The 72,089-nt window shown below is 32.5% G+C and overlaps 5 protein-coding genes across 8 annotated transcripts; 4 read left to right on the forward strand and 1 right to left on the reverse strand.

Annotated features, from left to right (window-relative positions):
- Nucleotides 1–875: 875 nt before the first annotated feature.
- On the reverse strand, nucleotides 876–7,928 carry LOC140057443 (mitochondrial ribosome-associated GTPase 2-like). Its single transcript, XM_072103107.1, has 8 exons — nucleotides 7,843–7,928; nucleotides 6,475–6,678; nucleotides 5,994–6,141; nucleotides 5,284–5,399; nucleotides 4,602–4,670; nucleotides 3,213–3,362; nucleotides 2,634–2,772; nucleotides 876–2,155 (listed from the first exon to the last, which is right to left on the reverse strand). The coding sequence occupies exons 1-8, from the start codon at nucleotides 7,855–7,857 to the stop codon at nucleotides 1,761–1,763; spliced, it is 1,236 nt and encodes a 411-aa protein (XP_071959208.1). The 5' UTR covers nucleotides 7,858–7,928; the 3' UTR covers nucleotides 876–1,760.
- Nucleotides 7,929–7,949: 21 nt separating this feature from the next.
- Nucleotides 7,950–16,477, forward strand: LOC140057450 (plasmanylethanolamine desaturase 1-like). The gene is made up of 4 exons (XM_072103114.1): nucleotides 7,950–8,249; nucleotides 9,560–9,679; nucleotides 10,436–10,527; nucleotides 11,217–16,477. Exons 1-4 carry the CDS (start codon nucleotides 8,075–8,077, stop codon nucleotides 11,694–11,696), a joined length of 867 nt encoding a protein of 288 aa, XP_071959215.1. The 5' UTR covers nucleotides 7,950–8,074; the 3' UTR covers nucleotides 11,697–16,477.
- Nucleotides 16,478–19,058: 2,581 nt separating this feature from the next.
- Nucleotides 19,059–22,962, forward strand: LOC140057453 (CKLF-like MARVEL transmembrane domain-containing protein 4). 4 transcript variants are annotated; one of them, XM_072103119.1, is made up of 5 exons: nucleotides 19,059–19,208; nucleotides 19,843–19,984; nucleotides 20,687–20,866; nucleotides 21,448–21,543; nucleotides 21,648–22,962. In XM_072103119.1, the coding sequence occupies exons 2-5, from the start codon at nucleotides 19,844–19,846 to the stop codon at nucleotides 21,828–21,830; spliced, it is 600 nt and encodes a 199-aa protein (XP_071959220.1). In that variant the 5' UTR covers nucleotides 19,059–19,208; nucleotide 19,843; the 3' UTR covers nucleotides 21,831–22,962. The 4 variants fall into 4 exon arrangements, with proteins under 4 accessions (XP_071959220.1, XP_071959219.1, XP_071959221.1 ...); XM_072103118.1 differs by having other exon boundaries at nucleotides 19,060–19,204; XM_072103117.1 differs by lacking the exon at nucleotides 19,059–19,208 and adding an exon at nucleotides 19,567–19,611.
- A 374-nt stretch (nucleotides 22,963–23,336) lies between these two features.
- On the forward strand, nucleotides 23,337–28,511 carry LOC140057433 (uncharacterized). The gene is made up of 2 exons (XM_072103089.1): nucleotides 23,337–23,424; nucleotides 23,934–28,511. The coding sequence occupies exon 2, from the start codon at nucleotides 23,979–23,981 to the stop codon at nucleotides 27,078–27,080; it is 3,102 nt and encodes a 1,033-aa protein (XP_071959190.1). The 5' UTR covers nucleotides 23,337–23,424; nucleotides 23,934–23,978; the 3' UTR covers nucleotides 27,081–28,511.
- Nucleotides 28,512–29,222: 711 nt separating this feature from the next.
- LOC140057436 (uncharacterized) lies at nucleotides 29,223–35,431 on the forward strand. The gene is made up of 2 exons (XM_072103095.1): nucleotides 29,223–29,429; nucleotides 31,681–35,431. Exon 2 carries the CDS (start codon nucleotides 31,684–31,686, stop codon nucleotides 34,270–34,272), a length of 2,589 nt encoding a protein of 862 aa, XP_071959196.1. The 5' UTR covers nucleotides 29,223–29,429; nucleotides 31,681–31,683; the 3' UTR covers nucleotides 34,273–35,431.
- The last annotated feature ends 36,658 nt before the right edge of the window (nucleotides 35,432–72,089 follow it).

Here is a 72,089-nt window from a genome sequence, read left to right on the forward strand (position 1 = left end):
GTTTACTTGTAGTCTGAAACAAACTATTAAAAAAAAGAAAAGATGAAATAGCATAAAGGATAAGAAAAAATGAAATTGTGCAGTATAGTAAACAATGTAGGACTAGCCTAGTCTTTCTCTAGACTAGGCAGTAGCTAGGCCTAGACTAGGTTTAGCTAGAGAGAGGCCAAAAAGTAAACAACCTGCTTTTCATTTTTTTAATTAAAAACTGGCCTCTTCAATTCAGGCATAATATTGGTAGTGTGGGTTCAAAATTAAAAACATTTAGCTTGGTGCTAATTAGCTAGTTAGCTTTCTAGCTAGGCCTGGTCCTAGGCTTACCTGCCAGTACAAACGACCCTACGCTTGAAATAAATCCCGACAAGAAAGAGTTGAATGGAAACGTTCCGACAAGACAACAGTAGGCAAATTGGATGATTCCTGTTAACAGAATATAAGTTAAATATACATCAATAATTTTCAGTTTCTGCGATGTCTTTGTCATGTATTCATTGTAAATTTTCTGCACTACTGTGGACAAGTTAGCCGACATTTTAATAGTGAAATAAAGTAAGTCTTGCACTGGGACTAAAAAAAACTCTTTACGTAGGCCTAGCGAGAGCGGAGAGAAGGAGTCGAGCACCGCTACCAGACGTACGTTCGATTGTACACAAAAATGCGACGTGGCGTGTGTAGACACTTCGTAAGTATGGCGCGCATTAAGTGCAATTCGTATGGAACGCCATTAATGTATTATAGTTACAGTACTTGCAAAAGGCAAATCTTATTTTAAAGCTTTTATAATAGCTGTTTAAAATAAAATTGTGGAGTAGGGAAAATATAATTGAAAATAGCACACAATAATATTTAATAGAAAAGTTAATTTATTTCCAACACAAAATCTTCATAATTTGTTTTAATATATTCATTGAGTCAGCAGCAATCTTGGTTATGCATTAAAATATCACATCATCATGCTCTTCCATCATAATCCTAATATGTATGCATTAAAACTCATCACTTTGTCTTTGTGACTCTTAGCATAGGAATATTGTATTTCCCAGTTCAGAAAAGATAATTGGCATTTTGTACTTTGTACTTTAATACTTTTATCCTCATTTTCTTCACATATTTCAATGTATTTTATCAATGGATTTGATATAGCCTAGTATTCTAAAGTATTATTGAATCTGACATACATTACTACTAACATATTCAGACCATCAAACCAACATAATATTCTACTCTGTATATGACCATCCGCCGCGTATATCTCACCTATGAATTTAGGCTAAATTTGGACACGAGACTTGGGTAAACCCATTGTTAACCTTAGCATGATCTCCTGCCTCTTACTTTCATCAACTTTGGTACCCAAGCCTCCTGAGATTATACTTGGGTCATATACAGTATGACATCATTATTATAATTATAAAATAAAATAATATAAAATAATGTATTGTCCCCCAAAAATGAAAAATAAAGATGAATTAAATTGACTTTTAATATGTTATTTTGTAGTTTTAATAAAGTTAATCACTTCAGTAGAAAAAAAAACGAAAACAAAAAAATAATGTTTTCACTTATAAAATGGCAGAGTAAATGGTTAAATTCAACCAAAAACCTATTGGCTGGCAGCTAATTTGACCATTTTTTGCTGTAAATTACAGTTTTTTCAAGTAAATACATTTTCAAAGTGGATAACTATCATGTTACATTAAAATGGCATATTCAACAACATTTTTGTTAAGAATTACTTTTTCAGGTAATTCTTTTCATCTTTAAATGATATGATGCTCTTCAGAAGTCTCCTCTAACTTATTTACATATTTGTTAGAAAGTTCACGTAAATGTTTTTTAAGTTCTGGTATATGCAAATTATAATGTGCAGAAATTGCAATAACAGGCAAGCTAATATTTTCTTGAATTATCTTAAGATTTTGCTTAGCTTCAGGAATGTCAATCTTATTTCCAACAACTGCATGCGGCCGTTCAGCTAGACCTGGCAAATACTGATCCAATTCATATTTCAGGTGCTGAAGTTGCTCTAGAGTGTTTGGTTGAGAGAGGTCGATGACATACAATAAGCAAAGACAGCGCTCTATATGCCTAAGAAACGAATGTCCAAGGCCTTTATTTAAATGCGCACCTTGTATCAGTCCTGGAATGTCTGCAACTAATAAAAGAAATACTAAATGTTAATATTTTATATTTTCTTATAGGTACTTTATTCTAGGAATTTCTACTTCCTACAGTGCAATCATACAGGTATTTATTTCATTTCTATTTATTAATCCACCACAATTGGTTCAAGAGGATTGTGTCATCAATAAAGCGTTATAACACATTGTGTCCGCAACCCCTATTTATATTAATAATAATAAATAATAATATTTATTCGGTCATCAATAGGCAGAATAGGCTAAAGCCCAAACAGATTCTGCACTCACTCCAATTGTTACCGTGTGTAGCCCTAGTAAGTTGCAAGGAAAGTTTTTGCAAAAAGTGGACAAATAGCAGCAGTTAGTTTGAGCAGGGAGTTGTAATTACAATTCCCTGGTTTGAGAAAAAAATATGCATTGCTAATGAGGCTTTTAAAAAAGATACTACTACTAGTATAACATAATAGATTTAGTTACAAACAGACTAGTCACCTGCTATTTGTTCCATATCATCATATTCAACCATTCCTACATGTGGATTCAGAGTGGTGAAAGGGTACGCAGCAACCGCTGGCCGAGCCCTTGACAAAGCACGTAATAAGGTAGATTTTCCAGCATTTGGAAAACCAATCTAGATACAGTAAATGTGAACAGATTGATATACTGTAAACAATTATTTATATAACACTCCAACAGCAGAAACCTATCAATTATGTTCACACATGCAGATACAGATACATTAATTGTCCAATATAAATGGAAATGACAATGCTCATAAATTATCTTGGCTTGCCTAAAATAAATATAAGGGGAAAAAAAACAACAGCTATCTAACAAATCTTTTGTTATAATGCCTTATCCCAGCTGGGTAGAACGAGTACATGTAACGGTCCGTCTGCACGTTCACCGCAAGTTGCAAGTCAACAATTCAGTCAATCAATATTTTACCTAAATCAAACAATCCCAGAGGTCATGGGAATTCTCAAAAACCATACAAATATACTGGAGCCGCTGCCGAAACCTGGATATAACATATCAACGCAATTACACAAACACAATACTTAATCTTACCAATCCAAATTGTGCCATAACTCTCAATTCCAATTCTAAAATTCGCTGTTCGCCTCTCATACCTCGTGTGGCAATTGTCGGTGCTCGGTTTTCATTTGATAAGAATTCTCTATTTCCTTTTCCACCAGCGCCCCCACGAGCTGCAATAAACTAACAATAAAACATAAGAAGATTAACATTTACTGTATGTACAAAACAGTATTATTATTATTATTATTATTCATTCATTCATCTTTTATTTCGGGAAAAAAAAAAAAATTCTCCATAGCTCAATTAATATGTAAATATATATATATAAATATAAATTTGAAATGATAAAGATGAGGAAATCTGTGAGAATGAGAAAAAGTCGGCCCAACCGAGACTCAAACTCGGACCGCCTGCTTGATATGCAGATGTCCTAACCATTAGACCACTGGGGCTTTCATGGTATTGTTCAAACTCGATTGGATAGGGCGTATCAATTTGATCTCTGGTGCGCGTACGTACAACTGAGGATTAGTGCTGTTCCACCGTACCACGCCGAGAATGTTAAAGAGTCGCTATCCAATCGAGTTTGAACAATACCATGAAAGCCCCAGTGGTCTAATGGTTAGGACATCTGCATATCAAGCAGGCGGTCCGAGTTCGAGTCTCGATTGGGGCGACTTTTTCTCATTCTCACAGAATTCCTCATCTTTATCATTTTAAATTAATTAATTAAATTTCAGTATATCACCGGGCGGTTTAGAATTAATGTTCATTGCCTGATGTGTTTATATATAAATATATAAATCCAAAGGCAAATTACTGAAAAAAATGACAATGCTGTGGGTATCAGTGGCTGGATCTCAATGGAGATTTTAAAAAAAAGCGAAAAGCTAAATCAAAACGATAAAGTAAACAGCCAGAAAAGTTAGCAGAGCTTTCGGGCAACACTAGCCCTTCATCAGTGCAAAAATATAAATATATAAAAATAAAACCTACGCCACATAGTCACGTGGTTAAAAACAATAGCTTCATCCATCTACCATGTAGATTGGATGAAGGAAAAGCAAATTCATGAATACATATTGTCTGACCTCCCCAACCTGCCATATTCAGTACCACCTTACGTTGTAGTTCATATTATTATTAATATTATTATAAAGTATTGTTGAAGTATATAGTGGTTGCTGTTGGTAATAAAATTAACCAACTACTGTACAATGACACTACATTGCTTTATGAATATATGTCCATATATCCAAAAATGACCAGGGTAATAATATGTACAGCGCTTAGAGGTTTCACAAAAGTTAGGCGCTTCATAAATCCAGGATATTATTATATTTTTGCTGGATCTATCTCTATGTTACTGTACACAATATTTGTGTACATGTAGGGCTAATAGTGGCATTTATTAGTTACCTCATCACCATCATGTTCAAGGTCTACTAAACAAACATCATTTTCCTTTATCATAGTTCCAACAGGTACCTACATTAATAAAAGAAGAATAAACATTGTAAAAGTCCAGATGTTCCAACTCTTCCGATAACTGCAGGATGGTTTCCCGATAACTTGAGTGATCTCCCCGCCTACCATTAAAGGTGAAATTTCTCTAGATTATTTTAAATATACAAAAAATATCTCTGCTTGATATATCCACTGATATATATGTTGCCACAGATTTTTAGAAACAGCTTATCCTCTATGTTTGGGTATATTTTGTACAAATTATAAGCACCTTCTATAGGTTGGCCATACTTGTATAAAGTCTCCCAATATGTAATTTTTCCAAGTTGGGACCTCTGCAAGTGCAAATCGGTAAACAGAAGCTGCAATGACACTGTAGGCTATATTCGTCTAAACACCTACTGTGACTTTTGATACTAGGCAGCTTTGGATACAGGCGACACAGAAGTGTACCACGTGCTTGTTAGAAAATGGAGAGAAGCAACTTCAAATCGCGTTGCCTGTTCAATGGTCCGCGGGAAGTTTTCTTGTAACCACATGCCCATTAGTGTAAATTGCATTCACGGTTGTGTGTGGCTCACTGCTGCGTCGCCTGTTTTGAAAACTGCCTACTATTACTGTACTACTACATTACCTCAACAATTGTGTGCGTTGCATTCTTCCCATGACTATTACTACTGCTTCCTCTTACACCATTTTCTCCTTTGTAAGTTGATACAACTTTATCCAAACTTTTGATTTTTTTGGATGCTAAAAGGAAACAATTTTTTTCCAGTATCTAGTAAGCAAAATTCTGTAATACAGTGTCATAAAGGTCATAAGTCTAAAGGTCTGTCCACACTATCAAACTTTATCTGAACTAAACTGTAATGCAGAATATGTGGAGATACAGTAGAAAAAATTGGGTGCTTAAACTAAAGAACTTATAACACAAGAATCTCCTGTTCTTCAATTTGCATTCAAAACACAGTATCGGAAGTACAGGGTTAAAAGGTCAAACTGGGCGACGCCATTTCACAGCATGGAGCAGCGCCCCCTCCAAACTAGGAAGTCAATTACTCTACCCCCCTAGAGTATTAGCAGATCCCCACTATGATTTTGACTTTCTAATTTGATGCGGGTGCCCTACTCCTCAGTCAATTACTCTATCCCGCCTAGAGAATTAGCAGATCCCCTCTATGATTTTGACTTTCTAATTTGATGCGGGCGCCCTACTCCATGGCTCACAATGGCGCCACCCATTAGCTCTATTCTATCCCACAATGCCTTTCGAAATTGTTACGCGCTTCGGACAAACAGGAGATTCTTGTTTTATAAGTTCTTTGAAACTGCAGTGTTACATACATCGTACAATGACCTTTGCCCCATTTCCTCCATTTCCACCATCAGGGCCTCCAAATTCCACATGTGCCTCTCGTCTCATAGATATGCAACCATCCCCTCCTTCCCCTCCAATGAAAACAACTTTCCGCCAATCAATGAATTTTTTAGTCTAATAATTATTGAATTATAAAAATGAGTAACATCAATTTTGTGTTTTATTGATATGAGAATAGTAGTCTACTATCAGTTTGTAAATAATACATTTTTATAATAACATGATAATGTAAGAACTGAAATAATGAATTACCAAAGCATTTTTTTAAATTATGTTGACTAATATAAATGTATTTAGATTTTTAATAGTGCCCTCAATGGTTTGAAGTATTTTTTAAAATGTTATAACCCAATTTATGAATGAAAATACAAATTTTCATGCATTTTACTTCCTGACTAAAAAGCATTTCTAACTTTATTGTACTACAAAATAAAACAAAAACTTTACCAATTTTTTTTCTGTAAGTTTTGGTTTTTTTGAGAAATATCGACGCAATGTATAATCTATAGATATATGATCATGTTCTCTTATTCCTCTTTTCTTGAATATTCTAATCAAAGTGCACCATCTTGTTGATTTACAGTTTAACTGTTTAAAATATGACATTACAGCTGGATAAAATGCAAACATTCCAAAGTTTCCAATATGCACCTAATATGGTAAATAAAATTAGGAAAAATCAAGATAAAACACTACCGTATATCCTCTGGTATAATCCCACCCCTAGAACATGAAATTGGGGGGTGGGACTATACCCTGGTTCAGGAAAAAAAATGATTGGTAAGCATTTCTTGTAAAAACTCATCTGAACTGGCTAAAGAGAGGCCTACATCCAGACCAAAGTCATACTGGGACTATACTCGGAAATATGCCCGTTTGTGAAATCAGACATAAAGGTGGTGGAATTAGACCACAAAGTGTATAGGATCGAAACGGTTCTGTCTGCATATTGGATACACAGTAATTCATTCAGTTTTATTGATCTGAGTTAATGAAACATGAACGTTGGCATTGCACTGATTTCAATCTTTTGGTGTCTTTGGCATTATAATAGACTCATACAAATCAATGTAACCCCCACCAGGAATATACTGTATATTTGAGAGAAAGTGTGTTTACAAAAATAAAATAAAAATCTTTTATGTATTATATATATATTTTAGAAAGGTAGCCCTAATTTATTTATATAACTATTTATATTTCAATGTTTAGCGGCTTAACTTCCCTTGATATAATTATTAATATTTGTATGCTACAATGTTTATAATTTATATTATTTATAGCCTCAGGTAAATAAAGAAAGAAAGAATCGTAGATTGTTCACCAATCATGCAAGGTGGTAAGAAGTTGAAAAAGTACACTAAAATATTGTCTTATTTATAAATTTTTTTAAATGATATCCTAAGGCAAAATTGTGCAATATATACTGTCTTTATTATAATAATTAATATACAAAAAAATGAAAAAAAGTCATGCCCCATACAAGGAAGTTGTAAGATAAGAAGTATATATTGTATTATTTGTTGATTCTTCAAAGGTGAAAGCAGTCTACCTTATAAAACACAATGCCTTCACATTGTCATTATAGATTACATTGTTGTAGGCCTTTGATCTTTTGAGTAACCCAGCAATACAATTACAAGTACACATGATCAACTAACTGTATATTCAATTTTTTGCCTAGGATAGGGCCTAACAAGTAACACAGAGTGTGTGGCCTAAAATGGATAGAAAAAGTAAGGGTAACACGATCGACGGAATATGAACAACTTGATGGTTAATTTATGCCTAATTTAGACAACTAAAATATCATACTATGTGCAATAACATCAAAGTTTTTGACCCGAAAGTTCCCCCTCTACCAAATACTCAGCCATCCACCATCTGCTCTTTAAAGGTGCATGCAGTGCGCATGAACCGTACCACCCACCGGTGTGGTATCTTTATCAATATTTGAGTAAAAAGTTTTTTAATTGGCTGGAATTTGTTATATTATTCGGCTTATCCAATAAGAGTCGGCAATACACCCACTACTGGAGCGTAGCAAATGCAGTACATTGAGGACGTTATGGCGACTTCCGACCGGGTTGTGGCGAAGGCTAAGAAGATGACAGAAGAGGACCTAAATTGTAATCAAAAGGGAGTTACCAAACAAAAAAAGGTATCAAGATGGGGTCCAAATCATGCTGGTGCAAAAGAGCTAGCTGGACTGTATACAAAAGGTAAGAATATGATTAATTTTACGTTTCAACCTTACCTTACGTAACGTACGTAGCTTAGGCCCAGACTATAAGTTTAGCATGTTGGGTTGGTCAGGTCACTTAATTTCATCAAGTAGGCCGTAGTGTGCTAGGCGAAGGCAGTAAACCTGGCTTGGAGATATTACTATTCTAGGTCGAAACCCTGGCCCAGCTTTTTAGCTAGGGTATAATATTTGATGGTAATGTTATATTATATTACTAGCCTAGAGGCTGTGCTAGCTAGTAGGGGAATGTTTTAATTTTATTAAATAAATATTAAATTCTTTTTACTATTTTACGATAATTTTAAGAGGAATGGAATGGAATGGAAATGAACATGTCATTATTTAGACTGGGCCTATTATTTTTAATTTGTATTAACACATAGAAATCTGAAACAAAATTAATGAGACAAAACATAGCAATAAGGAAGTATAGTAAATGTGTTACATAATAGAATGGCATAGACTAGTAGTAGAAATAGTATTGCTACCAGCCTAGGCCGTGATTTTGTATAAAGTCTTTAACATAAATTATAGGCCTAGGCTAGGCCTAGTTAGTAAAGTAATAGTAGTGTTGTACTACATTTTGATCAATGTGAAGCCTTTTACTTTGCCAGTGGCTTCTTAATAACATTTAATTATATAATCTGTAGTAGTATGACTAGCTGTTTTGTATTTTCCCTCTTATATAATAATACTAAGGGAAACATTTTAGACATGAAAAACAATTACTAGACCTAATTAAAATGAAAAATGATTTATACAAAATTTAGAAGGATAAGTTTAATTATTTTACTACAGTATATAAAATGATGTTATAGGTAAAATATTGGCAACGAGTGTATCAATTTTATAAAATTAATCGATGATGAATCAAGATTTTAATGCAAAAAAAAAGAATCATTGATTTAAACAATGAATTATATAATCAAGGTAGTTTATATTCCATTAAACTACTGTAGTATTAATAATAACAATTCCTTGGTGGTAATTACTAATATTAATAACACTAATTTTAGGACCCCTCTTCAAAAACAATAGATAACTTTAAATACAGGTTGTGATAATAGTAAGAAATAATAAGGAATGAAATTGTGTAGTATTTATTTCTCAGTTTATTGCATAGTACAATGACAGGCTACTAGAAAGTTTTCAACCTGCAAGGGTACCTGTGCAGTACTAAACTTCTCAGGGTATTCAAACAATAGGCATAAAATGCCTTTTAAAACCAAGAGATTATGTATACAAAATAACAATGAATATTGATTACAAACTTGTTGTTCTTTTCAGGGAAGCGTACACAAGAGGTTACATGTGTATACACCTGTTTGTTTTTGGCAATCTTTAACATTTTTCAACTGGTCTACCATTTTAGCATTGAAAATTGGGCTGCCCCATTTGCGGCTGCATGTGAGTAATTCTTTAATCTTTGTTGAATTTACCAATTACTGACCAGTCATTACTACAAATACTAAGCCAAATGAATTGCATAATTAGTATTCTGACCTAGTATGATCCCACTCCCTAATTTAGAAAAAAAAATTGAACTCAGAACTTTGGTAAATCCATTGTTATGCAGGTAATCTAAATCAGGGTTAGACATTTGATTTTTTATTCACTCTAGTAAACCTTTTAAACCTTGAAAAAAATCTAACTAGCAACATACTACTTGCTAATTTTTGACTACCAAAAAATAATATATAGTCTACTAGCAAGTTGCTCGTTTGCTAGGGTGAATTAATCCCACCCCATAATTTAATCAGACAAAAGACTAAATCCATTATTAATCATAAAGGCAATCTGAGTATATTCTATTCCTAAAATGGCCAATCAAATGTCCCCCCCCCCTCCCCAATGAGACTACAGTGTACTTTATAGGCCTACTATACTGTTATAATACAGTGAATTGTTTTATAGATTATATACATCTACTGTATGCTATATTCTCAATATATATTTTTTTTAAGTAGGTTATTTAGAATTCTGACAATCAGAAAAGCACTTGTTTATACCTTGATACATACAGTACACTGAAGTGAGCGTACCAGCATGCTATGTCTAAAATTAATTTTTACGACCCGTGATGTTGTAGTTCATACATACTGTTATAACGTCCTATTTTGTTTTAAAAATGATATTCGAATAATGTTATTTTGTATTTTGCAGTGTTTGGCATTGTGGTCGCTGATTTTCTCTCAGGTTTTGTTCACTGGAGTGCCGACTCCTGGGGATCCATAGAACTTCCAATTTTAGGACAAGTAATTTTCTTTCTTTTTTTCTTACTACAACCACGTGTTATGCTGGGCTTGCAGAATCAGTTGCGCTTGGCCTGGGGGCAAACAAACATTTTCTGTAGGTAAACTATGGCAAGTGAAAATTGCAAAAACAAACCCTGTGATATTGAGACGGCAACCAAATCTCAGGTACTAGTTGCCATCATGACAATAAAAATCTTGATTCTGCGAGGCCTGCGCTAAGTTATAACCTTATTTCATGTTCAACACCCCTACATATTCTTACGCTCAATAGGAGTGAATCTGTCAATTTGGAAATGTATGTTAACAGTAAAACATCTAGATAAATAAATGATTCAAGATTAGATTTATTGTCCACTCACTACCGAAGGAGATACAGATCATCAGGTGATGTATAGATATTGATATGTTTGTTCAGTACAAACAACCCAGTATGAAATATGTAATGGGTGTTCCCTACCAAATTTAACTACAGTACAAGCATGATATAAAAAGATAAATGTTAAACTAAAGCTCCGTCTACACTCAAATATGGTAGTGATATGACATCATAATGTCCATATTTGGGCACATCACCTTTTTTAGTCAGTTTGATAGTGTATATTTAACTTTTAAGATGCGTATAAACTTCGCCACTGCAGGTATTTAGGTTTTTACAATTAGTAATGTTGGTTTTTTTTTTTTTTTTGCAGAATTTTATACGTCCATTTCGAGAGCATCATATTGACCCGACTGCAATTACACGTCACGATTATATCGAGACTAATGGAGACAATTGTATGATGGCTATTCCATTATTGGCCTGGCAGGCATTCACCTTCTGCGTTTACACGAATGAACGAATACGTGAACTTTATAGCTGGGAGTGCTTCCTATTTCTTCTCTGTATATTTATTACACTAACTAATCAAATTCACAAGTGGTCGCACACCTATTTCGGCCTACCACCGTGGGTGGAGTTTCTCCAAAGATGGCACGTAATACTGCCGAAGCAACACCACCGAATACACCACGTTTCCCCACACGAAACGTATTTCTGTATTACCACCGGTTGGCTCAATGGGCCGCTAGAATTTTTGAAATTTTGGAGCAGGGCTGAGTGGCTACTTGAAAAGTTAACCGGTCACAAACCAAGATCAGACGACCTGAAGTGGGCGAAAAAAACGAATTAGCTTTATTAATTGATCACCCATCCTATTCTCTTTAGTTCAGAGCTGAAGCCCAAAGCAGTGATGGTTCAATAGGAAATGTTGGTATTGCCAATGGTTGGCAATACAAAAAGTAATGTTTTGTTGGTTGCTGAATACCTTTATGATCTTCTTTTGTATGTTTGATCAGACGTTAAGGTAGGCATATGCAGTCTATAGTAAACAAAGAGCTTTGTTATGTCATTCATAAAATGTTTACTTACTTTAGTTTCGTGGGGTTGTATTTAATGCAAATATGAAATCACTATTCAGCTCGCTTAAAGTTGGCAGTATACAATACAAATCATGAATATTCATGAGTTGATAGATTGACTATCCCATTAAATGAGGCTAAAACAGAGTTTTAAATAAAAACAGTCGTGTTTCAACAAATTTGAAACAAAAAAGACAAATTTGGCATGTTCTTCAAATACAAAAGTCATTTTTTTTATATAATGCACCTGTTCTAGAGTAATCAGCAATTTCCGTCTTTAATGTCTAAGGCTTCTGTGCTAATAATAAAAAAAAATAACTCTTACATAAGGAAATGTATTTACGCAAATTATTCTTACAGGTTTAAAAAAATAAATGGCACTTTGTAATGTCTAAATTTTCCTATAATAAAAAGTTAACTTAGCACTTTGAATTAAACTGGCTGAACTTAACAAATACATTTTTCTTACCCGTAAATGAAAAACGTGATAAACATTTTTAAAATGTACTTTTAATGTATGATTTATTAGTTAACCTCTGTATGGGTGGTTTAACCACAAACAATATATTTCGTGTGATGGTTTGAATAATGGGAAATACTATTGTTGTTCATGATAATTGACACTTTTATTGGCACAGAATGCCTCGTTTTCTGGAAAGTGTTATTGTGATATTAGAAATCTTTCGCTTTGCGATCACCTAGATCATACTCGAATATCTTGTCGGTTGTTGCCTGAACCTACAATCCGTCAATACCATTAAGTGTTATTGTGATATTAGAAATCTTTCACTTTGCGATCACCTAGAACATTGTGTTGTCGGTCGTTGCCTGAACCTACAATCCGTCAATACCATTAAGTGTTATTGTGATATTAGAAATCTTTCGCTTTGCGATCACCTAGAACATTGTGTTGTCGGTCGTTGCCTGAACCTACAATCCGTCAATACCATTAAGTGTTATTGTGATACTAGAAATCTGTCGCTTTGCGATCACCTAGAACATTGTGTTGTCGGTCGTTGCCTGAACCTACAATCCGTCAATACCATTAAGTGTTATTGTGATACTAGAAATCTTTCGCTTTGCGATCACCTAGAACATTGTGTTGTCGGTCTTTGCCTGAACCTACAATCCGTCAATACCATTATTAAGTGTTATTGTGATATTAGAAATCTTTCGCTTTGCGATCACCTAGAACATTGTGTTGTCGGTCGTTGTGTGAACCAAGAAGCCGTCAATACCGGAATCTAGTGAGAAATGACGTCCCCACATGTGCACAATAAAATAACATGATAATAATACTAGTTTAAAGTCGTCTAATTCTGGTTTTAAGAGAGTTGATATTGATTATGATTACATTGATCATGATGCTTTTGATTTCAAGATTATTATGATCATATTAATTATGATTCATATAATAAATAATGGTGTTGATTGTATTTATTATGTGGATGGGAACATATTATCAATCAATCAAAGTAACATTTATTTCTCTTATAATTTAATAGTAAATAGAAATTAACAGTAAATATGATTAAAATAAGAAGGGCAAAATTCCAAGAAAGCGAAACTTGTATAAGGCAGCACATAAAACTGAAAAAGAAAACCGGACAACACAGGGTTGTTGATTGTTTGACTACTACGTGCACCAAATTTAGATCCTTTGTTTTGTGTTATATGGTTGTTAAACTGTATATTAATATGAAGGATATAATAAGTCTAGATTACAGCAACTCCTAATTTGTTAATCTAAATATACATTGTAATTCCAAAGGATATTAACTTTTATAACCCCACATGATTTCACTATATGATACAGAACACTGTAAGTAAGGTCTATGTGATTTAACAGAGCATCGAATATTATCAATATTAAAATAATTCATTGCATAAATTTGCTACCACTATTCACTTGTTGCAGGTAGTCGACGACGTTGGATACAATAATAATTTAAATTACTAGTACTAATACACTTATAAGCTAGGACCATCCTTTTATTAATGATTTAGGGACCATGTTCTATTTCAACTAGAAATTTACATTTTAATTTAGGATATTGAGCAATATTAAATTGGTAACATAGGTTTGAGGAATCGGTAATTGGTTAATGGTTTCAATTCTGAAAGCTGTTTATTCGAACGATTACAAATTTTGATTGTTTCAAATCCCATTATATGTGATTATTTTCTTTTATAAAGAGTATCTTTTGTGTAAATTTGTTTTATGATCAATGTGAAAAAAAGATAGAAAACCAAGGGTACAGCAATGGTAAATCCTTTAAAGAAAAAAAAATTCTTGATGAGGAAACTAAATTAAAAATATTTAATAGTTTGAGGGGAAAATGTTTAAGGGAAAATATGTTTGAAGGAAAAAATATTTGAGGAAAAACTGTTTGTTTGCAGGCACCGTTTTTATTTTAATGGGCTACTACCATTAAATGTTTTTCAGTATCTTGGCAGATGATATTTATTTATTATTGTAATACATAATTATTGTACATGTGTTGAGGCCATGCTAAACATAAAGGTATATTTTACATTGTGTGTGAATTATTAGTTGTATTATCGTTTAGTTTGGTTACTAAAAAAAATAATGTTATGCGAGTGCCTTTTGGCCTATTTAATGGGCAAATATTAAAATGCAGTATTTTGGCTTATTTATAACTTGGTTTAGATTATTGAACAGTTAATATTATAATACTATGTAATAGTGTGATTTGTTTTTGAACAACTCGCATGCACCTAATATTTGGTGCACTGAACCATGAAATGCAATTTAGGGTTCTGACATTTTTAACATGGTATGTTTAGGCAAAATAATAAAAATGTGTTAGTTTCAAGTCCGGTTTTTAAATTATTTTTTGGATAAGGGCTTTATTATTAATATTCATGATTGTGTGATGTACTAATATATGAGAATGATTCAAAAGTCCAGTTACACACTTCAGAATGCTTGAAAACCGCAATCATGCAATTTTTATAGATAATTGATTTATTATTTACAAATTTTTAATGAAAGGAAGTGAAATTAACATTTTTTTTATTTCGCCTTGATTATTGGTTGAAATATTTAGTTATTATGCAGATGTATGTTGGTTTTTAAAAAAAAATATATTTTTATTAGTTCAATGAAATAAGTTTATGCCGAAGGTTTGCTGTACAAAGAGTGTGATATTATTCCATATTAGGATATTTTTTTATTTTGCTATGATGTATACATTTTTAATCCTCTATGGCCACCGCGGCTGGTAGAACAGTGACACATTTTGATTTAACAGTAGTTTCTAGACTCCAACAACTTAGACCCTTGTTGAAAACCATCATGTTTTTTTCCTATGTGACATCTCAATAGTCTCTTAAAGATGTATTGTCCCCCAAAAACATGAAAAATGAAGATTAATTAAATAAGATTTTGAATAGGCTATTTTGTAGTTTTAATAAAGTTAATCACTTCTGTTTTCACTTATAAAATGACAAAATAAATGGTTAAATTCAACCAAAAATCTATTGGCTGGCAGCCAATTTTACTATTTTTTGCTTTAATTTACAGTTTTTTCAGTTAAATACTTTTTTTTATCATCTAATTTTTGGTCGAAGTGGATAATTATTATATGATATTAAAATGGCTTATTCAACAAACAAATTTAAATAATTATTTTTTCAGGGGGACAATACATCTTTAACGAAAAAGGGATTTTAATTTTAAAATTCTAGTTTTGTAGTGGCCAATAAGTTGCTTATATTGCTGGAATTGAGCAAAGTGACCACATATATAAGGTTCAACTCCCTTTTTAATACTTCACTGGTTTTACAGTATTGTTGGTAAAATTTAAACAATATAGACATATTGCTAATATTAAAATTCCTATGCAAGTATTAAGTAAGGCCACTAAAACCTAAATATACTTCTATGTGAAAGTAAACGTGTGTTTATCTTTCGTGAAATAATTACATAATTATATTTAAATTATGATAATGATGTCATCTATTTTAATTTCTATCCAAATCAAAGTCAGTACCCTGTGCATAGTTGTAATTGGTCGATTCTTGTCATCAAAGTATTGTACCTATATGTTAATAGATTAAATCTTCGCCATGCTAATTACATGCACTGTGTAGTATTAATGCATTTGACAATAAGCATAAAACTGATTAGGGGAAAGACAATAAACATAATTGTATTGTCTATACAGGTGTTAATAACCAAAAAGTATCAATAGAATGTAAGGGTTTGTTAACAGTATTTACTTTAGTAGTAATTTGACCAATCACAAGCGATGGATTATCCGAACTGTCGATTGTCATTGGTCAACTCGCTTGCGCTGCGGTTACGTCTTTGCGTTGCGTCCTCTAGTGTGAACAATGCCGTGACTTGATTTCACATAGCAGCTATAGATCCGTAATAAGGCACTGGATCTAAATTAATATTTACTTGTAATTCTTTATTTAACAGTGTATAGTTTTATTTATTTTCAATGTATACATGCTTAAAAACGTGATATGAGTAATGTGGGTACGTGTTTATAGCATTGCTGTATAATAAACTAATTGAAATGAAACTAATAACAATGAATTTACTGTTTATTGTTTTTGTCTTCTTAATAGAGTTGTATTTATCCCTAAGAAACATGAAAAATGAAGATTAATCAAATCATACTTTAAACAGGCAATTTTGCAGTTATTCTTGCTCCAAGTATAGAGATATTATACTATCTCTATGCTCTAAGTATAGAGATATTATACTATCTCTATGCTCCAAGTATAGAGATATTATACTATCTCTATGCTCTAAGTATAGAGATATTATACTATCTCTATGCTCTAAGTATAGAGATATATACTATCTCTATGCTCTAAGTATAGAGATATATACTATCTCTATGCTCTAAGTATAGAGATATTATACTATCTCTATGCTCTAAGTATAGAGATATTATACTATCTCTATGCTCCAAGTATAGAGATATTATACTATCTCTATGCTCTAAGTATAGAGATATTATACTATCTCTATGCTCTAAGTATAGAGATATTATAATATCTCTATGCTCCAAGTATAGAGATATTATACTATCTCTATGCTCGAAGTATAGAGATATTATAATATCTCTATGCTCTAAGTATAGAGATATTATACTATCTCTATGCTCCAAGTATAGAGACATTATACTATCTCTATGCTCCAAGTATAGAGATATTATACTATCTCTATGCTCCAAGTATAGAGATATTATACTATCTCTATGCTCTAAGTATAGAGATATTATACTATCTCTATGCTCTAAGTATAGAGATAGTATATCTATTTATTGTCTTTTTTTATGTTAGTTCACCACTGTTGACGTTTCGATTTTTGTCTGGAAGCTCACGTAATATTCGTATGAAAACGCCATGTGTGCAAACAAATATTATCTTTTTACTAATATTAAGTCACAACTCCGTCTGAACCCAGACTATTAACCTACTAACGCCGTCTTGTACCCCTTTTACACTATCACCGTGACAGCGGTGTAATCCCGCAGTTGTTAGTACACCGGTGTTGTGGTTTTTATTGACTGGTGTAAATGGGAAAATCCAACCACCCCGGTGTGCTCTCCCCTGGGTGAAACGAAGCTGAATGTTTTCCGGTGTGCCTTCTCCGGTGTAGTCGAATCTACACCGGAGACACGAAATGTAAACGGTTTTTGTGGTTCAACACCGAGCTGTTAAAGGTCATTGACGTGAAAATGTAACATGTTGTCACAGAAATACAATATATTATGCAAACAAAATAGGTTTTTTTGCATAAAATACATTTTATTTGCTTAAAATAATAATTGTACGATATATTGTGCTGTTCGTTATTTTCTTTTAAAGGCACAAAAACATTTGTGATTTTTCTTTTCTGCAGAAAATATTGAAATTGTTCGTGTACATTCTACCTTACCAGAAAGCCTAAAATAATGTCATATTGGTGTAACTCTACCTGGCCGATTCTATGTAGGCCTAATTATTGAAAAAGGAAAAAAAATATATAGGCCTAATACTGACGTCTCAATGGATGAAAATGACATCTTTTTTAGGAACTGAAAACGTACCATACAATAATTAATTTTCCTTCATTGATACATTGTTATGCTAATAAAAATACATTTTTTCTTTTAAATACCTACCCTATTTTTACGCCAACCTAACAATGTAAGGCCTATTTATTGTATGTACAGTCTACAAGGCGGAAATGCAGTGATTTTAAAAAGAAAAATAATTGTTAATGTTTAAAATAATAAATAATAATCTTAATAAACAGCCACAAAGAAAATGTAACACTGCACTACATTCAAAATTAAATAAATTGTGTGTAAATTCGGATTATTATGCTTTGATATGAGATTGGTCGATATGTTCCAGTGTTTAAACGTGTAAACCATAGTCAGTTAAGTTCCACGTGTGCGCTCGCAATAGTGTTTTGATTGACAGCACCGGGGTGATCGATGTAATGTAAATGGGCGCAACTCGAGTTCATCTCGCAGTTTTTTTGGCTAGTGTAAATGGAAATTGCCTCCAAGTTCAACTCGTGTTCCTCTCCCAGTCGATAGTGTAAAAAGGGTCTTGGAAACGACGACCATTTTGTTCTGCGTATCTCTTTTGTCGGTCAAATCCGATTGAAATGAAATAATAATTATGTACATTGTACATGTACTTCTGGTTGTGTCTTTTTTTGTATTTTTTTTTTATTCCCCCTGAAATAATACACGCTTGGGTTATTTTGGCTATCTCTCATGCGCATGTGTATCATGTTTTTGCATCATCGGTATATACTAAAGCTCTGTCTAAACTATCAAACTTGATGTGATGTGCCCATATATGGACACGATGTCATAATATCACTACCATATTTAGGCATATCACTGCCATATTTGGGCACTTCACGCTTTTTTTGTCAAACTACTGTAGTTTGATAGTGTAGACGGAGTTTAACGATGAGTTGCGCGAATTTGAATGCCTGTCACCGCCGATGCACAGAAAACAATTCAGTTTTGTTCTTGTGAGATTAGTAGTATTTTTACTACGATGAGCTCATAAAGTTTTTAATTCCTGGTGATGACATAATGTTTACAACCAACCATTGGAGGAATGTATAGTAATACTCCATGTTGTAACAATCTAAGGAAATAATCTTGGTGAAGTGCCGGAAATGTCTCCACAAGTATTGAGACTGATTTAATTATTGACTGAAACATTGGCTCACTTGGTGAAATATACACATTTTAGGATTTCTGTAGAATGTATACAAGAAATTAATGTAAGTAAGTTCTTCACTGTTTCGTCACCCGTTTCTAGATGATACCGGTAATTAGGCCTATTAACTGGTTCATGGAATGTAGTACATTACAAGCTATGTAGGCCTATAGGGCCTAAAAGATAGTTAATGAAATAGGCCTTTGTTTTAATACCATAGGCCTATACATCCATGGTGGCCCATGTTGACGTTTCGATGACGCACCATAGACGAAAACGAGTATATTTGACGTATGATAAGCCAATGATCAAAAAGAATTTACGAAGACATTGGTCAAAATTTCCATTGGTATAGTATTAGGTCATAATTAGTAAAAACTAGTACGACCAATCACAGACAACAACGACGTCCCATGATTACGTTTAGGCCTACGTGTCTGGCATGCGTTATAGCTTCACTGATCCTTTACCGTAAGTGTTTTCAAGATACAGTATTTAACATAATTAGGCCTGATAATGAATCAATGTTGACTTTGACCCTATTTAAACTTATCCGATAGATCTCATTATTAAACAAATCTTGCTATGGTGTGTGAACAACAAACTGGGCGTGCGTTGATAATGTGTATACTATAGGAAATACTTCTGGTCGACGACGAATATAAGTGTTCTTTTTTATAGCACATTCTCTTGTTTCCGTAGAATGTCTGAACCGGTAAGGACCACAGAGAGTTCACATAAAGGCACGGTTACTGTCACAGAATCAAGTAGCCATGAGACGAGCCTCGGATGCGATACCATCTACCTCACGTCTGTGCAAGGCTTACTTAAATTGACCCAAATGGTAAGTAATATGACCATACTACCATCTTTGTGATAAAACGAGGAAGTGGTTGCCGTATTGGAAATAACCAGCACCTTATTGTTACCTTTAGGAACTGTGACAACGTGTCAGATGCCAGTATTCACGACAATATAGAAACGACACATGGTCTTTCACACCTGTTTCGGCACGATTCCAGTCCGGAGCCGGCAAATCAAATCAGACGTCAGTTTTTCGTTTTCACGACGCTCCACGCGGATATGCGCCAATTGATATGCGCGTAGCCGCGTGAAAACGAATCATTGACGTTACAGTATTTGATTTACCGGACCAGAACCGTGCCGAAAAAGTTACGTGTGAAGACCCATAAACAATAGTTGATTTTCGTTCGTTATCAGAACATGACAGTAACTCATGTGGGAGAACCTGTTGAGAAGCAAATATTCTTTTATTTTTTGTGTGTGTTTTTATTCCAACATCTCATTTTCTATGCCCATATTAACAAGTTTGACAGGTCTTCAGAAAAAACCCCATCTCTTGTAAGCTTGGTTCCCACTATTAGGACGCAACGCAAGGACGTAAGCCCAGCGACCAATCGTCACAAGCGATGGGTTATCCGAACTGTCGCTTGGATTGGTCAATTCGGTTGCGGTTTACTTGCGTCCTAATGTGAACCAAGCTTTAATATTGAATTTAATCTTTTTATTTATTATTTTGTTCCAGGCATTTTCCTTCATCGCTTTTATGTGCGTCACGTGTGCTCCTTGGTGGGAATACTCTCATACATCTGGTTATCAGTTCTTTCAATTCGTCTCTATGACTTGCCTTGTACTGACATCTATCCAGTTATTTCTTATCTGCACCAAACTTATATTCAAGATTCCGCTTCCATGGAATATCATTGTAAGTGTATACAATTTTAAATTCAGTTCTTTAATTTTAAAAGTTGTAGTGAAACTCTTTTAGCCCGACGGTGGTTACATGCCTGGGTTATACTCTCAAAAGATCCATGGTTATCCAGACCAAGTACCCGAGTTGTAACTAACGAAAGTAATCCAGGCTGGCTACACACTCCAATAATCGTCAAATTAGACAAATTAAAGCAACTTAAACAAAATACGGCAATGCTGTATCATCTCTACTACGACAGTTCAGTATCGTTAAAAATTCGTTAAAGGCATCTGTTTTGTATCACACGAAGGGTTATGCAGTGATGCTGTATTTACCGAATATTCCTGTATGATGATCTGTAGATACAGTCGAGAACGGGTGAATAGCACGATTATAGTTTCTATCTTGTATATTCTGAGGTTCCTTTGCAGTTGGGTACAGCAGCAATAAGGCGTAACTATAGGCTAATCAATGTGCATTGGGCCTATATAGATTATTATTCTGGTTTTTTCTCGAAGTTATGTATTATAATAGTATTAGCTTCTAAGTATAATGCAAGTTGAATACTATTGTAATTATTATATTTCCTACAGGATGTCGTTTACCATGCATTTGCTGTAGGGTTTTATTTTTTGGCTTCATGCTTAGTTGCAGCCTGGGCCTATAATAGTTCATTGGCTGCTGGAGCGGTAAGTTAAAAAAGCACCAATGAATTTTTACAAGACGAGCGATACTACTATGTAAAATCAACACGAAAGTGAAGTTTTACATCATTTGTTTATTTTTTTTTTAGGCATTTGGATTCTTTGCATTTGTCGCATATGCAGGGGGATTGTATTTTGCTATAATGGATTACAGACGATCACAGCAACTAACTGAAAACCAGCCGAACACAATGTCTACGACTGTAACAACAACCACAACCGTTATAGGTTCGACAGTAATTGAAACTCCGCCAATGCAACCGGAATACTAAAATAAAACTTATTATATAAAGCTCTGTCTACACTATCAAACTTTATGTGAAAACATAATGTGTCGTGCCATGTCATATTATATATCTAAGCATATCACTACCATATTTGGGCACATCACAGCTTTTTTGTCAAACTAGTTTGATAATGTAGACAGAGCTTATAACGACGAATTGTTAATAAGGAGTGGATAAGTAAATTGGCAATGGCAATATCTGACCAATTTTGATATTTTAACTTTTGGTCAAATGTGTTTATGTTTACTGACAACTCGATAGGGTAAAGTGTTAGTGTTTTGCACAAAAATATTGTTCCTTGCTTTTTTCGTTATTACAGTTCATTGCATTAAGCCTATATACGTTAGTTTTGCTATTCTTTTAGGTCTACATTCAAGTGTGACCAGAATAGTCATAAATGTTAAATCTTCCCTATTATATCACTATTATATCACTATTTAATTTATGAAATGAATGAGGTTGTGTGGACGTCATGTCGAGGTAGTAAAATAAGTAAGCCGTTGGTTCCAACTTGGACGCAACTCAGGGCTGGCTCAGAAAACTTTGGACCAATCACGACGCCGTGCGTCATCCGAACTGTCGCGCGCTGAGTGGGGAAGAACAAGCCTGCATGTACCGACCGTGGTCACGTAGTAGGCCTAGGCCTAATTATATCTTTGATGTAAGCACTAACAGTTTGTGGTAGAGAAGGTTATTAGAGTAAGCCTGCATGTAGGCCTACCGACCGTGTTCCCGTATTAGGCCCAGGCCTAATTATATCTTTGATTATAGGCTACAGTTTAGGCCTATAGAGAAGGTTGTTAATGTTAGAGTGGGAAGAAAAAGCTTGCAAGTACCGACCGTGGTGCCGTAGTAATTATATATATAATGTAATGTAAATATTAACAGTTTGTGATACTCCCACGCCTATTTCTATTTGTAGTAACTAGTAGGCCTAGGCCTAGTTTGAAGACAGTGATCCCGGTTTTTGCATTGTTTCCAGTCATAGGATAATAAAACATTCCGATTCATATAGTAGCCTACTCAGCGTCTTTGTAGGCCTAAAATTGCTTATGTTGTTAATTAAGACATGACAAAAACAATTAAATTTCCAACAAACGAACAAATTGTTTTCTGTTTGAAGTAGACTTCTCGTACGTAGTAGGCCTACTTTATAGGGCCTACAAGTGAAAAGGCTGACCTAACTAAAGGGCTTCATCAGAAATTGGATATTTGGCGTTACAATAATTTATGAACCACAATTTTTTTTCTCAAACATAACTCTCATCAACTCTCTTTTGTGAACGGCAATTTGTTGGGGGATTCGATGACGGATCCGGTCATGAAATCAGCCTGCATGAAATACGATTGTAGAGGGAAATGGATTGTAATATTTTAATTTCGCGCAATTTCATAGCTGCCGCGAATAATCTATCACGTGATCGATCACCTGTCTATTTTACTTTGTCACGTGACTGACAAACGTTCAAGGCCATTTTGGTCTCGCTAGCTCGCGACATAAATGTTCTGTGCTTTCTACCGTATTACTCGATCTAGCGTGTCTATGTGTGCTTAGTTCTTTTGTGGTTACCTTTATCAGGTAAGTGTATTTAATATAATAATTATCTAATTAATATCAAAATAAAACCGCATATCATTGTATTCTTAGTCGGTGACGACGAAATGATGGGCCGATGACGATCGTCGTCGTCGATCGTGCCTCTCGCCCTTCTAACATAAACTTGCTAGAGGCTAGCCTACTCATAGAAGAAGTCATGATGATAGTAGATGAGCCAGTAGGGACAAGCCTTCTTAGCCTGACCAGGCCTGTTGTGTTGGTGGTAGGACAGTACCGTATCTTTAGCCACGGCGATAATTATTATAATGTAAATTTAAACTATTAGGCCTAGCCTAGGCCAACATGATGATTGGCTGGCTCTAGTCACCGATGTTTAAAGATGCACTTACCAGGATGGAAAGTAAATAGTTAAACAATAAAGTAATTTATTAATCTTAATAATGAAATTTGTGCGCATTCGCAAATAACAATGAATTCCTCTTGTCTCAAAATCTATTTAACAAAATAACAGTATTTATTATTTCTTTCAGATCGTAACTATGATGATTACTGTATTTGATTTATAGTATTTGACGATGTCATCAACAAACAATGCCAAAGTCATTGTTAAGCCAGTTCATGAAGTGCAAGTTCGGCTGGACATAAGTGAGAATGTCGAGACCCATTCTTCAACTAAAGAAGATGAAGTCTTCTCTTCTATGCCTGTTGTTGATATTCCATTTTCGTGTGTAAAGATTGTGCCTCAGACTGAAGAATCCTGTTCACTGCCAACATCAGAACAGTTAACTCAATCAAGTCAACCTACGAGCAAACAACAATTGATATCAAACCAAGATGATGTCTTGTCTGTTGTAATTCAAAAGCTTACAGAATTAGTAGAGAGTAGCGATAGTTCAAAAGAAGCTAACTTGTCCGGATCTAGCACGCCAAAAAGCAACGTCGAAGCCACAAATGAAACCAATTTAGAACAGACAAAAAGTAAAGGAAAATGCAAACTATTCAAATGCCCCAACTGCCCATGCTTGTTCTCGGTTACTAAAGCACAACTTCGTCGCAAGGTTCACCCTTTATGCCCTTGCTGTGTAAAATCGAAATCAACACAGCACCTTCATGTTGAAAAAACTGTCAATCAAACGTTAATAAAATGTGAGCTATGTAACGCCTTATTCTCATCCTACTCGGATGTTCTCTTGCATTTAGGTACTCACACTAATGTTACTATATTCAAGTGTTGTCTGTGTGATTTTGTGACAACACAACAGCAGAACATTTTAAAGCATGAATCTGTACACTACACGCGACAAAATGAGCACAAATCATTTAAATGTGCTCAGTGTAATCTCTCGGTTTCCGACTTTGCTGAGCTTCAGACTCATTTAAAGATGCACAACCAAAATCAAGAACTCTTGTTCAAGTGCTCAGATTGCGGATTTGCGAGTAAATGTGAAGACAGCCTGCGTAAACACATGTGGATGCACATGCAACAACCAAACAGTAAGTACAAACAGAACCCGCACTGCGCTCTGATGGAAACGCCAGTTGCGTCATCGAAGGAAGACGTCAATCATGACATGCTTTGTAGAATTAAAGGTTCCGTATGTCCGATGCAAGATGGGTTGAACACTCAAGTATTCCTCTATAAATGTCCACTATGTTCTTATATTTGTGAGAAGTTATCAACATTAAAATGTCATGTATGGAGACACGCAGGTGACAGAAAATGTGCCTATCCACTCATTGATGACATAGAAAGTTTAAAAGAAGCAGTAATTCCGGTGACGACAAACGTTAATGACATTAATGTACAAAAAACAGGACAGACAAAAATAGCAGTAGGATGTTGTATAGATAATAATAAGACTTGTTGTGAAAAACGTAATGACAGCAGTTGTCAATGTGAAGCCATAAGTGTTTCAAAAGAGCATTATCCAATTATTGAAAATTTAATAGATAACCCTGATAGTATTCATCAAGCCTCTACCGAAGATATCTCTGAACCAAATAATAATAAGACTGTGTCTGAAATTGTTAAACAAAAAGATGTGCAACTGCTTTCAGAAACGCTTCCACCTATCTCATTTGTAGAAAGTTCAACAGGAGTTCAAAATACCAGTATCAATTCCATCCAAGATATATTCTTTCACATCGATGGAAGTATTATAATACCAAATCCAGAAGAAATTGTTGTTTCACAAGCTGTTGAAATCCAAGGGAATAGTACACACCAGATTGAAATCCCTACTGACTTGGTTCCATCAGTGGTTCCGTTGGATGAAGAGAATAAATCTTCAGCAGCTGCTGACTCTGTTAGATGTAATGATGTTGCAGTGTTCAAAGAGAGGAAAGAAGAAGAAACTGTGGCGAAAATTCCAATACTGGAAACCTTGCTTAAGAACTCTGAAGAAATTTCAAAAATAATTCTCAACGAGAACGAGAATGCAGATTCAAGCTTAATTAATTCGAATAAAAGAAACACTAATGAAGAAATTGAGCAGTTCAATGTGAGAGAAGAAATTGTACAATCAAGTCCCATACATAGTTTATCTGATGACAGTGAGAAAACTGGTATATGTGACTCACTTTTATGTGTTATAGAAACACTTGTAGAAAGCTCTACAGATGAAGAGAGTCCAAAAACAAAGAGAAAACGGAAACAAGGTGAAAATGTTGAAAATAATGTTCGAAAGACGGCAAGAAAAGACTTCCAGTGCGAGCTTTGTTCATACAAGACAACTAGTTCAGGTTATATGCAACGGCACATGAAATACCACACTGCTAGTAAACCTAACCAATGTCCGTTTTGTCAGTTTCAGGCTGTTGATTCCGAGCAATTGAATACGCACATGGTTACAGACTGCCAAAAAACAATTTATACTTGTGAAACGTGTTCTGCTAAATTCCATTTCAAAAGCAAGTTTATTAATCATATGCAAACACATGATAAACACCTGTTTAAATGCAAATATTGTTCCTTTGAAACAACCTCTAAAAACGAGGTTGAAAAACACAGCTCTGTGCATCAAAAGTGTGATGGAGTAGATATTGCACAACCACTGAATGATACAGATACTGAAGAATGTATTTCATTCAGTTGTAACATGTGTAACACGATTGTACAGAGTCAAGATGATTTAGAGACTCATATGAAAATTCACATGAAAACTTATAAATGTCAGTTGTGCGACTACTCTTCGGCTACTGCAAACGGCGTTAAAAATCACATGAAGTTTCATAGCAAGGATCGACCGCATAAGTGTCCCCTGTGCAAGTTCTCCGGAGCATATCCTCAAAGTCTGCGTGCTCACATGAAAACGCACATGCAAGAGTATAACTTTTCTTTGCCTGCAACCAGTGAGGTTTTCAAGTGCAAGTTATGCGGTTATACCTGTAGTCATTTGCCGTCTCTGAAGTCTCATATGTGGAAGCATGCTAGTGACCCTCACTTTAACTACGAACGTAGCATGAGTCACATTAAGCAAGGAAATGATCCACAGAGTAAAGGATTAAACACTGAGGCTAAGTCCAAATCAGACAAGCCAACTAATCTGACTGCGAATGAAGAGAATCTAGTACTTGTACGGTACCAGTGTGCTCACTGTGGATATGTTGGTACCACCAAAGACTTGCTCATTACACATATCCGAGCGGAACACAATATTCAGGAAGATAACCAATAGGTTCGCCATAGTTTTTTTGGCCTTAAAAAAACCTAACTGTACAATGTAACTTAATTTTCTGGCTTGTAACCTGAAGAAAATTTCTCACCCCCTAGCATCACTCCTACATCCTTCCCGGACCCGTCTTACATAAATTCTCAAACTTGAGGCCTTATTAGAAAATAGAGATAGTATATTTAACATAGTAACATATTTAAAAGCTTTAGTCCTATTTAAATATTCTATGTTGCTCTGTAGTAGGGGAGGAACAGAGATTTTTTGAACTGGGAACGCCAACAATAATATGCCAAAATATAGATATCAAAAAGTAGTTAATAATTTTAGCAGGCAAAGAGGAGCACGCAAACCCCCCCCCCCCCCCTCCCCTCCCAAAAATCAACCACTGTATCCTCCAAAATAAACCCCTGTATCCACCCACCCCCTTTATAGTACATTACTATCATTCTTAAGATAATAACTTAGAAAATAAAAAGATTGTAAGGTGCTCGTATTTGCTTTTAAGTGCTGTATAGTTCTTATGTATGAGTTATATTTAAATTGTTATTAAATTATTTAATATAATATTACTGTATATAGATCACTTAAGGTATTTGTGATATTTACAATAGTTATAACATTTATTTTATGCAACGTTAAGTTACTTTATATTACATGGTGCTGTGTGTTTGTCAGGGTTGTTAAATCATTTTCATTGTGGTATAATTTATAGAATTTTTTTTTTTCATATTCCAAAAATAGCGGTTAACATAGCAGTGTATTGTAACGTATTCAACAATTACAATTATCAATTGATGTTGTATTGCATGCCTGTACAAAGTTAAGTGAAATAGAGCATTTCAGTATATTACTGTGTAAATAACAAGGTAAAAATAGTTAAGTTCCGTATTCATTTTGAACGCAACTATAGAAAAATGAGCTATTAGGAGCTATTGTACTAAGCCTCTAGCATTAAGTGCTAGGGGTGTCAGTTCCTTTCCATGCCACACCTTATCCTCTCTAATATTTTTCAACCAGGTACTGTACTCATTTACAGCTGAGTGACTCGGAGTTGATATCTGTATTCATATTCAAGTGTGTTATATTTAATTTATTCAATGTAATTCTAGTTACATTTAGCAAGTGTAAATAATATGAGGTGCTATATTTCCATTGAGATGAATTGAGAACACTGCCATAAAAAAAAAATGATTTTGAAATAATTTTGCTATACTTAACATGGGCTTTTTTTCATGTGTGTTCGATAAAATAAAAACTTCAGTATTTTTTGTTAAAATTTAACCCCAAACAGTATTTTAATCAATGATGCCTTGATGTCATGCCGTATATAATATTGTCAGATTCAAGCTTCATATGCAATATAGGCCTGTGTGATATGTTATGGTTTATAGAAAGGCCAAAGTAGTTCTTGTAGGGTTAAATTATTATTCTGTACTATATATTATCATGTTGTTGTACAGATTTTAAGAATTTTTAATATTGTACTTTACAATTGAATTTGAAAATAAATGGTGTTCCAAATCAATTCATTTGATTTTGTATTTTTGGGATGATGTTACATAACAAATTTGATCTTAATGATAAGGATGATAAATATTTGATTGTGATATAGAATATTGATAATTATTACGATACTTAGATAATAAAAAGATGGGTGCTTGATATTGATTTATTAGTACTACAAATGGTTTTACCTTTAACTTAATATAAAAAATAACTAGTTATTTTATCAAAATTTTAATAGTAATACAGTATATATATAATAGACTTTTATTTTGCAGTTTTTCAGGTAAATAATTTTGTTTTCGATCTAATTTTTGGTCAAAGTGTATAACTATTATGTGACATTAAAATGGGTTATTCAAAACAAAAAAAATACATACAGCTGCTGTGAAAATGTCAAAATACTTTTATTCTGAAACTAAAGACCGCCCTCTGTTATAAGTGAAGTTTTTGTAGCCCCCCCCCCCCCCGCGTTGAAAAGAACACGTTGTGCACTATACGTGACGAATGAAAATATAAACCGATATTTTTTAATGATTAGCCTAGATTTTTTTCTGAAAATAAAAATATATAAGTTAAATTTACCACTGGAGCATGTTAATAACTTTAACTGATATTATTTTATATCATACGAGCCTATATAGTAGTAGATATGTCCGATGTACGAGGATGAAACAACTGCTCTCCGTCAGGTTATCAAAAAACGACTCCACATAGCAGCTCTCTATCGCTCTATCTGCTGACGTACACACACGGCGCGGTGATGATTTTCTCGGCGTTCATCTTTCTTTAAAAATAAGAAGCTAGGCTAGCCTAGGCCTACAATAAAAAGCATAACGTTAATGGAGAGTAAGTATGTTTATTCAACAACTTGTTCGCCTATGCCTAGTAGTAATTATGGCAAACACGAAATAAGTGTTTATCAATCAATTCAGAAATAGGCTAGCCTAGGCCTAGGCCTAGTACTAGCCGCTATTATAGGCCTAGGCCCCTAGAGGCCTATTATTATTAGTAGTAAGGCCTAGTAGTAGTAGTAGGCTATAGGCCTAGGGCCTAGCTAGCTATGCCTAGCTAGGCCTACTAGGCTAGGCTACTAATACTAACTAGGCTAGCCTAAGGCCTGCCTGACCCTAGCTAGTAGAGATGGGTGGGGAGAGAGGGCTAATTAATGATATGACATTATTAATGTTATGCGCGATTTGAACGATTTGCGCAATTTGAAATTGCGCAAAAAAAATCCTTGCGCAATTTGAATTGAAACATGTGTTTCAAATTGCGCAAGCAACGTATTAAATTGCGCAAGTAATCTGCAAATTGCGCAAGGTTTTTCGACAGATTGTGAAATCATGCACACCCATATTTTTATAGTAATTTCTAAGAATGATTCAAAATTAAAGATAAATATCGCATTTCCTTATTTTAGTAGTGCAAATATTGTTATAAGTTAGCATACCGTCGAAGAACCGACGAAGGAAAACGAAGCGGTGGTGTTCCACCAGGCGGGCGTGGCGCGGGCGGCCGGCTATACTACTCTAGCCTAGCTAGGGTCTGGACTACTGATACTGACTAGGTTACATGGCCTAGCTTAAACTAATATTAAAAACTTAATTTTTACATTTATTTTGATTTATTTCAAGTTACAGTGATAATATTATTTAATTGTAATAATAAATGTTATGTATTTATTATACACATGTTATCTTCGCATTTATTATGTTTTATTTTGAGTTATTTAGTTTCCAATAAATTATTATAATACCGATTGTCTGGTAGAATTTTGTTGCGCAATTTGAAAATTTACAGTTCGTTTTCAAATTGCGCAAAGGTGTCATTTTGCGCAAGAACTATCTTGCGCAATTTACAAATTGTGCAGCGCAATTTAAAATTGCGCAAAGATTTTCTTGCGCAATTTGAAATTGCGCAAGTTGATTGCGCAATTTGAAATTGCGCAAAAAAATCCTTGCGCAATTTTAAATTGCGCAAGAATTCTTTGCGCAATTTGAAATTGCGCAAGGATTTTTTTGCGCAATTTCAAATTGCGCAAATCGTTCAAATCGCGCATAACATTAATATTATTATTACGTTATGGCTAAAGATACTGTGGTACCGTATCTATACTAATACTTCTAAAAACTAAGGTACAGTAATTATAGGATTCCCTAATTATAGAGGGTCTTATCGTAGCTTTAGTTTTTAGAAGTATGAGTTATTATTATTGATGGATGGTACTATAGGCCTGCTAGTAGAGGTCATGCTAATCTTTGCCCGGTAGGTTTTTATGATATAAAATGTTATCTATCAAGTACATGTTAATAACTATAATAACGATATTTAATGTTATTATGAGTGATATGGAGTTAATTTAATTTTCGCTGTGGCTAAAGATACGGTACCGTATCCTAACTTCCGGATGCTAAAGGTATGATAAAATTGCATTCCTAAATATAAAACTCATTCCTAAATATAAACTCGTCCTAAATATTAAAACTCGTCCCAAATATTTAAAACCTAACCCTCTAAATAATCTCTCTTAAATTAAAAAAATAGAAGTTCAAGCAGAGAATCGATACCAAAAACCCGTAGGCCATAGCCTCATCACAAGCCCACCACGCCACACAGCTGGCAAAAAACCACTTCTATAACCTATTTGATTAACATCTATGCTTACATAGTGCCCTCTATAATTACCGTACTTTTAGCGTTTATAAGTATGGATACTGTACCTTATCTTTAGACATAACGTTTAATTTACCGGACAAAGATTGGCATGACCGCTCCTGATATTGTAGCTAGCTATAGTAGAGACATAATTAATTTTAGTACGGTGCATCTTGATCTTGTGAAGGTAGAGGTTGTGGAGGGGAAATTGGCTTGAAGAAGGTTTTAGTAATAATGGTCTGACTGTACAGTGTAAATAAAACACACCATGCATGGAGGAATATCCAAGTTCCATCCATACCTTGGCCTATTCTATTTTATTGCATTTATAAATTACAATAGTATTTCAATATTAAATAAATTGGTCAGCCAACCAATAAATGATACTTTTCTTGTAATTAAACTGTTGGACTTAACACGCTACCTTGCTTTTTTTTTCCAGGTAATGGATATTCACATTTGTGGAAGTTGTAAGCATAAGTTCAGAGAACTAGATAGTTTTCTTGCACACAAACGAATAAGTTGTATTCAGAACAGTGTTCCTGATATAATAGATGAAGTGACAATTTATCCTGTTGAGAATGGTCAAAGTACAGCTACCAGTTACTCTCATAATTCACTCTTCCAAAGTATTTCAAAAGACCCCCAGTTTGAAGTTTATAATACAGTATCAAAGGAGACCACAAAAAATGTTAGTGAAACAGACTCACAAAATAACAGGGCACTAAATCCTCAACAATCAGTCATAAATGTCACCAATGACAAGAAAATACCCAAAAAATCAAAGCATATAACTAATGATGTTAGTGTGAAAATAAACAAGCTGAAATGTTTGAAGTGTCCAGAAGCTGGATGTAACTTTTCTGCACGATATAAGAAAGATTTGATACGACACAGTAGAAAGCATACTGGTGACCGACCATATTCATGTACATTTTGCAGTAGAACATTTACCAGAAGTGACAAGCTAACGTTGCATATTCGCTCGCATAAAGGAGAAAAACCATATAAATGCAGTGATTGCGAATACGCAGCTGTTGACCGAGGAAGTTTAACCAAACATCTTAGAATTCACTCCAACGAGCGACCTTACAAATGTCAAATTTGTGACTACGCAAGTCGAAACTCAAGCCAGCTTGTCGTTCATCTTAGAACGCATACAGGTGATACACCGTTTCATTGTCAAACTTGCAATGCAAAATTTAAAATCAATTCTGATTTGAACCGTCACATGCGTGTTCACACTAAAGAGAAACCCTACTCATGTTTGTTGTGTAACTACAAATGTTCTATGAAAGGTAATTTGAATGTTCACATGAAGATTAACCATCTACGAGAGAAAAAATATATTTGCGAAGACTGTGGGGAAAGCTTTTGTACAAAACGTCAACTTAAATGTCACATGTCCTTGCATGTTACGTACAAACCATTCAAATGTTTAGAGTGCAACTATAGGTGTAAAGATAATACGTCATTTAAGCGTCATGAACGTACACACCACGAAGAAAGACCATACAAATGTGACTTGTGTGATTTTAAAGCAAAATATATCAGCCATAAACAAAGACATATGAAAAAGGCTCATCCTGAAGAGTGGTTATTGTACAAAAGGAAAAGAGAAGAAGAAAAAAAAGAAAGATCTAGATTAAAAGACTCTGAATTGATCAACATTGGTAAAAGTAAGGGTTCTGTAACAACCTTGCCTGCTTCTACCAAAAAGAAACTTACTTGCCCCCATTGTGATGCTTCATTCGTTCGGAAAGATTCACTTAACAGCCACGTACGTCAACACATGAAAATGGAAGAGACTCTTCAAAGTACAGCTCTTGCTGTTTTGCAACTTCAAGAAACTCCTGTTGTTATTTTAGGCGACGGACATTCTGATCTAATTGATATTGTTCCAGGAGAAAGTCCAGAAGTAACTTCTGTTAGATTTTCTGTTAGTAAAGGTTCGCAAGAGATCAATCAGATCCTGCAGTCAGTTGATAAAGAATTATCTACTACAAGGATCGAAACAAGTCTGTTATCAAACAATGACATTCCTCTCAAAACAATAGCCACATCGCAGCAGTGCATTGACAATGTTCTTGGTAATAGTTCAACAGCTTCAAGAGTACAGTCAGTCAAAGAAAGTTTTGCCCAAACACTGCAAAACCAGACTTATCAACAAGTTTTGATAACTTCTCAACAACAAGGCATAATTGGGCCTCCTGGTCAACCTCTTGGTTTATCTTCAACTGCGTCAACAGAGGTACCAGTTACTCTTCACATAATCGATGCAGGCATTGCGACATCAAATTCTGTTTCTACTACACTGCAAAGCAGACATCTGCAACAAGATCTGACCTTAGCAACTGTCCAACAGAAAGCCGTTACATCATTATCTACAGAAACGCAACAACCATCTATTGTCCAAACTCCTATAACATTTCAGAATATTCAACACGGTATTTATCAATCTCTACAATTATCAACTTCCCCGCAAAAGTTCCAGTTAATTCCAGTGTCTCCTCCAAGAGTGTCCCGTAAGATACGACCAATTGCCAGCAAGCCAGCAGTGTCAAGCGTTGGGTCACTTGCAAATCAGTGTACTACTGCTGTGGAAACCACTAGTTCCTCATCAGTATCTCGGCCCATGTTGATAAGTTGCCCGACAGATGATAAAAATAGGCATAATCCAATACTTGGAGAGGCATCCACTGTAATGCAGAGATTGGTAGAACAAACACGTAAGACAAAACAGAAACCGGATAAAGTGTTGATCAACATACAGGAAAATAATACTCAAGTCGCTGCTAACAGTCACGTAATGAAAACTATTTCTGTTAACGTGCCACAACTTCCACAACAGTTGTTGAAAAGGTCAGATTACCAGCAATTGAAATCTGCTTCGTTAGTACCACAAACCAATATTGCTGATGTCGTTCAGACATTGATTCAACCAGCGTGCAATCAACAATGGACTGTATGCACTGTCCAAGAAAATTCTGTATATCTTAAAGACCCTACTGCCAAACCAAAAGATAAAAAATAAACTACTGTACTGTTGTTTTCCAAGATAAAAACAAAATAAATTGAATGTATGCACCTCTCATTAGTATCAGCCATGAACAAGGAATTTGTATAAATATCAGTGTAATTGAGACGAATTGCACTTACTTTGTAGAGGGCGCTATTTATCCTCTTTTAAATTGTGTACATTAATTATGTAAAAAATATACAGTATTATGTGACAATCAATTCAATATAAGGAATTTTTGTTGTGTTATAATTTTAAATGTAATCAAAGTTATTTTTTTTCCAAACAAGATGATTGAACTTCAAACATTTTGCATAACAGTATGTTGTAGAACATAATAATAATGTAAAACAAATACTAAATAAATAAAAATATAACATGAATGTTTGTAATTATTTTAATAATAATAATAAGAGTCGCTATCCAATCGCGTTTGAACAATACCATGAAAGCCCCAGTGGACTATTAAATGGTTAGGATAACTGCATATCAAGCAGACGGTCCGAGTTCGAGTCTCGGTTGGGGCGACTTTTTCTTATTCTCACATATTTCCTCATCTTTATCGTTTCATTTAAATAAATAAATATATAACATGAATGTTTGTAATTGTAATAATATTAAGTATTGATAAATTTAATCTAAATTACTATTTGCCATACAAGACATGGTTGTGATTGTAGATTTCAATTTTGTTAATTGCTCAAAGAAAAAAAGTAGACCTAGATAATAATATGCTCTTTGATAGATATATAAATCTATTGTTTATAGAGTACTGCATTCAGATTCACTGTTCATTTTATCCTATTTGGGTATCTAGTACAAACTTTTCAATAATGGAAATGTGACAAAGGGATGGTAACTGTACTAGGTACTCCGAAAGACGGTTTCTAAAATAAATTTGTATAATATAACATAATTTTAAAACATATTTTAGTGTTACATTATTTTGTTAATACAGTATTGTGGTGGTTTATTTTATTTACTGATCTACTACTGCAGACCAGCTGGTGAGTTTGACAAGAATGGAAAACTTTTGTTTCGGGACCGTAGATGACATAATACCAGAGACATGGTTGTTGTGGAACTTGGACAGATTTTTTGTTCATCATATGATCCGTTCTTGATTCTTGATGCACACAAAATATCTAAAAGAATTTTGCCCCGTCAACCCCAGCATACTGACCTCAATAAAATTGTCTATTTTTAACATTATAAACATTGAATTCATTGTATTCACTTTTGTTTGCAGATAAGTGAGTGTGTCAACTCACCAGAAGCTTTTCAGCACCAATTGTCTTCTTCAATTTGAATACTGCCCTCGTTTAACGGCTGAAAATCTGTTATTTCTTTGACGATCAAGAAGTATATTCATCTTAAGTATGTTAAGCACTTTATTTCTACCATATGTGAGCTTATTATTATTATTATTAGCTATATTTATTGTTTGACAATTTTATTCTATGTATCCTACTTTATACTGTATGTATTTATGATTTATCGGAATTTTTGTTTTACTATAATAATTTTTATATTTCATTTTTTTTCCCCCAATAAGAATTTTAATATGCCTCTTTTGATTAATTCAATTGGCCAACAAAGATTTGCAAATTATATTTTGATTGTTAAACAAGGGTTTTTAAAGTACAGAATCGCCAATATAACCTACCATCTAGTCACTTGTTGTGCCTGGGGACAAAATGTCCTCTTGTGGGATTTGAACCCATCACCTTCAAATAGATATATGAGTTCCCTTGTAGTTGTGACTTCTATGATCTCTATCTACACTATCAAACGTTATGTGAAAAACCATATGTGATATGGATGTGGGCACATCACACTGTTTTGTCACATAAAGTTTGATAGTCTAGACAGAGCATTAGTTGCAATTTTTAAAAAGTCATTCATATCTTTATTGGCGAACATGATTTCTATAAAAAAAAATTTTTTCTATTAAAACTTATTAGGTGGAGCACTGACACACCCAGTAGAGTAGTTTAATTCTTTGTGCTTCCATTCCATCTCATCGGCTGCGTTGAGTGGAAAGTACTATGCTGAGTAGTCTTTAGAAATAATTTCAGTTAGTATATGTTTTTGCCTATGCTTTTATTTTTTATCAAAAATGAATATATGTTTGATAGCATTATCTTTAAAAACATAGACAATGAATGAGATTATCTTTCTTTGCTTCCATAAACAAACACTTGATGAATGCAGTGTTACCTCAAATTCAGTAATGCACTTCAGCTTCACTTGTTGACTTGACACATGCATTTCAATGGAGCAATAATAGCTGAGGAAAGTGAGTCCTTGTGGGACAGCCTTCCTTTAAATCAGAAAAATGGTGGTAGGCTTGTAGGAAAATCAGTGGCATAACTACTTTGTTTAGAACTTCTAGGGGCTCTCCAATGCTAGGCAATTGCACTGAGGCTTCTTATGCTCTGGGGCCTCTTAGCCTTGGCCCCCTAGGTTTAGCCAGAGACGGCTCTTAGCCGTTACACCACTGATTCCGGTATAGAAGAATATGTTTTAATAGTACAGTATTCGTATTTTGTTTTAAGCCCATTATAACATAAAGTACAGTACCGAAATTTTTGTTTTCAGGATGTTAATCGGGTAGTGGTGGTGTGGCCATGTCAATCGATATACAGTAAAATGGCGCCAATATGGAGTATTTGTCTGTATGAGGTATGTTTCACGATTTTAACAATTTCTGTATGGACCAACAATTTCATCTTTTTTACAAAATTTCTTTTATATTCTACGAACAAGCCTCTTAGTTTGCCAGAAAGGTAATCAAACAAGGAGCTACAGAATGTGTTCTTATTTTGGTAAAGCTTTAGGATGTAACTTGAATGATGCGACAAGTAGTTAGTGGAGTTAGGTATGACTGGTTTGTCAAAATGTTGTTTGATTGTAAACTCGTAAACGCTCAGTGGTAATGCTTGTTTGTGATTGCAGTAGACCCCTATTAAGAGACACATTCGGAACCCAACAAGTGTCCTCTTAATAGGGGTGTTCCTTCAATAGGGGTTAGCCATTGTATTAAAATATATGTTTTCCTTTGTTTATTCACATTGATGGTCTTGCTTATTTTTTGTTTTGTACACAAGAAGATTTCATATACGAAAAAAAAAAGAAAAAAAAAAAAGGACTTTTAAAAAAACTATTACATGCCATGTGACCTACAATTGTCCAATAAAATGACAGGAATTTATTTAGGTGTTATATAATATATGATAAACTACAACAATATTCCTAGTTGCAGTAGTTCAATAACTTGATTTTAAATGTAGTGTATTAGGACATGTTTAAAATTAGTGCTATTATGCTAACATATAATGTATCGAAAACATTCCCAAGGTGGCAGTTACCGCAGTTGAAGATCGCACCTTAGGCAGAGGAAGAGATACCATAGAATTAGCCAACCAATAATAAAAATACATGAATGCAGCTTGGGGCTACTTTTTCTATGTATTTTACTGATATCTGATTGATGATCAACCCAACTAGAAATAAGATAACAATTTTGCTCATCACAACATTAAAGGTACATAGCCGATTGTGGTAGGTCAGCCAAGAGCTGGGTTAATAGATCCTGTAATAACAAACATTGGCATAAAACTAGCATGTAGATGCAATTAAATCATACAGTGTATAAGCCATAACTTGCCTACAGCTCTACTTTGATTTCATTGTAAATGCCAATACTCATATTGATATTGCAATTTCATGGCCTAATTTACAGCTCAAGTCTACTAAAGGCATTAATCTAATAACTCTGTGAACAAATAGTAAGATTTCGAAGAAAAAAATATTAACTTCATTAGTTCTGTGTATAAGAGGAAGTTCATATTTCCTTAATGTATAAAATATCGTAAATTGTCAAACCTTGAAAACCATAATTTGTTAACTTCAAAACATACATTGCAAAGCTATAACAGGAGTGATGTGGTTGTCGCAAAGAGAGAACAACCTCTGTGTGGCCCATGGGTTTATCAATTGGCTTCTGCCAAAAGGTGGTCAGGGTGAAACCTTATACCCCATCTCTCGAAGCCGATCGGGGGAGACCATGGCGATCCCATAACCACTTCAATCCATCATTATAGGCGATTGAGTCCCGTCGACAGCCCATCAGGAGCCGTAAAAGGTGTGTTCTGGACCACGTAAATTGTGAACATGTCCAAAATTTAGTTTGATAGTGTAGACAGAGCTTTAAACAACCTCAAGAACATTGTAGAGGGCGATATTTATGAAATTTGTCTTTTCATGACAATCTATAAGTACCGTATGGCATTGTTTATAATTTTCATTTTGAGGTACACAATGTTTGTGAAAGGACACATGGCTTTTAAACAATTAATTTCAAGATAACTAATTTGTGTGTGTGGGGCTTAAATTATGAATGTAGGTATTATGGTGTCTCGGAAAATCATATATATTTAACCTGTTTTTTTTTTTAAGATTGTTCATGTAAATTAAATCATTCATAGGCCTATTCTACCATCCATATAAATCTATAATAAATATCACAGCTGTTTTTTATTATGATGAATGAATTTTAGTATAGAGTTACCTGTCGATACTATATTAAATAACGTATGTTTAATACCACGTTTTGTGAAGCTATGCCAGTGTCCATCTAAAACATGACAGCTAAGACTGATGGATCAGTCGCAAAAATATTTTCTCAGTGCTTTCTTTACTTGGCCTACATATTTAATGTACAGCTATCTAATAATTATTACTAAAACTGACATAGCTGATTGATATATGTATATGTGATATGAAGTATTTCAATGCCAAACTCAGATAAATACACATTGATAACAGATTGATATATCATTATATTACTTATGACTACCATGGACACAGTATTTATTTGAGTAAAAGTAAAGTAACATAAAATCTCTCCATTTTGGCAAAATCCTGTACACAAACTCTATTCACAGTGGTGTAACCGAGACCAGAGGTTCCTGGTTTAATAGGGACATTTTTCGACAAATTGTAATGCTTGTATTCGTCCTCTGGGCCATGCTGAGTGCCCCTGGGTTTAGCTACTGTATATTCATTTTGTTAGACTCTGATCCAAATCCAGGCAAACTCTAATGTGTAGTTTTGTAATATTTGTTTTGCTTTTAAAGCAATGGTTTCAATCTTGCGTAAAATTGTGTATACTGTACTTATTAATGCAAGGATGCCGCAAACCACAGCCATAAATTTGGCACAGGCTCAAGCCACCTCTTAATTATAGTACTTCTGGTAGAAAAGTTTTCTAGCATGTGGACTTAAAACTGGAGGTGCAGTATACACACACTGGCTCGCATGCATTTTTAAGAACTTGGTGCATATTTCAGAAGAGTAGGTGGTTCCTTGGTACTAGTCCATCTCAGTCCCTGTTGCTACAGACACAGATTAATGAATGCTATGGGGAGATGGAAGTAGTTGTATGTAATTCAGCCTAGTTACTATGCAAGAAATATTTATATTTACGTTCATCCCAATCATTTTACAAGGATGGTTACAGTACAGTATTTTCACTTGATTACAACCTGCTTTCTACTTTGGTCTTGTCATCGTATATTTCATGGTGGAAAGGGAGAGTTTTTTTATGTTTTTTTTTTTACTCCTCTACTGAAGCAAACCTGTTGTGTTCCTTTTTACCCAAGTGTAAGCTAAGGATATTAGTGTCTTTAGAAAATGTTAAAAGTAACATTTTAAAAAGCGGATGCTGTCAAAAGTACAAGTGAACTTGGTATTTACTCATTTTCAGGAAGTTTCTTATTAATCAGTAGTACTGTAGGCTATGTATGTTTTCTTTTCTTCAGTCAAGACGAGTGGCCTAGCGGTTAAAACAAGAACTCTGTAAACCACAGCCATAATATTGGCAAAGGTTCAAGCCACTGCTCTACCATACTGTAGATCTAGTTCTGGTGCTAGAACAAGCTTTCTTTGGAGAATGATTTAAAACGGGAGATCCTATGTACACATATGGCTCGTGTGCACTTTAAAGAACCCAGTTTATCTTTTGAAATTAAAGTAAGGGGTTACCCCGGTGTTCTGGTCCGTTTTCGTTTATCACTATCATTTAGCTAACAACTCTACCTGTTGAATCACTTTTTAGAGAAACCACGAAAGTGGAGATATTTCCTATTTCCCAATGTCCCAATGGGATGTCATCTTTGAATTCAAGAGGATTGTCTATATAATCCACAGCAAGACTTCTTTGATAATTTTTATAGCCGCATAACTCGTCATGAAAATAAAAGGTCGCGATTTTAAATATTCCCATGACAAATCAGAATAGTATACAAACGAATACACATTGGTTAATTGTTACACAGACAACTAAGTAAGACAATAATGATATCCTTACCCCAAGGCCAATTATTTCAGAATTATAACAGTTACTGAAAAGGAACGACAAAAAAATTGCATTGGTCATTGCTCAGATTAAACTAGTATTCATGTCTTGCTATTAAGATGTAAAAATCTTGACAGTAGGTAATTGAATTAAAGTGAAGAAAAACTGATGCAGGCATTATGCAGAACAAACATACTTCAAAATGTATTTAACTAATTTACAATGCAATTATTATAATGACAATTGGTTTATAATTGCACATGTGCTCATAGACAAAGTCATTGATACTGAAATACGGAAATTAGAAATTTATAAGTACTCTTTTATATTTTGATTTTTTAATGGAATCTTTTTCTTGTGTTTTGTAAAAATAAATTTGAAATTTATAAGTATTCTGTTATATTTACTTTTTTAATGGAATCTTTTTCTTGTGTTTTATAAAAAAAAGATTTTGTTTGTGTTTGGTTCTAGACAAATAAATTCATGAGAGTAATAAAAATAAAAAAAAAATAAAATGTTAAAACAACACAAATAAAAAATGTATGTGCTATTAAAAATAATAATCAACTATTATTAAGAAATGTCAACCTTTAAAAACATTATTGATAATATTATAATGTCAAATAAATGATAAATGTTTTATTATATAACCAGTATAAAAAATAAGTTAAAAATATATGTGCTATGAAAATAAAAATTAATCAATAGAAATCTACCATTTTTTATATCAAATATAAAAATTTGACATAAAAATCATGGAGTTTTGATAAAAATATAGGTTTTAAGCTCTGTCTACACTATCAAACAAGTGTGACAGTGTGCTGTGCCCAAACAAGTGTGACAGTGTGCTGTGCACAGATATGGTAGTGATATGCCTAAATATAGTGGTGATGTGCCCAAATATAGTAATGATATGACATCACAATGTCCATATATGGGCACATCACAATTTTTGGTCACATAAAGTTTGATAGTGTAGGCAGAGCTTTAAGAATTTAAATAAAAAATATGATACAAAAATAAATGGGTGTTGTTTTTAGCTTATGTTCACACATGCTCATTCGAATTCCAAACAAAACCCATGTGTGACCTGCAGAACCCGAAAAAATAGTTTTCACCAGCCGATGGACAGAATCCGTGATGTGACTACACAGTTGTACAGTACTGAGAGATAAAAGTTATAAAGATCTTTCTCACTGAATTCCTACTGTAACCTTTACAATAATAACTAAAAACAAATTCACCTGAAATCGTCAAATTGTTCTCTATAGGATATATAAATCATATTATTTTGTCTTTCAATTTTATAACCTGTCCTCAGAAGTTTCATTTAATGGTTATTTTATTACCTCTTTTTTCAATTCAGGCAGCTTTACTGTCCAAATTTGATCAAATAATTCATTTGTAATTTTGTCATTTCTTATACTGTGTAGCAATGTAGATATTATTAATGTATTTTTGGTGCAGTGACTGTATATAGGACCCTTCATGTAATAAGAGGTAGGTAATGTTTAAACATAGCGTTATATCCGACCTCTTGTACTCGCCTGTTTTGAAATAAATTAAATTATAATTTTAAAACTACTATTTATCATACTATTTAAAAATAAAATTTAATTTTTAAAAATTATAAAATTTAAGTTGTTTATTGTGAATTTTACTAATGGTCGAACCATGTCAAATTTGTTTCTACTGCATTTGATAACTACATTTAGTTTACTCTTCAACTTTATTTAGGTGTTTTGGGTACAGTACACATACACACAGTTTACTGCCAAAACATGAACATTAATATTTAACAAGCTATAGTCATATTTTATTGCATCAAGTGCAGTAAAATAATGGATTGAAATTCTTGGATAAATGTTAAAATGGATATCATTTTATTTTAAAACATTTCAAATCATTTTTGTTAACCAGCTAAAGCTAGCTGTCTAGACTATCAAACTAGTTTGACAAAAAAAGTGTGATGTACCAACCAAAATATGGTAGTGATATGCTCAAATATGGTAGTGATATAATGACATAATCATATGGGAACATCACATTTTTTCGTCACATTAAGTTTGATAGTGTAGACAGAGCTTAGGAACATTGTAGTTGAAGTGTGAATTGATGATTGATGATTGATGATGAATGAATTGGTGGTTGTTCAATAAATAGATGGTTGGTAGCAATTATATAATGTAATGTGTATAACACATTACAATGGTTTAGACTTGCCCCAAGTCTAGTTGTAGTTATCATTGTCCTGTTTTGATTTTTGTCTCTCTAACCATTAACAAGGTTGAAAGTCATAAAATATAATATAATTTATACAAGGAAAAATCAACAGATAACAAGACAACATTTAGATATTACTGACATTAGACTAAACCTTGTGACAGAAACAAGCAAGTGAATCAAAAAAATATCAACAGATCCATCAACTTTACATAGTAAGTCTTACTATGTAAAGTGGTATAACTTAGGCAAACGATTAACAAAACCATTTTAGTAATATTTATCCTCCCTCTTGATATAGAAAATAAAGCAGTAATACGCAATTGATATTGTGGAACAGAAATAGGAAAGTACACTTCAAAATTACCATGAAAAATTGAGTTCATAGCTTAAAAAGAAAAATTAAATCTATCGTTTACCACCTAGAACCCAGCATTTGTTTGTTACATACATTTTGCTACAATACAGGAGAAATTGAACTTGAATATGCTATATACATACACAAAAAAACAAATTTCAAAAGTGACTGACACTAAATCTGTGTCCAAGTTCCTGCTTAATCTTGTGAATACTAATGCATTTTTCTTTTTGTCCTGAAAATGCATAAACATGTTTTTCTATAATTAGTCTGTACTTCACCTGATCTATGCCGAATCCAATTAAGTTATATCTGTTGTTTTTGTTTTACATAATCAAATAATTAAAAGCCTTGTCTGAATTTAAACATTTTTAAAAGAACTGAAAGCAACATTTCTTAATCATATCTTAATCTGTCAGAATAGTTTTTAGTAATCTGCAATAACTGTAATGGTAAGCGTGCATATACAGATCACCTGGTTATTTTTTGTTGTCCAAAAGTTCTTTATTGAGTAGAATAAATCAGTTTTAAGTCCTTTTAAAGTCATTTCATGTCAAGATTACAGGATCACTTTATTGAAAAAAATCTCTAAAATGATCCTACATGCTATGAACTAGTTACTAGTTTTAATTTGCAAGCTTTCTGTCGTCGACATTGCCTGACCAGAAGAATGTGGAATAAATGAATTACTAAGCTTTATATGTAAAACTCTTGAGCAGCCGACAACACAGATTTGAATCATACCTCATATTAATTAATGCCATCAAAAACTGTCAATATTTATTATCATTTATTGCTAGTGATTTCTGTGAATGTTCTTAGTAATCTTCAAAAGCAAGCCATAGTCACGTCTACTATCAAGCGATTCTTTGTTTTGAGCTAAATGTCTCTGATGACTACCATCATGCGAATGTATGTAGATATCCATCCCGTACTTAAAAGTCATGAGCATCCATCAGAGTCGGTTCACAATTTTACTTTTCCGCCGGATATGTTTCTCGTTCTGCACAGTATCAATTGCGTGGAAAGTATGCGTGATTTACGAGCTAAGGTGTGTTCGAGACAAGATGGAATGCCAGAATTTAATGCACAATTTAATACATCCCTATTTCTTACAAATAGATATATTCAATTATCACCCTAATCAAATAGAATAATATATACAAATTTAGTTTAGTTATTTATACCTATAATTCTTTAATCTTACCAAACTGTCTGTTTCGTATTCTTGTATATTATTTTCGCTGTAACAATTTTCAGACTCTGTAATTAACATTAACATTGTTGATGACAGATAATTGAAAATTGATTGATAGGAGATGACGAGCTCGTTTGACAAGATTATTAAATGGGCATTCTATGCTGTTATTATTCTATCCCTATTTCAATGAAAGCCAATGATTCGAGTGATGAATTTCTTACAATCCGTGTCTATCACAACTACCATTACTAATAGTGATTTTATCGCATATTAATACATACGCAATTTCACACATGAGAGATTTTGTTATAAAATGCTTATTAATTTACTTTATGTTGAAATATCATATTTCTTGCTCGTTTAAAGGCCATAAATCATTTTATTGTCATGTATTTTATGTTTCGTCGAATGTTTAGTTGAAATTAATTACATGTGATCAAAATTGATATCCAATAACCATATTTTCCCTCTGGGGAAATGTCGTCAGGATGTTGGCTATCAGTATTGATCTTGTATGAAGATTTTTTTCAAACATAAAACTATATCCCATTAATTTTTGTAGCCAACCAATTCTTTAATGGTTGAAATCTTATACAATTAATTTAAGCCTAGAGAACTGGATGTAAGCATATAATATGCGAGTGAATAATACATGGCACAATTATGAAATCTGAAGACAATTATAACTACATCTTAATATGGTATAGAATAGGGAAAAACCGTGTTAGATCTCTGTTTTTCCTGAAAGTTCAGTTGCTACAATATGCTGAAACTATAAAAAAAATAATGAATTATATTTTAACAAGAGAAATAATTGATATAAAAGAAAATGCATAAATAATTAAATACAGAAATAAATGAGTGTAAATTGTTATATGCATGTCACTTGATTTTAATACTTTTAAATTCTTTTAGCAATCCATTTTGATAACATAATGTTTTTCAATTTCTAGTACTGTATTGCCAAACAACCTTCTGATGCTGCACCAATAACTGCCACATCCAACATTCACAAGATGTGAGAAAGTTATCCATTCAGCGCACCAGATAAAAGTATGAATTGACATTTTTGAGTCTGAATAATTTTCTAGAAAATTATGTCTATATTAACTAGTTTCTAAGCTAGCATTATCAATAACATAATTTGCTGATAACCTACTGACCTATTTCCATATAATTTATTATTTGGTATGACCTATTATTTCTTATCCATCATGTGCTAATTTGAGGTATGGAATGAATAACCATAACCTATTTACAGTATAGTATTCATATAGTCAGCATTTGAAATTATTAATTACTGGCCCCAGGCCCTGCCCCCCCCCCCCTTTTAAGGGGAAAATGTAGATCCTCTATTCAATAAATCTCTGTATCGTTAAGACCGTGGGCTTAATAGTGGTAACGTCACATGTTTTATTTATGATATCGTATAAAGCTACCGTTCAACAAAAAAATATATAGAATTATTTGTTGCCAATTCCTTTACTGCTACATTCTGGTTGCCATCAGTTTGGTTGCAATATGGTTGGCAAGAACAAGGTTGATTGTTTTTGGTTTCTATCACCACAGGTTCTTCACTATGATTGGCAGGAGAAAGTTTGCTTATATCTGGTTTCCATCACTACAGGTTCTTCACTATGATTGGCAGGAGACAGTTTGCTTATTTCTGGTTTCCATCACTACAGGTTCTTCACCATGCTTGGCCGGAGAAAGTTTGCTTATTTCTGGTTTCCATCACTACAGGTTCTTCACCATGCTTGGCAGGAGAAAGTTTGCTTATTTCTGGTTTCCATCACTACAGGTTCTTCACTATGATTGGCAGGAGAAAGTTTGCTTATTTCTGGTTTCCATCACTACAGGTTCTTCACTATGATTGGCAGGAGAAAGTTTGCTTATTTCTTGTTTCCATCACTACAGGTTCTTCACTATGATTGGCAGGAGAAAGTTTGCTTGTTTTTGGTTTCCATCACTACAGGTTCTTCACTATGATTGGCAGCAGAAAGTTTGCTTATTTCTGGTTTCCATCACTACAGGTTCTTCACCATGATTGGCAGGAGAAAGTTTGCTTATTTCTGGTTTCTATCACCACAGGTTCTTCACTATGATTGGCAGGAGAAAGTTTGCTTATTTCTGGTTTCTATCACTACAGGTTCTTCACTATGATTGGCAGGAGAAAGTTTGCTTATTTCTGGTTTCTATCACTACAGGTTCTTCACTATGATTGGCAGGAGAAAGTTTGCTTATTTCTGGTTTCCATCACTACAGGTTCTTCAACATGCTTGGCAGGAGAAAGTTTGCTTATTTCTGGTTTCTATCACTACAGGTTCTTCACTATGATTGGCAGGAGAAAGTTTGCTTATTTCTGGTTTCTATCACTACAGGTTCTTCACTATGATTGGCAGGAGAAAGTTTGCTTATTTCTGGTTTCTATCACTACAGGTTCTTCACTATGATTGGCAGGAGAAAGTTTGCTTATTTCTGGTTTCCATCACTACAGGTTCTTCACTATGATTGGCAGGAGAAAGTTTGCTTATTTCTGGTTTCCATCACTACAGGTTCTTCAATATGATTGGCAGGAGAAAGTTTGCTTATTTCTGGTTTCCATCACTACAGGTTCTTCACTATGATTGGCAGGAGAAAGTTTGCTTATTTCTGGTTTCCATCACTACAGGTTCTTCACTATGATTGGCAGGAGAAAGTTTGCTTATTTCTGGTTTCTATCACTACAGGTTCTTCACCATGCTTGGCAGGAGAAAGTTTGCTTATTTCTGGTTTCTATCACTACAGGTTCTTCACCATGCTTGGCAGGAGAAAGTTTGCTTATTTCTGGTTTCTATCACCACAGGTTCTTCACTATGATTGGCAGGAGAAAGTTTGCTTATTTCTAGTTTCTATCACTACAGGTTCTTCACCATGCTTGGCAGGTTGGAGAAAGTTTGCTTATTTATTATTACCTCTGTTAAGTTTTCAACCTAGTTGTTGCCAGGTGCTTAATCCTGTTGCTATAAACTCCCACATGAGCCTTTGAAAAATTGGCAATGAAACAAAAATGCTGTACTGCCCTCTATTTTCATGACCAGTTATGAAGGAGAAGTAAAGTTAAATAATTAGCAAATACAATTGTATTTTGGGTAAAAGATCATCGATAATACACCTTATGGTTATTTTTTTATACGGTAGAGGTGGTGCTTTTTTTTTTATTTGTGTTTATTTTATATTGTATTCAAAGAATGTAGCATACTGTCAACTCAACGGACCTACTGTTACGGTCTTGTTACGTGAATTTGGTTTAACGAAAACATTTCCCAATCAGAAGTTCTTTACTTTAGTATCGAAAACGAATACAGGCAATCTCACCATCCACCTTATTTACATTCATTTCTATACACCTTAACTTACACATCAAATGCACCGTTGTTCACCATCTCTACGTTAAATCTGTAAATAGTAGGAGGATGGGGAGTGATGGAGCTGGGGGAAGGAGAAAGCTGTAATATTTAAACATTTATAGAGGGTGCTATATAACTAAAAGTACCTTACTCATAGGCCATGACAAAAGGTAAGATACAAGTTTTAATAAAAGACATGTGGGTTTAATTACAAGGTCTTGTTATTTAATATTTAAGGTAAGATGATTAATAGATGCAAGCTTATCACTTAATTAACTCACAAGCACTGCATTGAATTATACTTTTTTATCTTCTGCATATACAATTTCTGTTTATAAGTGTCTTTTTGTGTACATCTTGTGAATGTATATGTTTATAAACAACGTGCTTGTAAAGATACGCATCTATTACAACCAATGAAGCCGGGTGATATTTAATTGTCTATCTTCTGATTTATAGCAATTCCTACACCATTAATGGTATACTACTGATAATCAACACTCAAAACACTCCCAAATTTGTAAAATTATTTTGTTTATGTTGACTACATAGTAGACCGTATCTCATTTCTAATTACTGTAAACCACCCTCATTTGGGATGGCTCTATTCAGGGGACACCCTATTTAGGGGACACTTTTCTGTGAATTGTCAATCGAACAAGTATTATTTGTTTTTAACATTACAGTTCTATTAAGGGGACACTCCATTAAGGGGACACAAACATTGGATCTCAAGGGTGTCCCTTTAAAAGAGGTTGAAATTTAGGTATTTTTAGGCTTTCGATTCCGTAACACTAATAATAACAATAATAATAATAATAATAATAATGTTAAAAGTAAAGATATATCTGATGAGTGAGGAGATGTGTTCTAACAAATACCTCCATCCCAATTAATATAGATTTAATTATTTCCAGTTTACTGAATCAAAGTTTACTGAAGGCCACATTTACTGAATTCCAGTTTGGCAATTCTGTTTTTGAAAATTGTGTAAATTTCCCATTTTACAGCACATAATATCTAATAATATATTTTTGTGTTTAATTTCATTCAACGACGGTATTTCATGCAAATAGGTGTTGAACACGTCAGGAAGAGCCAAAGCTGAAAATCTTATCTATATTTGTCAAATAGATATGTAGGTATACTTCACAAGACTGTTGACAAACTATATTAACCACCGACAATCATAAACATCTGTTATCGGGTTCCTTGTTTATCATATTAGCATATTATTGGGTAGTTTTAATGACCCTCAATATAGTACTTTTGGGTCGGCTTGACCACTTATTAATATTTAGGTGGAATGACCCTTTTAAATTGGGTGTTCTGTTGAAGGTCCAGTAGATTAAGTCGTCATCATTTTCCTGCTGGGCATGTTGTAAAGAGAATCATAGCAGCTAGTGTTGATTGATTGTGGAAGACTAAAGGCTACTGTATTTTCCATTATTAAAACACCATATTTCGAGGTCACAGACATTTACAAGTGACCTGTCTTTTAAAACTAGCAAAAGGTTAAATTATATCAACTCTTCATTTTAATTTTATTTTACAATTTTGAATTAAAACAAGCTGTTTGCTTTATTCTAGTGGAAACATGTACCCTTGAACTCCTAATACCAAGTTTATGATTATAAAATATTTGAAGCTGATTTGCTGATGATAAAAATACTTCTTGCATCTATAGACAATTGTTTTTCATTGTCTATATTAGATTATTTTCAAGGCAATGATACACTAAAATTAATTTTTACCATGTTAACCTAGCCTTGCTGTCTGGGAACACCACACATAGTGTGTTCATTCCTGTGTAATGTTTGCGAGCATACAACAATTTGTTAGGCGTGCCTACTCTTCATGAAATCGATGACAAGAAATATTTTATGTACTGTACTGTATTTACTGTTTTTGGGTTATTAGTATTTTTTTTTAGATGTTAATAAATATTATCTCTAGATGCATCAGTGGCATTGTGATGATGTGTCTTGCTTGTCATTTCTAGGGCCCTTGGTTCAATTCCTTTCAAAAGTTCCAATATAGCACCACTACTTACCTGGTTTTGGAAGCATGGATTTCCCATCCTGTAATTGGCAAGTAAATGTATTTAAAAAATCAAATTAGAAGGTTTGATTTTCTTTTTTTATTTGTAATAAATGACTTAAAAGGTTTGAATTAGTGGTATGAAGTTTACGTATATAATATTTTATTAATTTTAATATGAGGTTAACTTTATTAGCTAGAATATACTTACCCACCAGAATACTTTTAATGTTATGTACAGTCCTACCAATTTTCTTTTATTGCAATTAATAAACCTTTTGATCCAGCTGATTTAATAATTTCAATGTAAATCTTTAAAAAAAATTAATATTTGGTATACCTAGTAAATTCCAGCTATTAATTCCTGGTTCATATTTGATTTAAAGTAACTTTATGGCTGATTTTCGCATGCGTATGTTATAATTCATATGCTGATTATCTAATAATATAATTTAAATATAAAATGAAATTATATTCATAACTATTATAGTTCATTGACCTTGCTGGTTATTTATGATTTAATATGCAATGGCTCGGGTAGACATCCTGCTTCCTAGCTGAACTGTACTTCATTCAATTCTCACGGTATTTTGACAACATAAACCTTCGACCAAACGTTCTCAATAAAACCATATAAAAACTGGCATAAATATGAAATCTTACTATTTTTTTTAAAGAGTAATATAGGTTTGACTTAAGTACTGTAAAATTGTTCCAATTGAAACTATAGGTGGTGCTATACCCATTGGATTGTGGATGCTTTGTGTGGTTATGTGAGGTTATTGACCTTTTCCCTGTAAAGAAAAGTGCATTTGTTGTGGCTGTCTGTTACTGTTGTCTGTTATTGCATACTAGAGGAAACCTCCCAAGTTTATTTACAAATCATATTGACATCATATCTTCCTCTTCATTAAATCATTTATGAATTAATGAGTTGTTATACCACTGCAATTTACGAAATAAACAAGTTTTATTACTAAATAATAGTTTTGGAAAGTCATAGGATGAATAGTGCAGATGGCGTAATACTAATAATTTTAATAAGGCCAAATAAAAATTTGCTATTTTCACATCCTGGATATGAGGGAAAAATTACTATTATCTCAGATGTACACTGATAATAACGACTAAATTTTTTTTTATATACTGAATGTTTTTAGTGCTGTAGCATTTTAATTCTTTAAATGTTTAATGAAAAATAAAATTTTAAAAAGATAGACTTCTAATAAATTGTATTGTATAAAAAATTAAAGATAACAATTTATTAATACTTATAGTTTACAATACATTTGTTGCCATAGTGATTTTTTATTAGTATAATTGTATCCATATTCTAAAAGTTCACAAATCTTTCCAAATAGATGGAATGTAAAAAATAAAATGGGTATATAATATAATCATATTTTTCGACACCAGGGTCGAATATGTTAAAATCCAAAACTTTAAAAAGAGTTTGACCCTGTACTATTTACAAATGTGCAACTTGATATGTCCCTAGTGTGGAGATGGCCCCTTTTAAAGTAAAAAAAATCACTTTTGATGACAAAACAGATGAAATTTATGATTCTGACACATGTGAAAATAATTTGACTAATGAAATTTTAGTGGCAACATCAAAGTAAACATTAGAAGGATGTCAGAGTGGTGCCATCGTAAATTATATTAGACTTTCATAATCTGTCAGTTAAAATACAAATGTAAAAAATAACAGGAGATTAGACATTTTGTGCACATTAAATTATGATAAACTTTTCATTGTAAATTTTACAAACTTATAACCTATATTGTACATAGTGGAACATTACATTTTTTAAAGGAAAATTATGCACATGTGTCATATATAGGCTTTGAGATCCAGACTTATAAAATGGTTTGCTTTCCATTGCTCGCTAGATTTTTTTCCGTACACGAGTTCCACCATTCATTCGTTTTTGGATACGCTTGATGCATTTTGTATTCTGTAAAAATCACTGCGCATGAGAGTCATAAATTTTCTGTAAGAATGAGGAATCTTCCATTAGGTGTGTGTGTTCAATGGTTATTTTTTATTTATTTATTTTTTATTTAATTTAATTTTATGTCTTTAGGCAATGTGGCCAAGGATTACCAATAGTGAATTAATCACTGTCCTATCAGATAGGTGGTAATCCCCCTGATACAGGGGCTATTGTGTGAACCAGTTCACCGGGGTAACCCCCTACTCTTTTTCGAATAATGAACTGGGTTCTTTAAAGTACACACAGGTTATAACTGTGTACACTGGAAATACGGTTTATAGTCCTTATCCGAGAAGACTTGTTCCACCACCAGAACTAGGAGCGAGTCGGCCTCGAACCCTTGCCGATGTTGTTGTTGGCTCTTTAGGTACGGTAAACGGCGCCCCTGCCTTAACAGCTCGGCCATATATTGAATTGTATTGTTTTTTAACTTTCTGTTAAGTGCTGTCTACACTTTCAAACTTTATGTGACAAAAAAATGTGATGTGCGTATATATGGACATGATAATGTCATATCACTACCATATTTTAGCATATCACTACCATATTTGGGCACATCACACTTTTTTGTCAAACTAGTTTGATAGTGTAGACAGAGCTTGAGCGATTCATGTTCAGAAAAACATGGATTGCACATTCCACCAAAAAATAAAAATCGACAATTTAAAAAATAAGAAATTTGTCTTACAGACGAATAATTTTCTGGTCATAGGCCTAAATGAAATTGTGAGGAGAGCAACACATATCAAACAGGTTACTGTAGAGATATATATCTCAGATTGATTATAGGCTTAAATATTTCATTGGCATAATAAAATATGAGGAATTAAGATTTCTGCTCCAACCTTGAAAATTTATCCATAACCATTAACAAAATACTGTTGTTGTAATTACCTATATTGGTAGGATCTGATAATTATATTGTCAAATATTACAACATTGTTGTAAAAGTAGTACAGTACTTCAACTTGTTTTGGTTTTTTTATACCTAAAAACTACTTTATGGTTTTACTATATAGGGAGATCTGCTTTGACAGAAAAACCAATAGGTGTACATTAATAATGTATTATTTATTATAGAAAACAACATATAATCACTAAAATAGCATCGCTTTCTGCATTTAATTTTAATAATATTTTTATAACGATCATATTAAGTAAAAATATTAAATAGCCTATCATTGAATTTATAACATTACTAACTGTATTACCCAATAAACTAATTTTTTTAATCGAAATTAATTGTTGCTGTGTTGTTAAACGCTTAAATGTAACTGGGTGGAAGACTTAGAGAGTTTGTTGGCTCCCTGCTGCAACCTCCTCCCCTCCCCTAGAACAATGACATATTTTCAGTTCCGTCATTATTTAATTTTTTTTTACTATTACAGTATTTTTATTTATTTATTTATACTGTTATGATTATTATTTTATTTGTTATTGCTATATTAGACCTACACAGTTTTATTATTATTTTAGTTAAAATATGACAAAAATAACTACCATACTGCAATTTGAATTCTGTTTATTATCACAGTTGCTGGAATTCCTTTCTCTCGTTTATTTTTTCAGGCCTATGATTTATGGACTTTATAACATTAACAAACAAAAATCGTGCAAACTTAGACAAGCTGTATTATTTATCTCTCAGGTTCACTTTAATAATGTCCAAAATGGCATGATGTCAAAGGTCAGTTCTCGCTCACAGAACATTGTTTATAAAGGTAATTTTTTTTATTAATAAATATTTTTTTAAAGTACTTACAATTGAATTGTTTTGTTCGTGGGTGATAAAGCAAAGGATGATAATTGTCACAACGTATGGAAACAGGAAATATGGAAACAAATCCGTGTAATGTATGAAATACGGAGCACGTTTTAGAGGAGGATTAATATGAATACATTATTCCTTTAAGAAAAATACAAATTTTAATTTGGAGACGTTTTGATGAAATTATCATTTTTATATGTTTTTTTGTGTCTATTTTAGCACTACAAACAGTATAGACAAGAGAATAAATAATATTGTATTTATAAACAACAAAACACTATACCTTGATGAAAAATACACTATGTTCCTTTTCATTTTTAGGTGTAAATTTTCTTGTGCGTAGCACTAATTGTGGCCATTGATATCACATTATTTCGTGATGTAGTATTGTTATTTTATGAATGGTTCATGAACAATAAATTACCTCATCATGGCGCCCTCAATCAGTTCTAAGAAGGGTGAATGAATGCATTGCAAGAATGTAAATCAAAACTTTATATTTTCATAACCACCAAAATATTTTGTTATGGCTATAGCTTTGAAAATTATACGTATTTTATAATAATTTTGGTTATCAGATCGAACAGCGTTTGTATCTTTCATGCTGTTTTGGAGGAGATAGACTTTAGAGTAATAATACATTTCTGATTCTAGTATTATAATAGATTATTTAAAACATTAAATAATTTCAATGTTGACTGCTTAGATTCTTATTATGTAATCAATATATATAATCAATCAACAATGTAATTAAGAAGATTGCATATTCATAATGAGTTTAATTAAATCTTGATCGTCCCTCAGAATATATTAAAAGATTGTCTTAATTAACAAAAATATACTAATTGGTCTCAATACTAAAATTGAGATTCTACGTTGAAATTAATTTAAAATACTTGATTATTATAACAAGATTAGGGAAATGCTGATAACACGCTGGTTTATTAAAACCATTGAGTTAAAACTCAAATTTCCCCATATTACAGTGCAAATATCGATAGAATATAATTACGAATGTCTGAATGAATGGAATATTTATTTAATCTTCAAAAAATTGTTTGAATAAACAAACGAGATGATAGGATAAAGTAATTACATTGGCTATTAAAACAATTGACATTAATGGGAAGGAAATTAATTTTCTCCATCCAAGCAGTTAAATTTGATTATAAATATATAATGGAGACCTTCATGAAATTGCAATGATTGCTTGAACTGTCATCGTCAAGAAGTGCAATGTCTCTTTCAAAAATTATTTTTAAACAAAAGAAAATTAATCTCGCGTTACATTAAATGTGAAATCTGTACTTTACAATGTTGGTATTTGTACTGTAATTTTTTTTTTAAATTTGCAAATATAACTGATTGCAACATTGTTTTCCCGTGGCATTTTAGACAAAAGATTTTTTATTCCGCTACTAAATTTTAGAAATACTGTAATAGACAAATTTATTTACAGCTAAACATAACAGTTGGTTAAAGGCTTTCATTTTTGTATGTTGACATATTCTTCTAAGACCCTTTGATATTTTGTATTTTCAAGTAAAAGTTTAAATAATAGTTTAAAAGTCACTAAAATATTGGATTGAAAATATGTTATTTTATTTAGAGCTAATTTATTTTTAAAATAAAAAACTATTATTAGTATTACAAATATAACTGTATTTAAATCTAAACAATTGTTGACTATCAGCTCTCATAGTTGTATATTCTTCTTTGATTTTTTTCCTTTAACCCTTTGATTTTTTTACGTTCTTTTTACCGTAAAATTACAATAATATAATACTTTAGACACGACTGTAAAATATTTAATTGAATGTATTATTTTATTTATAGCCAATTGATCAGTGTTATATCAAGTAACTTTCGAGTGTTATGTGTAATATGAATATGTCTATATTAATAATTATTAATCTTCACATTGTAACCTAATATAACATTCATAATGCGATATGAAATCAAACCTTTTACTTATTATTTTTTCCCACTTCTTCTAATTGCTGTAAACAAGAATGGGATGAATGACACACAAAATTCTATCAAATTTTCTTAAGAATACTTTATTAATGTTTTAATCTAAGCAATTTTACGCAACAAAGGAATGAAAATGAGAGTTTGCGATCCGTAAAAGCATTAAACAAATCAGCGATGGTAAACAAATATTTAAATGGACGAATGTTTGAAATTTTGTCAAACAAATTATAATCCTGTATCAATCATTTTTGTAGTAAATTAGAAATAATGAAATTCTATATGGCCAGGATTTGAGTTAAAAGCATATATTCATCTTTATTGTAGATTTATTTTAAATAGTAAGAGAACATTTGGTAACAATCCTTTTCTTTCTATTTACAAACTATGGTACATAATTCTTGTTAAACCCAAACAAAGACAAATTTTGAAACCATATCTTAAATTACACGTTTGGCATATTTTCTTAAGCTACAGTAAATCATGAAAATATTAATTTATTAAAATCGTTTACAAGCACATACAGTGCATTCAATTTTGGTTAATTAAATTTATTAATTAAATTCAATCAGCAAAGAAACTGCACATTCTTTAATTTAGATGTCGATTCTTGTATTTTTTGTGTTTAATTAATATTAACTAATTAATCCGGTGTGCTATTTTAGAATATGTATTTGTTGCTTCTACAAAAAACATTAATTCTTAAGCTATACACTATCAAACTTTATGTGACAAAAATATGATGTTCCCATATATGGACATGATGATGTCATATCACTACCATATTTGGGAATATCATTATCATATTTGGGCACATCACGCTTTTTTTGATAAACTAGTTTGATAGTGTAGACAGAGCACTTCACTTTTGTGGAAAGAAACAGCATAGATGGTTATCTTATAATTCTAGGATGAAAACTTTTTAGTTCTCTATTGTTTTATGTAAGAAGAACGTATGTTTATCTATCGTTGATCGTTATCGTCCTATTGTAAATGAGACTTAAGATCAAATAACCATTTTCTAGTGCCACGCATTGTCACATGACGTTATTGTTTGATTTTACTCATAACTGTTATTGTGTTCCATAAAGTTGACAAATGTACTATTATTTGTGGCGCCTGTTTGTGACGGGTCATTGAAATTTCTTCATGACATATCTAGAATCGCCTGATTTGACTGCAATCAATATTAATCGAATGTAAATATCATTGTGTCGCTGAAGAAATGTATCGCAATCACAGATTCATGTCACTTTCAAATTAACACCTGAAGTTTGATGTTAATAGAACTTTTAATTGTTCTGTTTTTATATAGGTGGATTGATCATTTTGAATAGTTACATTTAACTCCTTTCAGTTTCAATATATGTATTGTATGTAAATGAAATTGATACTTTAGCAGTAATTTGCACTTTTATGTAAAAGCATACAGTTTAAAATCTTCAAATAATGAATGTTTAATGAGTGGAATAGAGAGAAGATTTTCATGAGTTGAAAGATGGACTTTATTTAACATGATTATCTCTGAAATATTTGGTGGTCTCAGTCAGAATATGGCAACAAAGTAAAATCTTATGCCTACACTATCAAACTTTATTTGGCAAAAAGATATGATGTGCGCATATATGGACATGATGATGTCATATCACTACCATAATGTGGGCACTTTTTTTGTCAAACTAGTTTGATAGTGTAGACAGAGCTTTAGGCCGCTATGTAATTCCTTTCAGTATCAATGTGTTCAGACAATCTCTGCTGAATGGCGCAAACATTAGACTTCTCTCTGTGGATATAATGATGTCATTACACCAAGTACGAACAATCACCAAATGAGAAACTGCTTTTATTTGGAGTAATAGGCTGACCTTTGTTTAACAAAGTACCAAAGCTGGTGTTGTAGAAAACCAAAGTTCTTTTGGGATTTTTCATAGAAACAGGCCTTTACGGTATTAATAGATTTTGCAGTTTTTATTTTCTCAGTTTGTTACAGTAGTATTACTAAATGCTGTTATTCAAGTTTATCCATTGTAAACAGTGTATCTTACATGTTGATAAAAGAGGGAATAATTGCTAGTAATTTTAGGAAATAAGAATTGTAAAGATAAAGGCAAATCAACTATATGATGTACATAGTGATGGATCTGTAAACGCATCACTGACTATCAACTTTAAAAACAAAATGTTGATTAAACTTGTTTTTACTTTTTTTGTCTAACCGACATCTAGGCAAGTCACCCATAAGACAGGTATCCATCGTTTATGGCTGATTTTGTTGGCCCCACGATATTTTGATGAGTAGAAGAGATTATTTCAGTATTAATGCAGTGTAAATTAGGGGTTAGTTTAATTTAGTAAGGGTTAGGTTAATTAGGGGGTTAGGTTGATTATTTGGATAGATCGAGTATTTAAACTTTTGTGCAACTGTATAATGTACCACGTTATGCATTATACAGTTGGTACTCCGTGGAATATGCAGATCCTACATTGGCGCAATCACCTGTACAATCTTCCAGTACCAAAAATTATTGAAAGACTAGATATTGAGAAGAGCAATCTGTTAATAAATATGTTGAAATATTATTATTATTGATTTTTCATTTAAATTTAGATACATTTTGTAGTGTAGTGACAGTGTATTGTTGGGCAATTATAACAGCATAAATATCATTTGAGTTTTTTTTGTGGATCCTACGTTAGTGCAATCACCTGTACAATATCCCAGTACAAAAAATTATCGAAAGACTAGATATTAAGAAGAGCAATCTTTTGTTGCCAGAAAGTTATTAAATTTGTTTATTTCTGCTGCCTTGGCGCAGAATGGTAAAAAAACACTTATCTTGTTTATTAAGTCAATCAGTAAAGCAAAGAGAAAATGAAAACGTTATGGTCTCGACCATGTGAGAGAAGTAAATTGTGTCAGAGATATGTCTGGCCTTTTGCGATACTAAAGGCGATGATGCATGAATTTCCCAAGCGATCTGAAGCCACAAGGCATTCAATCAGACTTACAATTGTAACATAGATATGAAATAAATATTGTATTAAATTAATCAATGTAAAAAAAGCAGTTTCGTGACAGTTTATAGTCTAAGAGGTCTGGGTATGGAATTTGGAGGGTGGGATTATAATTGAATTGCATTAACAATGAATTTATTATGTATTATATACTTCTATGATTTACCAAATTAATTTAGTGTAAATTTTCATGATATTATTATTATTATTATTATTATTATTAGTGTTATTATTATTATTATTATTATTATTATTATTATTATTATTATTATTATACTCCAGAGGCGTAGGCTGGCTGCTGTCTCTCTGGGTGTGCAAAAAAGTTGTAAATGCGGAACTAACTTACGCCCCTGTATTCAGTGATATGTGGTAATTGATTATTTTAAAAATTAATAAATAAAAAAATTAATTAAAAAATGGATAAATTAAAATTATAACATGCCTACAATTTACTCAATATGTTTTTTTAAATACAGCAATAATAACAAATTAAAATGCTGCTATAAATTTTCTACATCTCTGATTTATAGTTCATTCGATAAAAACAAGTTGCAATGATATAAAAACAAGGATAAAAAATGACAAAATTGATATATTTCCTTTACACTGTAATAATAATAAAATGATACAGAATTTATAATAGTTGATACCTGGTTAAAGATGTATTTTTTGCAGGTGTTTTAACTGCGTCTCGGTGCACGTGTTCTTGTACACTGCCAACGGACAGAACTTGTATATAAATATCATCTGGCAGTTTTTCGTGTCTAATCAATCATAATACAGACGATTTTTCCAATATTTTTGTTGTTGTCATTTCATATCAAACGAAAGGTGTGAAAACAAATTGCATTTTAGTATTTACAATTTATATAAAACACGTTTCATCTTTTGTTGGTGAATGGAGTTGGCACTGCATTACATTATTGAGAGTTTGTTTAAATTGTTTTGTGCAAGAAAACAGAATTAAATTAGTTTTTCCTCATACTACTACTTAATTTGTGTTAGGTTTTGACATAAATAGTGCCTTCTAATGTTTAATGGGCTGAATATTGGTGTTGGAAAATAAATAACGAGAGAAGATGACGATATACCAGCAACATACTCTGTGTAGAGCAAGTGAGAAATATTTGATTGATGGGTACGGATTTTTCTTGCCTTTTTCTTGTTTCATTTGATGAAAATGAGTTATGATTTGGCTTCGGGTGGTGCTTACGAAGAATGCTAAATCTGATAGATTTTCGTCTCAATTCTTGTCAAACAGAAATACCTTCGTGGCCTATATTCTGTTGCTTTAAATGACCATAGAAAGACACCTAGTATATAGTCAATATCGAAATGTGATGTGCCCATGGGCAGAGCTATTTCAATAGAAAAATGAAGGTAATATTTTACAGGCAATGTGGTAATGTTTGCAGGTAATTTAATACAGCATGTCAGAATTGATCAAAGTGTATATAGCGCTTACGATTTTTTACCTACAACGATTTAAAAATCATGTTTCGTTATAAAATACACAAATAGCATTCACAGTTCTTAAATGACATCAACCCAAAAAATGTTTTTTTTTTTCATTGTAAATTATAGACTAACAGTTGAATTTACACTTACTTTATATTTACTTAAGTAGCAAAATATAATAGGAATTTCTAAAATGTTAAAACGTATGCTATTTTAAACTATATGCCTTTAGCTATTTTAAACTATATGCCTTTAGATAACTTTAATAATATTGATAATTCTAATGATTATGAAGTAATAGTAGAATCCTTCCTTTGTGAGACCCCTTGTCAGAGGACAGCCCATACCGGGGGACACCCCTAATCGGAGACATTATCAAGGGGGACAGCCCATACCGGGAGACACCATCAAGAGGTATGAGGGATATGTTTAACACTAAAGCCAACCCCTTTTCAGGGGGCAACCCAGTTAAAGTCCCGAAAGTGTTCAAGGGTTTTTTTCTGTAACTTTTTGTTTTTTTCTTCAGGCATTGATCAAATGTTTTATCCAACTGTACAAAAGTAAAGTACATTTGAATTCTTGTGAAAAGTTGGGTAAGACCTACACCATGCCCATTAAAACATGCTGCTTTGTTTGTTTGTTTGTTTGTTTTGTTCGTTTACCACACAAATTTTAATACAAAGTAAGACAAATAATTGAAAGATATGAGTATATGTTCATATACCGTACCTCTAATTAGCTCTTTTGAGCCTTGATAACAAAGTTTTGTTGTATCTTTCAATTTGCAACCTATCAATGAAGTACCATGCTGTTGAACTACATATAGCATATTCGGTACACAGTATTCTTTTAAGTGTTTAAAGGAAAATAAATGGAAAAAGGGGGAAAACGGTGACGTCTTCTTTATTCTTTTTTAATTTTCTGGTTGACTAATGTTAATAATAGATTTCTATAATAAGTTAATACAAAAATCAGAAATCACAGTTTTCAAATTAACAGTGTTTGTATAATCTGATTATTCATCAGCATACGCTTTTGATTATTCAGTTTTCTCTCGTGGGATAAAGTTGATCTAAATGCAATAAACTTCTTAAACTAATACCTGTCATTTTTTTGTATTTTGTTTGATCACGGGAAAACAATTCTAATTATGTAAGTTAAAAGATATCATGAGCTATTAAAAGGTTGTCATGGCCCACAGATTTCACTATTACAAAATACTTGTGAATTCATACGATTTTGTTACTAGATAGGTTTCATATTTTTCATGAGGTGGTTGTGTTCACGCGTTCGTTGTTTTCTAGCGCAGTGTATCTGTCATAAGCTATTAACGTCATGTAAAACGATACGGTCAATTCAATCCTGTAATATGCATAAACTCATCACACAGCCAAATAGCCTCCTTTTATACATCATTGATGAGCTATTCGCTTGGAGCTAAAACAAATATTTTAATAACCGTCTGAATTTCACAATTTGAATATCATAAATGCTCAAAGAATCGCACCTAAGTGGCTGGATGAAATCATGGCACAAATTATATTTTTCGCCTGCGTCTTTAATATAATTGATCAAATTTGTGTATGATAAACGAGCAAGTGTACGTAGTCATACGTAAATTATGATATAGCGTACTGCTGCTTATTATCATTCCATATTTTTCACATTCCATTAAGAAACTGACAGTTGATCTTATGTCTATATAAATTGTTGTAGTATTAAGTTCATTCGATTCTTCTTCAGATACCTCTAAGGAAACATCCTTTATATTTACGTGTCAGTACATATTCATACGTATTTGTTTGTTTCTAGACGTACTGATTTTAAACTACATGATTCTCAGATGAAGATTTGTAGAATATCATTCTTATTGTATTATTAACTCTAATGACAGAATCAATTGTAGATTCTTCTTTTAATTATATCATTTACATCTATTGATAATACAGTATACCAGAAATTACTTTTTTAAATGCCATTCGAGTGATCTATATAGGTTACATGGGACTTATACAATTTAGACTAAATACAATTTTGGCAAAACCTTCCCTAATATAGAACTGAATAATATTGACAATTTTGTTTGACGCTGTAATGTAAGCTGGTACAATAATGTTCCATAGAATAACCTATAGTGCATGATGTCTACAACTACCCTATTCCGCGGCCAAAACAGGAGCGCCGTTTTCTTGCACGGCTTAACCTTCAACAAATGATTAAAAATGGTAACACCAACACCAACTCTAGATCGTTAGGTGTGTTATAAAACAACAAATGTGTGCTTTGTATTCGTAGAATTGGGAGAATATTTTTGCTGTTTGCTGAAGATGTCCTATTCAACATGCCACCTCATTGAATAGATCAGTCAATATGAAAATATTCTCCCCATTCAACTCATAGACATTCATTATTTATAATATAACCGTTAAGAAAATCGATGCATGATTTCTTCACAATTAAAATTTCAAATTTTTTTTACCTATTTAAATTTTTAGATAAACTAAAAAATATTTATTATGTTGGCATTTATGACTTAATATATGATGTCAGATCGTGTGTATAGAATCTATAAATGACATAGGTTGTGAATATTCGTCAGCATAGGAATTTAAGTGGCAAAAATTGCATGAAAGTAATTCATCAAATGTATGTATAAACATTGACTTGAATAGCAATTATTGATCTCTATAGATACGTGAACTGTTCATTGACCATTTACTCGATTCCAACTGTAAACAGCGAACCGTCGCTACTTCGTTAAATCTTATGTTTTGTTCGGGTTAGTTTTAGGTTATTTTTTGAATATATTAATTCACTAAAGAGATTTATTTTAAAAAGATTATAAATCTAGGAAACATGTTTTAGCGAGTGCATCAAATTGAAAACATGTTCTGAATATAGATAAATTTGTTGGCCATTCCCTGTAATACCCAAGTATTTTTTTTAAACATTGTTCTCAAGCTCTGTTTACACTATTAAACTTTATGCGACAAAAAATGTAAAGTGCCCATATATGGACATGATGATGTCATATCACTACCATATTTGGGAATATCACTACCATATTTGACCACATCACACTTTTTTTGTCAAACTAGTTTGGTAGTGTAGACAGAACTTTAGGATTTATTGTGGGATACATGAATAAAAACTGTATCCTAGTTGGTCCTTTGCTGGAAGCATTGTAAAATCAACTACTTTCAACAATTACATAAATTGGATGTTGTCAGTGGCAGATCCAGGATTTGAAATAGGCCTAAAAATGGTAAAATGAAGTGCAATCTTGTTTACATGTGGGGGGTAAGGGTTGCTGTGTCTCTCCCTTGGATTGGCATGATTATATTATTGGTTAGGCCTAAATATTTATACAAACTTTTCCTCTATCGTTTGTATTTATAACATTTAAAATTTATTAGAACGATATTTATATACTAATTATTTTTAATTATTTCTTAAATTTCTAACTGTATAAGATTTTTTTTTATATATGGCCTCATGAAAAAATACAGTTTTTTAAATTTCAAAATAAGGATATATTTACTGTACATATTGATTAATAAATATATATTGAATTATTTAAATATTGTATCAAAAATTAAGATTATTGGTGCAATATATGATACAATGTATGTATTTATTGTTACAATAAAGAATTTTTTTTAAAAACAAAATAATGATAAATTACTGTACATATTGATTATTAAATATATATTGAATATTTAAACATTGTATATAAATGCTATGTATTATTGGTTCACCTCATACAATGTGAAAATTTGTTTATTGTTACAATAAGTAATACTTACTTAAATGAAATGTGACTAACATGTAGTTGTATTGTGTTCACTCATTTTTTTAAATGCAAAAAATTGACTTTTTTGTTAGCTAGAAATAATTAGGCTGCTAAGATTATTCAACATGCTTTGAAATATAGCACTCGTTGTTCCCCTGAGGAATACAGATTTTAGTAATAAACTATATATTTTAATTTAAGAGCATTCATTTTTATAACTTAATCCATTTATGTTTGTCATAATTGAAATCTTATCATGGACCTCGTATAATAATTCCATCAAAGATTTTCTAGCAATAACTGGTTAATGTTGATTAATAATCTGACAGCTTTTATTTGACATGCTCTCGGGGCAATTGGGAAATATAAATTTTTATAAATTCCCTTTTATGAATCAGAAATTTCACTCTGTTCTGTCATGTTGGTAAATGAAATAGCATTAAATTGTCCATAAATCTATGTCTATAGGCTTTTGATATTTCACGCCAAATATGTAACCGTTCTCCTTACTCGTGATAAAAATCCTTAATGAGAAATTTTTTCTGCGTGTATGTATTTTTTTAGCTGTTTAAAAGATACACATGTAATAACCATGTGATATGAATTAGCCGGCCATTACTGCGTCGTTATACATCGCAATTTCCTTTCACTTGGACGTTTTGATTTTATGGACAGTCGCATTTTCATTTATGACATCTTCAACCCATTCATTAAAATGCTACTTTTCAAGTAGGATTTAGCGTTGTCATGACTCTAGGATTTTATTTCTTACATTAGTAAAGATAGGTGTATGATGTATGGGTTGCTGGCTATTACATGAGCCACACTTAAATGATATTAATCTTTATGTTTTAGTAGTGTCAGTGGCTGACCACAATGTTCTTCGATGTCTTTAACACAATATATTTAATTTGTCTTTATATGTATAGAACATAGCTATTTCATCAAACTCAAAACCACCACATTGAATATTACTGCCATATTTGCATATCACAACCACATTTGAATATTAATGCCATATTAACATATCACCACCACATTTGAATATTACTGCCATATTAACATATCACCACTGCATTTGAATATTCCTGGCACATTTGCATATCACCACCACTCTATTTGCATATTACTGCCACATTTTCATATTACACCACATCTGCATATCACCTCTGCATTCGCATATCACCATTACATTTGAATATTACTGTCATATTAACATATCACCTCTGCATTTGCATATCACCATCACATTTGAATATTACTGCCATATTAACATATCACCACTGGATTTTAATATTCCAGCCACATTTGCATATATACTGCTATATTTGCATATTTCCACCACATTTGCATATTTTGAAATATATATGCAAATTGTAATTTTGTGTTCATTTATTTAGATTATCCTTGATTATTCATGAACTTTTTTATTGTATTAATTCATTTTCATTGTTATATTTATCTTCAACATTGCACTTTGATATATAGTGGTGTATGCATTTTTCATTAGAAGATATTGTATGAGTGTTGCACTTTGGAAATAGAGATATTACGGAAACTGCCTGCAGCAAAGCATTTGATATTTCTTATTTATTATATCATAGTCCTTTATGCTTCGTGCTTCATCATATGGGAATTTGTACTTTATGATTAAAGATGCTTGTTGAATACCAAGGAAAACAGATCACTATGTGGTAAATAAAAGACACACAAGACAAAACCTCTAAAAATGAAAAATGATTGGATAGCCTTTGGCAACCCTAAATCCTTTAGTAGTTTATGATGGTAATTCATAACATATTTTCTTTGAATGGATAAATAAAAAAAAGATTCCATTATCATGGTTGACTTTGCAGACTTTACACATGATTATTACCACATCCTCGGATAACTTATTCTTAATGGGCCTATGTCTAACAGACAACTTTACAATTGAAATATATTGTTTACATTGTGCTTGCTTAAGTAGGCTAATAAAAATAAGCATTTTGCACTTTTATTATGATATTTGGAGCTTATTATTTAGGGGTTCTGTTGGTAGTTAATTTTTTTTATTGATTTGTTCTGGCTTGGTTTTTAAGCCATAGATGAATGAACTTTGTGAGAGCCATGAGAGATGTTATATTCAATTAGTTTTTTCCTAGTATAATGGTGGGGTAGTAAAAATATTTTTTTCATTTAAGAAAATATTCCCCGACTGCTCATAAACGTTTGATCTAGCAGTTTTGATTTAGCAATAGGTTTATAGAAGGCATACAATGTTTTATTTCATGTTTCTGACTAATTGGCAGCCAAATGCCAAAGATAAAATAAATAAATTACTAATATTAAAAATTATTGATAGTAATACTCTATAATAATATGACTTAATAAAACTCGAATGCACTTCATATTTATTGTAAAATAAAACAATTTAAATAAAATCAGAAAGGATATAATAGAAAGATTTAAAACCAGATGTTAAGGTGTCTCACAAATTATTTAATAAAACTACTATCCACCCTATCTCCCCACCTACCTTGAAGATGTTTCTTGTGGTACTCTGTAGGCTTCCATGTCAGAATTTGTATTCTCCACTTATTATTCTCTTATCTCTTGTTGTCACACCACTTCCTTGTGCTCTAGTGTCTTGAATTCAATTGTACCTTCTAGAATTTGTTTACACTTCGCTTCAATTTTAGAGGTTTTTGTTCTCCACTTCTTGATGTCACTCCCTTTGCTCGTCCTCTAGTGTCTTCAATAATGTACCCTCTTCCTTGTGCTCTAGTGTCTTGAATTCAATTGTACCTTCTAGAATTTGTTTACACTTTGCCTCCATTTTAGAGGTTTTTGTTCTCCACTTCTTGATGTCACTCAACTTGCTTGTCCTCTAGTGTCTTCAATGGTGTACCTAGAATCGATGTCACTCCATCACATCCACTCACAATGTTTGCAAGGCATCCTATACTCTTCATGCTCTAAGTACATTGTACCGGCATATCACCATGGATTGAGTAAAAAGAATAAGGTTACTCCATGCTATCGCACCAGGTTCTTGCTATTTTTAGCACTACCATTTGATGTCATATTGCTAAAGAGCATTTTTTGTATGAAATTTGCAAATGTTTTGTTTTTAATGTAGTTGATTGTTAATCTTAGTGACTGCTCAATTTAAAACAAAACTAAAAATTATTTACAATTCACAGATTCATAATAATTAGATTAATCAATCTGCATAGACAACTGGATCTTCTTTGAATTATAACATCTGTTCTTCATTGATTCAAATTTGATTTTCTATCTTAATTAGTGATTCATAATTGAGTTTGTTCATTCAGAATTTTTGTTGAGTAATGTTATTACTACTGTGTATTCACAGGTGAATACTTGGTAATGTGACATTAAAATTTGTACAAATTAAAGTTGATAATTAACATGTAGGAATTAATTAGAAACTAATTCCTCCATATACATTATCTATAATTATAATAGCACTAACACAAAATGTGTTACTCTTTCTCCTTCGGAAAGGCATCACAACTTATATAATGGCGTCGTTCGGGGGTTTTCAACGTTTAATTCACCTCTAGCCACTTGACAATGTCAGAATGGAAATTTTTTGCTTTCCTTGCCATGACTGAATGTTGCGTTTTGTAATTCTTGGCCATAATTACTACTAATCAGGTCGCAGATACGTCATGATGACTTCACTAATTAGGTGGCGCTGGTCCAAAGTGTTGACTAATGCGCATTCCTATTTTTATCTACTATTTGTGGCGTGAAAAAATGTGCAACCAATCGGAACTCTGGATTTTTCAATCCGCACGAATATAGTTACTAATGGAAAATAGGCTTAGCGCCACTCATTATCTTTTGAACAAAACTTCAAAAAAGTATTATTAAATCTCATGATATGGCTACGATACTGTGTACCTGAGGAACCTGTAATCTCTCGCCCACTACATACTCTTAACCCACTAAACGTGGAAGAAAGTAAAGTCAAATGCATGCCTAAAGTTGTAACACATCTTAAATGATACAATTGAAGAGGTATAAAATATCTAATACACACATACTTACATTTTTACAGTAAACCTTAAAGTAAAAGGAAATGTGTAGTAAAATACTGAGACATCATATTACAGGTGAAGAAAGATTTTACACATATCACAAATTAAGTTTTATATGGATTTTATATCAATTGAGTCGGAAGACTCCTTAGATCTGTGGATATATGACCTCAATGCATTAGGCTAATGTCCGATTGTTAACGTATATATCGACACAGATTGAGTAAACATGTAAAAAATTTAACAAGCATTATGGTAATTCATAAACTTATACTGTTTTTCTTGTTTGGAATGATGACTAAAATTACATACAGGAAAGGTGACCCAAGGCTTATAGAAGCTGTCTGGTGATTGGTCAATAGTTTCTTTTTGTCCCCAATCATTTTTGTTGTTGTAATAATTGGTAAACTAAACTTAAATGTAGAGGAAAGGTTTTTCTGAGGCTTATAGAAGCTGTCTGGTGATTGGTCAATAGTTTCATTTTGTCACTAATCTAGTGGCAGATACAAACAGGATACAACATTGTACTGGGAATGTAGGTAGGAGGTTAAACATGAATGTTGTCTCAGTTCAATGTCTGATACAAGTTTTCTCCCAACTGAAAAATAGCATTTATCAAAATTTTTACTTACATCAAGATAGTTCAGTAGTACTTAAGTGAAAACTGACCAAGCTAGTTTGTTTTATCTTGATCTAATGAAAAATAAAATGCTTAGATAGTTTGCTTTATAATTTTCACTAAAATTATTTATTTAAACCAATGTTTTATGGTGATATTTTCTGCTATTATTTGTTATTGTTTGATTAATCTGACTCCTGATTACCATATTTTGTGGTGTATAATTGAGTGCCATTGTAAAACTATGTGTGTGTTTATTTGTTGAAAGAATTTATGGACATTTACTTGGAATTGTATAGACAATGCATAGTACCACCCATGTATTTGTTGCTAAAACTACTTATTGTGGGATTGTGTCCTATAAAACTTCAAATACAGATAGAAATCGTTGAATTGATGAGTTTTATAATATATTAGTTATTTAAACATAATCAGTGGTTTTATATTTAATCTAATATTAAAGATGTATTGTCCCCCAAAAACATGAAAAATGAATATTAATCTAACTTAGGTTATTTTGTAGTTTTAATCAAGTTAATCACCTCTATTAAAAAAAGAAAAAAAAATAATGTTTTCATTTATAAAATTTCAAAATAAAGGGTTAAATTCAGCTAGTTTGACTATTTTTTACTTACTGTTTTTTCAGGTAAATAAAAATTGTTTTGATCCAATTTTTGGTGAAAGTGGATAACTATTATGTGACATTAAAATAGCTTATTCATAAAAAAAATGAAAATTATTTTTTCAGTGGGACAATACATCTTTAATGTATTTCTAAATGGAATTTTGTTTTACATCACCTCTTATATCCATATCACAGATTTAGTTAACGTAAGGCAAGCGAAATATCTGTAGGCTAGCAAACAAAATGCCAGTACAATGAAGATAGATATTGTAAGCAGATAAATCATAATGACATAGGGGTTAGGGTGCATTGTATCTGGGGCTATGCTCCCCTTATTTGCTTTAACCTTTCCTACAATAATTGTTAATTTAAATGAAGTATGTGTAATTGGGTCAAACATTCTGCAACAGCTAGTCTGCATTTCTTATAAAGCTAATTTGAATAGGCAGCGAATGTTTAATTTCTAGACACCTTTTAAACAGAAACTGTAAGGAATAATAGGTTCATAAAATTACATGAATTGGAGTAATTGATATGACCTTATTTACTTAGTTTTTTAAATATATAAGGTGTGGATCCAGCAGTTTTAAATAAGTGGGTGGAGGGCTAATCATTTTGAAATGAGGTGTTGAACTGAACCTAATATTCTTTAAAAATAATTTTGTGAATAAAAAAACAAATTTTAAACTCTTTTAAATAATTAGAAAAACTTTGTCCTGTCAGATTCTAAAAAAGAAAAGAAAATTATTAAGAGAGGAACAGACAAGATTCATCATTCATCATGAATAATATACAGAGAATTAATAAATGATACATGTTAGATGTGTCATTAATAAACAGGGATAACAATTAAAGATTTGGGTACATCCAAGTGAATGAGACAAAGCCGTCTATCTTAAAGGAGTTTAAATAGAGGATTTAGATATCTATTTATTGCCCATTCTTTTTAAATTGATTTTTATTGAAGATGTGTCAGGACAAAAAATGAAACAAAAAAGGTGAAATAAACATAAACATTGTCATATACAGTAATAATATATCATTTACATAGTATCAATATATTACATGGAGTCTCCTATTTTCTTTTGTGTATGCAGTTATGTGTGTATGAGCCTATATGAAATCCTGTATATTTATATAATGTAAATTTGGTGTATTGCCTTTGTGAAGGTTAAGCATGTATTTAGAACGGGATTTAAAATTAAGGAAGGTTAGAGTTCTTGTAGATTTTTGTCTTACCTGTTAAGAAAGTTTTAATTTCAGTATTGTCAATAGCCCTTTCTGTCTACATTAATTTATTAATATGATATTAAATTCAATTGAGTCGTACATATTACTTACGCCAATTATATACCTATACAGTCAACTCTTCCAATACTGGACACGCTGGAAATAATTATTCTCTGGTTTTCTGGAGTCTGGTGTTCAGAATGTGTTTTTAATGTAAAAATGTATTGGGAACCTTTTGCGACCTCGAGAAAAGTTTGGTTTTGGGAGAGTTTCTGGTTTTCAGAGACTGAGTCTGGTATTGGGAGAGTTGACTGTAGGCCTAGTAATAATTATTGTATATTGACTTGTCTAATAGTCTAGCTTGTCTAATATTCTGAGTGATTCATACAATAGAACTTTATTATAAAGTCTGTAGAGGGAGTTTAGCTTGTAAAATCAGTAGTTTGTAAATGCTAACCATCAAGAAGTCACCAGTGATTGCACAGCTATTGAAAATTATCAGAAAGTTGTTTAAACAATCAACGAAAATTGTGCCATTAAAAACATTCTTTAATGTTGTCTACAAAATTTCATTTGCAGTAATAATTTTATAACCACCGAGCAGTATTTATTATAATAATTGTCATCCTGTTGATGCAGTACGCGGTACTAGTACGCGGTACTAGTACGCGGTACTCGAATGGGCTCGAATCTAACCCTAGACATATCAGCGCAAGCTTGGTGGTCAAGATATGAATGTCATAGTGATCTTGAGGTTGTGAGGCTGAGTCTCAGCGGAGAGTGTTCTCAATGTACTATTACTACATTGTATAATGTACAATTTAAGTCTGATTAGGGTAAAGCATCTGACCAACCACATCTCTCATACCATGTTTCTGGTGTGCAGCTTGTTATAATGATGATGAAACTAACATACTGACCTCAGATGTATATTTTTATTTTGCAGATAATACAAAAAAAAAACCCAAAATGTAGAACTTTTGCTGGATTGACTAAATTGTGCCAACACACTAAAATTGAAGATGGTAAAATGAATGACTTATATTTACAACACATTGTCTCTATTAAAGCATCAATCAGCTAGCAGATACACTCAAATACACATTATTATCTTTATCTTTGATTAATGAATTCCCTTTTACCTAGACATTTTAATTACTCAAACAGATTCTGTTCTTGAATTTTAGTACTATCATGGCCTTCCTGCTAAATTATATAGATATGTTTTTATTATAATAATCACCACCGCATCACCATCAATAATGACCGCATATGTAAACATGTCAAATATTCTCACATCTGCATTTTTGTAGAATATACATAGATAAATCATACTTATATATATAAATATTTATATAACGTTGCAACATAATTATTGAAGTAATTTATTACTTCTTCTTTGAGATCTTAACAAATGCTATTCTATCCCAAGACCTTGCAATGGCCTAATTTACAATAATTTTTTTAAATTAAATATCCTTCTCTTTTTCCAACTTCATCTTTTTCCAACTTCATCTTTAAGTTGAAACTGTTCTTATTTGGTCAAATTAAGTATACATACATTTGAATAAAATTCCACCCCTAATAAACCCAGTTAGTACAGACACAAGATTCCAGTATGTTGGTTAACTCTGGATTGTACTTGTTTAACTCTGAACTTGGTTAACACTAGACTGTACCTGGTTAACACTGGACTGCACCTGGTTAACACTGGACTGTACCTGGTTAACACTGG

Source organism: Antedon mediterranea, chromosome 8, assembly GCF_964355755.1.
Source record: "Antedon mediterranea chromosome 8, ecAntMedi1.1, whole genome shotgun sequence".
NCBI classification, from domain to species: Eukaryota; Metazoa; Echinodermata; class Crinoidea; order Comatulida; family Antedonidae; genus Antedon; species Antedon mediterranea.

Excerpts from the sequence above, each read along its gene's own strand:
- LOC140057443 (XM_072103107.1), bottom strand. Across the intron at positions 6,142-6,474 it reads AACTTACAGAAAAAAAATTG|ACTAAAAAATTCATTGATTG; the intron begins GTAAAGTTTTTG and ends AATAATTATTAG. Across the intron at positions 2,773-3,212 it reads TTATGGCACAATTTGGATTG|ATTGGTTTTCCAAATGCTGG; the intron begins GTAAGATTAAGT and ends TACTGTATCTAG.
- LOC140057450 (XM_072103114.1), top strand. The coding sequence starts at position 8,075 with ATGCAGTACATTGAGGACGTTATGGCGACTTCCGACCGGGTTGTGGCG. Across the intron at positions 8,250-9,559 it reads AGCTGGACTGTATACAAAAG|GGAAGCGTACACAAGAGGTT; the intron begins GTAAGAATATGA and ends TGTTCTTTTCAG. Across the intron at positions 10,528-11,216 it reads AACTTCCAATTTTAGGACAA|AATTTTATACGTCCATTTCG; the intron begins GTAATTTTCTTT and ends TTTTTTTTGCAG.
- LOC140057453 (XM_072103117.1), top strand. The coding sequence starts at position 19,583 with ATGCGTTATAGCTTCACTGATCCTTTACC. Across the intron at positions 19,985-20,686 it reads TACTTAAATTGACCCAAATG|GCATTTTCCTTCATCGCTTT; the intron begins GTAAGTAATATG and ends ATTTTGTTCCAG. Across the intron at positions 21,544-21,647 it reads GTTCATTGGCTGCTGGAGCG|GCATTTGGATTCTTTGCATT; the intron begins GTAAGTTAAAAA and ends TTTTTTTTTTAG.
- LOC140057433 (XM_072103089.1), top strand. The coding sequence starts at position 23,979 with ATGTCATCAACAAACAATGCCAAAGTCATTGTTAAGCCAGTTCATGAA.
- LOC140057436 (XM_072103095.1), top strand. The coding sequence starts at position 31,684 with ATGGATATTCACATTTGTGGAAGTTGTAAGCATAAGTTCAGAGAACTA.